Here is a 60,948-nt window from a genome sequence, read left to right on the forward strand (position 1 = left end):
ACCCAGCCCCTCCGAGCTCCGCCTCCGATCAGAACTGAAGGCAAAGGAGCGCTCACGGCAGAAAGCAGCAGCCGCACCTCTCTACTCGCGTGGTCGCCGTCATCCGCGAGTAGCTGCGCATCCAAACCTGCGAAACCAGCCGCAAGCTCCTCAACGGGTCACCGGAAACACAGCAAACATCACTGGAAGAATCCTAACCATCCAATGTAAGTAGGTGGAGTTGTTCATTTTTCGAATGGTAATCGTTGTTGCATGTAGTATCATAGATGGATTTTGTTGATGATATGAGTGATTAACCATGGTGAGAAAGCATTAGGTGCGATTGTAGCATCCCGGCAACTGTGGACTCTGTAGTTAGTTAAGGCTGTTGCAATTCATGATGGTTTACCATGGTGAGAAAGCATTTGTCGGATGGTTATTCTAGTAGGATATTGGATGGTTAGTCTTGCAATTTTGAAATATTTTCGACAATTTCCGATACTAACTATGTTGCTCGTGTGAATGTAACCAAAGAATGACCTGAACTTTATGATATTGCTTTGTAATGAAAGTAAAATAATTTTCTTCTCAGGTCTGGATCGTTTGAGGTTAGTGGGTTGATTTGTTGATGTGATGATATCTGTTTCTCTTGCTACTAGCTGTACATGCACTGAATCTAGCTGAGGTGTTTGATTGTTCATAGTGAAGAACTCTATTGTTGCAATGTCATTGTGTTGGAACTTGTAGAAGAAATTGTTATTATAGATGGTTGCAATGAATTTAGCATGTTCCTGGATGTTTGGTTTCTATTGAAATTATTCAGTTGTTTTTGCTTTAGATATGAGTATCATAACTGCATACCCATATTATAATTCTATGTTTTCAATAATGTTAGGCACTGAACTTGAACCCCAACAACAATTTGACACATCCAACAAGTTAATCAAATCCTTAAAACATAATTTCACTCCTGATTTGGTGAATAGCGGGAAAGCTTTACCTGATGAAGAGACTCTACTTTTGGCTTCATGTAACTATGAAACTAACACTAAATGGGGTCAAGAGGTAATAAAGATTAAGAATATCTATGTTTTTTTTCGATTAACACAGTGCCTTTCAGTGTGCTTATTCCTTATTGCAGATTGGATTCTTGTATGGTACTGTATGTGAAGATGTTCACACTGAATTCATGCTGAATTGCAATGGTCGAAATTCAGTTTTTTGTGATCCAGCTAAGCCACAGTTCCTTCGAAACAGTACAACTAACCTGAATGAATTGCTAATTCAAGGAACAAGATGGGGTTCTGGTCTGCTTGACATTGGTTGAAGCATGTTCTGGCCTCTTATACATGGATTTTAATCAAGAATGTAATAATTGAATAAAAGTTCTTAATTTATTAGATGTTTATTATCAACTAAAGTGGATGTTCATTTTACTATGTATGTAGATGGTTCGTGCAGAGAGTGAGAAGGATTATTCCTCCTACTACTTGATGCATTGTGACAAAGATGGCCTAACAGCTAATGATGTTTTGGAAATGGAGCTTCAGGATATGCACAAAGAGGCAAAGTGCTGGATAAAGGAGACAACTCAATCATGCTCCACAGTAGCAGTTCTTGTTGCCACAGTTGTCTTTGCTGCTGCCTACACAATCACAGGTGGGAGTGAAAAAGACACACCAGTGTTCTTTGGCTCACGAGTCTTCCTCTTCTTCACTGTCACAGATGTTGTAGCCCTTGTGAGCTCACTTGCCTCAGTGGTGATGTTCCTTTCAATCCTAACATCGCCATTCGAGCTATGGGATTTCTACAAGTCCCTCCCAAGAAAACTCAATCTGGGATTTGCACTGTTGTTCTTCTCATTGGTGTGCACAATGCTGGCATTCAGCGCAACCGTTTTGCTGACGATTCAGTTGGAGAACACAAAATGGACTTCTGTTTTGTTCTATTGTGCTGGATTCCTTCTTGTGGCTATATTTGCATGGATGCAATTCCCACTCTATAAGACTCTTCAAAAGTTAATTAGGAGGCTTTACAACGGTGTTAAGCAAGTGGTTGCCAATTACATTGATCAATTATTTCAAAAGACATAAATGCTATTAATTAATTCACCAATGGCTAGATAGATGGGGACTCTGATTGGTTAGTAAGTGAATGATGTTATTATATCCAATAAGCTCAACTTTTTTGCTTGAGTTTATGTGTTACCGAATATAAACTAGTATATTTGTAAGGTGTAAATACCATGAAAGCATATATATTAGACCTCACCATTGATTGAGAATTAAATTAAACTAGTAGATTTGAAACCATTGCAGAATTGTACTAATTTTTAATTTTATGTTAGAAATAGATTGCTCATTTCTAGGGCCATATTTTAATGAATTCCAATTTCATATAATATTAGTTAGATAGTCATAGAATCTGTGTGGATTGCAAATTTTCAATTCTTTTCATTGTTCTTCAAAAGTTCTTGCCAATCTGAACATGTTAAATTTTATTATGGTATTGTTGCATATATTAGAGATCATTCATATCAGACAAAAGCAAACAAATTTTCATAGTGTAATGGTATAACTTTTTCATTCACATAGCATTTTTACATTTCCAAAGGAATGATACAAGAAAGATACCAATGGCTCATTTATTCGAAAAGTCGATGTTTATTTTAAATGGCTAAAGAAAAATACAATCTAGTATTTGTTTTACAAATCTAAATATCACATAACCTTGTTCTAACTTAATTACTTATATCTAACTGTAACAACTCCAAGCATACTTGAACTCAGTGAATGGTACAATAAATCCAATTATACAATATGACTAAGTTCTGTCTTATCAGTTTCTAGCTCAGTCACGTCCGTCAGGTCCACGACCTGCAATCGAACACAAACAAAAAATCAACCAAAGGAATTAATAAGTGACGTATGGTACTACGACATAAATATTAGCAATATAAACCACCAAGAAAATGACTAACTTAAACAGGATTAAGCGTGTTAGTAAAATTTTAGTTTATAATAGACACCATGTTCACAATATTTTCTTAACAAATTCTTCTAATAAGACAAAATTATATTAAATTCAATCCAAATCAAATAAACATCCAAATTAGAATGAAAATAACTATCGACCTACCTAGTAAAATGAACATCCAACCTAAACTTTGGTGAGAAAATTGTACTTGGGAAGAGAAGAAGCCTTCGCTAGCATTCTTTGGATGAAATGGCCATTGTGAAAGTTTTTATTGGAAATATTAGAACTAAACTTTTCCAAGGGATAAGAGAGCTTGGTATTTTACCCATCTTTGTAAAGGGCATATCCAAAGACCTGTTGTGCATCAATTTCATCCACACAATCTGCAACAACTCATAACATTCATTCTGTTAAGAGCCTTAAATTTGATGAGCAAAGTTAGAGGAATGTGTTCATACCTAAGATTGAAATTCTTCAATAATTTGTCACAAAAAAAACCTTGTCATCCATTAGGAATTTAATATTGAATAAATTGTATCTACTTAAAATTCAATCCAATCAACTAAACATCCACCTAAAAATGAAAATAAGCATTCGCATACCTAGTAAAATGAACATCCAACAATAATGAATTATTCTCATTCTATTGCAGCTAATTTTCAACCATTGAATTTGGTTAATTTCGATATATTCCATATTTGCTATTGGCTAGTGTAGTTTAGTTCAATGAAAGGAAAGAGATAAAGGAAGAAGAAAGAAAGAGACTTCAATATCATTGTGTTTGAGATAAAACAAAAAATGAGCAACAGGACAACAAGCCACAACAAAATTGAGGAAAAAAATATGACGAATAAAGGATTTATTTTAATGGTTTAAATAGTAATAATTTTGTTCTCTATTCATGGTCAAATTTATATTCATGTTTAGGCATAAACAAGAACTTATTTTTTTGCAAATACAATAATGATAAAAATAATATTCAAAAAGATAGATAGATACAGAGACTTACAGAGCCATTAGTAAGAGAGTTGTGATCAGTTGGTCCTTGAGTTCCCATGACTAAAATAGAATAATGATAAAAAAAACCCACAAAATATCCAACAAACTTTTATTCAAATATGAAAAATTAATGACACTAGAAACATACAAATTGAAACAACACTACAGAGAAAAGATTATCGTGTTAGTGGGCATCAGTCGCAGAGAGCAGAATCACAACAAGCCCGGTGGTGAGCAGAGGGGAGGCCGTTGGGCAGCAAACGGTGGCGAGCTTCAACGGCCGCGCTAACGATGGTCGAAGTCATTGTATCATGGTGGAAGGAGACATGAGGGAGGACGCGCCCGCTGGGGCGCAATTGAGGAGGGCGACGCAAGGGGAGCTTGGTGCGGTGGATGATGGCAGCATGAGAGAGGAAGAGGGGACGCCGGTGCTGAAAGGAAAGAAGAAAAAGAACAGTGCAGAGAGGAAATTAGAATTAGGGCTGCTGTTTGTGTTGAGGTCACTGAGGAGAATTCTAATTTTATTCAAATTTTAAATATGAAACAATTAATTAGTTACTCATAGTTTAATTTTAATTATAATTAAACCCCATTATATACATTGTACAATTAGAGTATTAGTTCCTCATATTTTTCTTTAAAAGATACAGTCATTTTTTCACTTATTACTATGATTGGATGAAATCTATATGAATTCCATACTTAATTTACCCTCTTTTTTTTTTATTTTTTTAAGAGAGAATACAAAATAGTAACCTCATCACCCCACTTGGTTATTATTCATGGTTCTGAAAATCGAACCGGACCGACCGGTTCAACTGGGTTAATCAAAAATCGATCCCTGGCCGGTTCGGTTGAAGTGAAAAACCGTTTGACAAAAAATCGGTAAAAAAACCGATCAAACTAGCGGTTAATCGATAAACCGTTTGAACCGGACGATTTTTTACCGGTTTTTAGTTAAAAAATAAAATAAAATAATATATATATATATATATATATATATATATATATATATATATATATATATATATAACCCCCCTCCCTTCTCTCTCGCACACACCCACAAGCCACTAACTCAGTCACCACTCACCACCCAGCCCCTCTCTCTCTGATCTCCACACGAAACCCTAGCCGCTCTCTTTCTCCCAGACCGCCAGCGACCAGCGCCGCCATCACCGACGAACTCTTCTCTTCTCCTCAGCCAGCGTCGAGCTCCGCCGTCGCGATTCTCTTCTCCTAGATCGCTTCACCTCGTGTTGCCAGGTATGCTCGCTGTTGATGTCACTGTTGGCCACCTTGAAATCGTGTCTCCGTCGGTCCGTCCTCATCGTCGATCCCTCTCTCTCGCACGTCAAGCCTGTCTTCAATCCCTCTGTGCCCGAGCTCACTTCCCCTCTTTTATCGCCGTCACTTGGATTCCTCCTTCGCCGCCGATCTTCAATTTACTTTTCCTTGCTTTTGTACTCTTATTTGGTTTCTGATTTCTGATTCTGAGTTTGCTAATTTCTGCTTAGCTTGAGTTTCTGAATTTCTGAGTTTGTAAGTAGATCCCTACCCTGCTTTAGTTTTTATTTTTGGGAGTTAATTGCTGTTTTTTGGATTTGACTATGTTGATTGTTGTTTGTTTGTCTGGGTTAATTGTTGTTTTTTCATTGCTGTCTTCTGCATTTGATTTCTATTGAGTGCTGCTGTCTTCTGCTTTTTATTTATTTTTTTTATTTTTTTTCCTCCAAATGCACTTGATACCCTAACAATTCTTGGATCCTTCAACCTTAGCCATTGTGATGATGATGATGAAAAAGCCTTCGCTGCTGTTGATGATGCCTTGTCTTCTGCTTTTTAGCTTTTTTTTTATTTTGTTAATTAAATGAATTAATCAGGTTCTTGTGATTGTTTTTGTAAGTTTTAAATTATGTTTTTGTTCTGTTTTTAATTTGTTATTGTAATTTGATTTCATATGTTTTTGTAATTCTATTTGTTTGTTCCAAATTATGATTATGTTTGTTCTAAATTTAAATTATGATTATGTTTGCAAATTCAATGGTTAGTGGTTGTTAGTATTACTGATTTGTTTGTTATTTTTTATTATTAGGTTATAAATTAAAATTTTTAAATTTTAAATTTTATGAGGTTAAATTTTATTGAAATTTAAATATTTAAAATTATATATTAAATTTTTAATAATTTTATTTAATATTTAATTAAACCAGTCAAACTCCGGTTAAACTCCGGTCGAACCATTAAACCAGTAAACCAGTCACTTCACCGGTTTATTGACCGGTCTGGTTCTCGGAACCTTGTTATTATTTATTAAGAAGCCAACCACCTGATCCATACACAGCATTCAGCCATAGCTGCTAATTCATCTTCTTCTCAAAAATGTATAACCTTACCAGAAGAAGAACAGCACTATTGCTGTCTCTTTTCCTTGTAAACATCACCACTACAAAAGCAACAGCATCTGATGAAAAAGAAGCACACATCCAAGTAGCAGAGTCAGCATGCGAAGGAACACTCTACCGAGACCTCTGCGTCTCAACTGTCTCCACATTCCCCGATCTCGCATCCAAATCCCTCCCACAAACGATATGCTCTCTCCTCAACCACACCGTCGGCGAGGTGTAAGTAAAATACCCACAACTAATTGGCCCTAGGATCACTCACTCATATAAATGACACTATCATATTTTTCATCTCTCAAACTCACTAACACTCATAAAACAAAGGAGAGAATTTTCACATTTCAAAACATACACATTTCATTATGGAACACACTAAATACATAAGACATATATGCCTTTATATAGGCAAAGTTTCATACTAAAAGTTCATGATTCTACTAGCTTCTTAATACACATACTTATCCAACTTTACTTCTTACTTTGACTATTCAAATAAGTAATTTCTAGCACATCTTGAAAATTCTTCATTAAGCTTAGTTATCAATCTTGAACCTTCCAATGCACTTCATGATTCTTCTAGTATGGAGGTGATGAGTGCAACTTCCTTTCAATTCCAATTCAATTTGATTTTGAACTTCTTCATTGTTGTAGAATGTTGTAGTTATACTAATCTCTTGAATGTTCTTCAAAAATCTTCAAGCTTCCAACATCTTCTAGTAAATAGATGATTATTGTATTCAACTAAAACTTTGCTTCTCCTTTGACCATTTTGACTTCAACACTCTTCATGAAGATTCTAGTGATGCAAGTTGATTTAAAATTTTAATTAACATTGCCTCCCTTAAATCAAACTTGCAGAATTAAGCATCTTCTTCAATTTGTAAAATAACTCAATCTTCAATGGCTTTGTAAATATATCAGCAACTTGTTCTTCAGTTGGACAATACTCGATCACTGGTTTTTGTTTGTATCCTTTTGCAACTAATCTTGCTTTGAAACGATCAACTTCACCACTAGGTTTGTACTTAGTCTTGTAAACCCACTTTACTCCAATCAGCTTCTTATCTGCTGGTAAATTTGTCAGCTCCCATGTGTCATTCTTCTCAATGGCATGAATCTCCTCATCCATTACTTTCTTCCAATTGTTGTCTTTAGAGGCTTCTTCAAAGTTCAACGGCTTACAATCTGAAAATAGAGCAAAATTTATGATTTCTTCATCGGACGGATCGTTGTCATTGCCTACTTCATAATCTACTAATCTAGCAGGTAGTCTCCTCTCTCTTTGAGGTCTTCTAGATGATTCTGGTTGTTCGGTTGTGTCTGGTTGTCTTTCTTCATTATCATCACATGTATTTGAAATTACAATCGACTGCTTTTCTGTCTTTGTGTTCCAGTCCCACATGGCTTTCTCGTCAAACGTCACGTCTCTGCTGATGATCACTTTCTTTGTTTCTGGATTGTACAACTTGTATGCTTTTGAGTCTGTGCTATAACCAATAAAATTACACTTCTCACCTTTGTCATCTAACTTCTTCCTTAATTGATCTGGTACATGGGCATAAGCGATACACCCAAAGACTCTCAAATGATGAATGGAAGGCCGCTTTCCACTCCAAGCTTCCTCTGGAGTTTTATCACGAACACTTTTTGTTGGACACCTGTTTAAAATATGAACTGCTGTTGCGACTGCTTCTGCCCAAAACTCTTTAGGCATTTGTTTTGACTTGAGCATGCACCTGACCATATCCATGATGGTTCTATTCTTTCTTTCAGCAACTCCATTTTGTTGAGGAGTATATCTAGTTGTTAGTTGGTGTTGAATTCCGTGTTGCTTAAAGTATTCTGAACACGCAAGATATTCTGTTCCTCTGTCTGTTTTGAGAATTTTGATTTTATAGCCACTTTGTTTTTCGACAAACGTCTTGAATGTCTTAAAGACATCACATGCTTCTGATTTCTGCTTCAAAAAGTATACCCATGTATATCTACTAAAATCATCAATAAAAGTGATAAAGTACCTGCTACCACCATTATTTGGAACTTCTACAGAACAGAGATCTGAATACACAATTTCAAGTAATCTTCTAGCTCTCCAAGACTTTCCTGTAGGGAATGGATCTCTGTGCTTCTTTTCCAGTTGACAAATCTCACAAACACAATTGGGAATATGAATCCGTGGTAGACCAGAAACAAGTCCTTTTCTTGACAGGTAGTTTAGGCCAGAAAAATGAAAGTGCCCAAACCGCATATGTCATAACCAGTTATCATCAAGTATTACAGAACTCATGCAAGAGGGATTAACATGTTGAATTTTTAACGGAAACATTCTGTTTGAAGTCATCTTTACTTTATCAATGAACCTTCCATTGTTGTCAAACACAGTGCAATATCCATGATAAGTTATCATCTTATATCCCTTCTCAGATAATTGCCCCATACTCAGTAAATTGTAATCAAGTTCAGGAGCATAGAAAACATCAGAAATATAACTCAGAGAACCATCGAGGACACCCGCATGGAGCTCGCCACCACCATCTCCGATCTCAACCAGACCACAATACCCAGTAGGCGCCACCACGACTCGCAGACTCTTCTGAGTGCAGCCATGACCAACTTGTACACGTGTCTCGATGGCTTCGCTTACTGCAAGGGGAGTCACGTGAGGGAAAGGTACCTGCAGGACAAGTTGTTTCAGATTTCTAATCATGTTAGTAACTCCCTCGCCATGCTCAAGAAGGTTCCCGGAGTGAAGAAGCCTTCCAAATTGGAGGTCTTCCCGGAATATGGGAAGATGAAGGGACATTTTCCCACCTGGATTACTAACAAAGACCGCAAGCTGCTTCAAGCTTCTGTGAATCAGACTAAGTTCAATCTTGTTGTGGCCCAAGATGGCACTGGAAACTTCAAAACTATAGCGGAGGCGCTGGCTGCTGCTCCCAACTCGAGCACAACCAGGTACATGTGTTGTTTAATTTGAAGATTAAAAAATGAGTGATATGCTGATTGCATTGTGTTGCTAATAGGTTTGTGATACACATAAAAGCTGGAGCGTATTTTGAGAACGTGGAGGTGATTAAGAAGAAGACGAATTTGATGCTGGTGGGTGATGGAATCGGAAAAACCGTCGTGAAGGCCAGTAGGAATGTCGTCGACGGCTGGACCACTTTCCAGTTCGCTACTTTTGGTGCGTTTTCTTTCCTACTGCCATGTTTTTTCCACTTAGCGTAATTGCTACGGTTTTAGTTTCATATTCGCTCTTTAATTTGGAAAAGGAAAAGAATAAATATAATTGGATTAAAGAGGAAAATAAATAATGTGGAAATTAAAGGTGAGCATAAGATTCTTCGAATCTTTTTTTTTTTTTTTTCAAATTAAAGGGGCTGCATGGTTTGAATTTGTGAACAGAGATTTGAAAGGTGTATTAAATAAAATTAAAAGTAATAAGTTTTTATAATTTTTCACTAATATTTTTTTTTTATCAAATATTTTCGTTATCATATATACTCTCCGATCTCCACTTCTTGTCTCATGACTCATATATATGATATATCACTGTCACGGACCAGTGTCGGTATTGATTGAAAATGGCAAGAAAACAAAATATGATTTCTGCTTATATGTATGTAATTGTAGAAAGATTCTTCGTGGCGTGGCACTTTTTTACTTTTTTTTTTCCCTTGTCTATCTGAATTCTCAAACACAAGTTGGAATAGTAGAACGTTGAATATTATGGGTTAGCACATTTTATAATTTTTAATCATTAATTAACTATATTTGTATTTTTGTACATCAAATCTAAAAGAAGTCCAATACATCTCACAGTGTGTGATTATACACGTACTCTTTTAATATACTATTTTGAAATTTAAGGCTCAATGGGTGACTGCATACCCCATTAATTAGTTTTCGCCATCATTCAGAAAATCATAGACGAGTGTAGATATTGATATGGCCCGCCAGAGTAAATGGTGGAGTGATCGAGCAGACACGAAATGTGTCGGATGGTAGCAAATTAGATCTTGGTAGTGCAATCATTTACTTCTAAAATAAAGGAAAAAGAATGATAAAGTGTTTCCAACCTACTGATTAGATTATATGTATTCTCGATATGTTTATCAAAATAATTAACATAAGTGATTTATAGATGGCTTTATAGATTATTATCTTATTAATAAAGTAAAATGTTACATCCAACTTTTTATTAGAATTATTCAACTAATTAGACATCGATTGCACTCTAGTATATATCTTTATTAGAATATCTGAATATGTCTCACTACTATTGTATAGTTTTGACAATTTATTTTTGGAAAAGACTTGAAGAATAACATGAGATGATAATTGTTGATACAAATTATAGAAGTGGGTGTGAATGTGTCGGTCAAAAAATAGAAAAGATAATCTTGGTTTAGCCTATCCCCTACTGCAAATGTCAGAGATAGTGATGTATGAAGTGCATTTTTCAAAATGTATGTCTGTCTTTGCCTCTTTGCATTAGTAACTCTTATCGGGGTTTGTAGAGTTCGTTAGTATTTTATTCTTCTCAAAATAAATATTTTTATTTTTGAATTTATTAACAAATTAAAAGAAACACTTGCTTTAATAATGGATGAGTAATATGTAACAAGAAACATCACGTTGTTAGATCATGTATGATTAACAATTGTGTAAATAAGTTAGATGATTAATATTTTAAAGTATATATATATAAAGAAAATATTATCCAATTTTAAAATAAATATTTATAAATTACCTCCCATGTGTTTTAATAAGACTAAGAAAATATCTTGTATTCTTTGTAGAATAGTTTTACAAAACCTTTACACGTGATCGCCTGCATTTTCTTAGCTTGTTTTTTTTTTCTTTTTCATTTATCTGTGGCAGCTGCCGACATCCAGCATAAGCTGAAATTACCAAAGTAAATAAATATTAACCACAGCAACCCACCCTTAATGTATATGTTTCCATAAAAGAGAAAACCAAATTTTCTTGAATTGGATGACACTAAAAAAGGTCCACATGGCTCCAACCCAGTATTAAGGTTGCGTTTATTTTCAAATATAAAAAATTTAGACACAAAATTATGTCTAATAAATAAGATATAAATAAAAATATTGTATTTAGAAATATTTATCATGATAAAAAAATACAGAAATATTAATAAAAAATAAATTTTTTATTAATTTTTTATAATTATTTTTTTTATTTTTTAAATAAAAAAATAAATTAAATTTTTATAATTTATTTTAATTTATTATTAAATAAAATATAAAAATATTAATTTGTATATTTTTATTTTGTGTATCTTATTTTTAATATTTTGTGATGTCTTGTTCTACCATAAGGAAACTGTACAATAATTTGTTTGAAATATGCCCAACCTTTATGTATCTTAGGCCCACTTATGCTTTTCTTTTATATCCGAGAAGCAAGGTTTTGTCATGATTTGATTGATATGGCTACTTATACAATTTTATAGAAATACTAGTTAAAATATTAATACTATTGTATTAAATAATTTAACTAAATCAATATGCTATGTTATCAACAGCATTTTTACTAATTTCTATCAATTTTTATTTATAATTGTATTTAATAAAAATATTTTTGTGGATGTGTCTAATAAAAATGTCTTTTTTATAATTATATTTAATAAAAATGTCTTTATAAATATATTTTTTAGATATGTTTCTTTATAAAATTGACAGATAATATGTTTGGTATCCTATACTTTTCTTAACTAAATATATTACTAATAAAAAGTTGATATATTGCAGCTGTAGTAGGAGACGGATTCATAGCAAAAGGCATAACCTTTGAGAACTCGGCGGGACCCCGCAAGCACCAGGCCGTGGCCGTAAGAAACGGTGCAGATCTCTCAGTATTGTACCAATGCAGTTTCGTGGCATACCAAGACACCCTGTACGTCCATTCCCTACGCCAATTCTACCGTGACTGCGACGTATACGGCACCGTAGACTTCATCTTCGGCAACGCCGCCGTCGTCTTCCAAAACTGCAACCTATATGCACGTAAGCCCGATCCAAACCAAAAGAACCTCTTCACCGCACAGGGCAGAGAAGACCCCAACCAGAACACGGGAATATCAATCTTGAACTGCAAGGTTACAGCCGCATCGGATCTAATCCCGGTGAAGTCGTCGTTCAAGACTTACCTTGGTAGGCCATGGAAGCTGTATTCAAGAACAGTTTTTATGAAATCATTCATTGACGATCTGGTTGACCCTGCGGGGTGGTTGGAGTGGAATGGAACCTTTGCGTTGGACACGTTGTATTATGGTGAGTACCAAAATAGGGGTCCTGGTTCGAACACAAGCGCTAGGGTTAAGTGGCCTGTTATAGAGTCATAACTAACTCAACTGAGGCAAGTCAATTCACGGTTAAGCAGTTTATATTGGGCGATGTATGGCTTAACTCCACTGGTGTTCCCTTTTTCACTGGTTTGAGTTGAATTATTGTTGAAGGGGATATATTCTTCTTCTTCTTCTTCTTTATTGCAATGTTTTAATATGCATTACTATCGGCAATGAGGATTAATTGTTCATTGCTAACATTATGGTGAAATGTCATTTCAGTTGACTAAACCAATAAAACAAATTAAAGTGCCTGGATCACATTATTGTGCATGCCAATGGACAAATATTTTGTTATGATGAATATATGTATTCTCAGGGAACAAAAATATTTTTTCCCATTATTAATTATTTTGTCTCTTTTATTATTACAGTTGTTGAGATGTAAGTAATGGAGACAAAGAAAACAGAACTTAGGCAATGATCTCAGTATATATAGGACTATACAACACACTCTTTTATGTAATTAATATTGTACTTTTTAGAGTATGATTATTAATTTAACATTTGTGGCTGTTTACTAATAATCATAGAACACGACTTTCATATACCTCTCATAATTGAGTTGAGTCCACTCTATCCTAAAAGTTTTCATCATAAAAAAAGTATTATCGATCTTTTTTTTAGGTGTTGAAAAAAAAAACTGTTAAGTTAATCAAGTTGAAGTATGATTAATGAAATGAATGTTTACCGAGAAAAAGTTTATTATGATTTATGAACCAAACTTATATAGCCATTACACCTTGTAACAATTTTGAGCTTTTAGCCATTTATATGTCATTATAATTTATTTTATCAACAATTATACAGTTAAGATTTGTCCCTACACATTTTTCCTATAAAACTAAAATACTCTTTCATAATTAAGATTTGTCGTTATTCATATTTTCTTTTCTTTTCTTCTCTTTTTTGGGAGGGGGTGGGTCAGGTTTTATTTTTGGGCAGATGGGGTCAGGGTTGGTTTGTCACTTTCACAACTAAAAAAGAGAACGGTGTAACATATGGATGGGCCTAGGCCCTTTGTGAACTTGGATGGAAGCATAACAAGGCCATGGCTCACAAGAAGAAATGGTTATGGCAAAAAAAAAAGTCACGATTTTTTACAATGTTTTCACTTAAAAATAATAATAATAATTAACAACCATTACATCATTTAATATATTTGATTAAATTGATTAATATGAAACCATATTCACATTTTATCTATTATTTTTACAAGTTTAACTTTAATACACTAATAGAATAAAATATTTTATATAGTTCAATTACATTTATTATTTTGAATGATCAACTATTCACATGTTCAATGTCAAAAATAATTATTTTTACTTATATAACAATATATAATTGTACATATGTGTAACATTATTTTGCCCTAATAATACATTGAAATTAAATTCTTATTTTCGCATGAAAATATTTTAATATAAGAAGTCATCCTCTTTGGATACTACCAAAGCATTAAGCAAGTCTGACCGAAAAAAATGAAACATCCGAAAATCACGGGAATTATATGAACTAAATATGAAGCTTTTGCTTGTTATAGACTGGGTTAAATACTTTTTTTGTCTTTAAAATTAGGGATCAAAATCAAAATAATCTCTGACATTTTTTTCTTATTAAAATTATCTTTAACGTTCAAAAACACTTTAAAATCATCCTTCTCTTCATCAACAAATTTTTTCTGATAAATTTACCCTTTAGTTTGTTACTGGTAGTTAATAGTTTTATTGATTTAAAAAAAATATTACATATGATTGTATAAATTATCAGAATGAAAAAGGCTTAAATCAAAATCTCACCACCAACCAAAAGATTAGAACGTCTGCTAGGGTTCCAGAGCTTGTAGTGCTGCCATGGCTTTTCAGTACTCATGATCGTCTAGGATTCACTCATCTGTGTAGAAGAGTGTGGGCAAGGTGAGAGATCTGTGCAGCAAATTTCGGGCACAAAAGAGAACCCTAGTCAACGATTTTGGGGCTACATTTACTGTGAGGTGCGTTTTTAGATTTTAGTTCTTGATTGATGATTTTGTTTTGTTGTTGGGTATTGGACTGACTATGGTGGGATCATATAGATTCAAGAGGAGTGTCGATTTTTTCGTTGGACAGACCCAGAACCTCTAAGATCCGCAGACTGCAAGGTTAAAGAAGAAAGTTGTAGGACTAAAAGCAAAAGTGAAGGACTTTGAGTGGAAGTTGAAGGTTGTTACAATATTGGACATGGTTGGTTAATTAGGTTGGGTTTCTTTTATCTAGTTCCAAATTTTATTAAATCAGAAGCAGGAGTTACCATGTATAATGCCACAAAAATGGCTTGATGAAATTAGTTGAGAAAATAGGTTTCTTTACGTTAGTATGTATTTAGCCTGTTAATGAAATTGTGTGGCTGTAGCTTGAGAAGATTTGTGTTAATGAAATAGGATTTTGTAGCTTGACAAGATTTCTGTTAATGAAATCTGACTTTGTAGCTTGACAAGAATTGTGTTAATGAAATTGTGTTGCAGAGTGTGATCTATAACAAGAATTATATATGTTGACCTGCTTTAGTAATATATAATTTTCAGCCATTTTGTACTTATATAATGAGTTTGGTCATTCATAACTCACACAGATAATCAATCAACACAATTGAACACTACAAACAAATAACTTAAAACACAGCTTAATCAATTCATAAACATATGCAATAGTTGTCTTAGTTGACACTTATAGCCAACACAAAATATTCTGCCTAAAGGGCAACAACATCAAATATAATAACCAAGTCACCATTATAAGTATAAAGTTAAACCTAAAGCAACTCTGTTGCTGTGTAAACAACAAAATGCATCAAAAGTATCTAGTCAACTTAAACCAAAATAAACTCTCAACATACTTAGAGTATAAAGTTTTCACATAACAATAAATTCAAAATATCAACATTTTAGAGTTTTTCCCAATCTCTTGGAGGTAGTTTTTCCATTAATCTCAACTTTCTTGGTGAAACATGAGGTGTAATATTGTGGCTGGCAGAGAAATTCTTCAGAATTAGTTAGTTTGATGTTGATGTATTCTTCTCCTTGGGCACTGGTGGTGGTTGGGTTGAACTTCTGATGGGCTTCATCTTGGGCCTTGGGTTGAGAAGAGCTACCATTGATGTGTTGGGCTGAGATGGTGGTGTGGGTTTGGAGTTGGGTTGGGATGACTTGGACCTTGTTATTGGTGTTGTGGATGTGGTGGGTTAGGGTTCTGAATATGATTTTTGTTTAACAGCTGATCTTTTCCTCCCTCTAGTAGCAGAATGGATAGTAAGTTATGAAGATGATCTCTTCCTTCATGTCCCTGATGGTTGGCCACCCCTGTTTATAACTAATTTCTTCCTTCCTCTTTTTGATTTTTTTTATAGCAAATTGTTTAGATATTTAGGCTTGAAAATACAGAAAAAAACAAAGCAAGTTACAACAACTAACCATAACAACAAAATCCTAAAATACATATATTAAATGAAGTTACAGGGAGAGGTGGCTTAGTGCATCCTCCCCTCTTGTGATCTGATTTACCACAATTTGAGCACCTTTGAATCTACCCCCTCCTAGATAAGTGATTCTGACTCCTATCCTCAGCTTTCTTAGGACCTCTTTTTCTCTTCTTTACTGGTCTATGGCTAGGCTTCCTAGTGGTGGCATCACATCATCAAAACCAGTCTTCTCCCATAAATCTGGGCCATTTGCAAGGTATATGACCAAATCATAGCATCTGACATAAGCTTCCTTCTTATAGCAGTCATTAACATATACATCCATTTCCAGTCCTTTAAAGTTGATGCAGCTGATGGCATGAGTGTATGGAATGCCCACTTAGTTGCCACTTCCTGCAAGAACACTCACGAGCAGATAGATCTACAGCATATTTGTTCAAGCCATTTACCACTTCATATGACTGTGCAGCAGACCAATAGGGTCTCCACTCACCAACAGATCTACTCCTTCTCTCTATTTTCTTCCTAATCTAAGGTAAAATCATACTATTAAATTTTTGAATTCTTTTCCTATTTCTAGCCCATCTAGTCATCAAATAAACCCTGATTTCTTCTAACATAGTTACAATAGGTTTTTTTCTAGACTCTACTATTGCAACATTAAAACTTTCAGACACATTGTTTAATAGAGTGTCACATTTGGAATAATAGTTAAACCTGGATCTACTCCAATATTTGGGAGCAATAGCATTTAGATGCCTGTGAGCTTCGACATTAACCTTTCAGATCACTCCCATCTCCCTTTCTCAGTCCTTCTAGTGTGTAGTCTTTGCACACCTCTATATCAGTTGCTTCAAGTGAAGGCCAGAAAACTTCTTCCTAAAGTTGCTGTACAGATGTCTTACACAGAACCTGTGGTCTACACCCGAGATTACTTCATCAAAAGCGGGTAGTAATCCCTAGAAAACAGGTAAAACATTTGCGTTATTACACTATTATTTATCAGAATTATTTGAATAACTAAAAATTAATCAATACAGTTTCAATACAGTTGTTGTTTAGCTTCTGTTAATCAGACATGAAGGTTGACCTTCTGATTGTTTCAGAACCAAAATCATCAATTAGCAGTTAGAGAAACCATTTTCAGATGTTTTTGGTCTCTGCCTCAACAACGACATATGCAACAAGAAGTATTTGATCATTAGGGTCACACCCTATTGTAGTCAATAGCTGATCCCCCTTGAGGTGTCTTGAGAAAACAACCATCCAACACTATAAATCTTCTACACTGCAGAAAGATCTTTTTGCAAGCATTAAGATAGACATATATTCTATGAAAAATGCAGTAGTTGTTCATTGAAGAGGGTTAAACCTCATTCTCAAAATCAAGGGACCTCTGTACCTTGAGCTTCACTATTGACCCTGGGTTAGATCTTAGCAACTCTGAGCAGTAATCAGCTATCCTCTTATATTGAGTCCTATAAGTTCCTTGTATTTCATCCAATGCAGCTTGTCTTGACCTAGCTGCCATTGATGTTGTCATAGTCAGGTTTCACTTCCTTTATGCCTTGTTAACCAATTCATTTATCTTCACTTTTGGGTTATGCTCCACCTTCTTTTTGAAAGTTTTACTCAACCACAGAGTATGTATTATTCCGACCCTGTGTGCCTGGCCACAAGTGTGCTTAAAGTTTATAGACCTAAGCTGCCAAGTTGTTTCATCACCTATCTTAGCAGCATATAGCCAAAAAGGGCAATCCTATTGACAAATAGTTCTCACTCTAACCAAGTCAAACTTGGCATACCTGATCCCCCTTCTTGTTTGTATTGCGTAGACTGTTACAGTGTCTTTAAATTCCTCCTTTAAAACAAATACATTTTTCACCTCCCACTTATAACTACTCATGTCTTTTATGTCTTTGTGAATTGGATACCTTCTCCTTTCATATTCATCTTCCTCTTCTCCATCTTATTTATCCCAACTACCACCAACCTCATACTCCAAATCTAATTCATCACTATTGAAGCTTTCATCATCACTGAAATCAGCATTCACAACCATTTTGCCTTTATCAACCCCAGAATCATCCTTAACATCAGTCAGTCCCTCAAAACCACTGTCATCATCATATTCCTCTTCATTATCTGTGAAATGAACGTCATCTACACGGTCAACTTCAAGATAAGACGGAACAAACTCTTCATCGTTACTGTCATTATTACTGTTCGATTCATTCCGTGCATTTTTAGCAGCTACATTTGGATTCACATTATCTCCTTCACTAGCTTGTTGCACATTATTATATTGCACCTGTTTACCTTGCTGACCCTCATAAACCACCAACTGATTCCTAGGATTTTTTCCTATTCTGCCCCCAACATCAACATACCCAACTTTAGAAAAACATTCACCCTCGTCAACCTCATGCACTACATACATTTCAACATGACTCCTCAACTCCGCTATTCTACACATCTCAAGTGTATCTCTATCAATAGCGAATAACTTTAAATCTTCCTCCAACCATTCAGCTGTTGGATCCTTATACTACAAAGTTGATATGTTAGAATTTGTGTACCCAAACTGCCTTAACTCTGCGTATGCCTCAAATACAGACCAATAATCATTCTCAACATCTTCAATCAGTGTCTTTTGTCCCCTTATATACTGCAATATCCCTTTATCATACCCAAATCGACCACCATGATAGACAGTCAGATTAAAGTTTCCCATAACCTAAAATCAAAGGGCTATCAGTGTACAAAATGAAAAAAAAAGTTTAAATGAAACCTTAGCGGTTTTACCAACTAACAGAATCCATTACAATATTGTTAAATATGTAAGACCCAGACATTTCGAAAAATCTTATTAAGAGTTAATTTTAATTTATTTATTCATTAAATACTTTAGTTTCAGAAATTATTTTATTAAAGATAATTAAAGAAAATTTTGCTTAATTAAGTTTAAAATAATTTAAGGTTTTATCTGATTTTATAATTATCGAATTATGTTCTATATTCAAATTATAAAGTTTAGCAAATGTAAAATAACAAGAATTTTATATGTTTTGGTTTAAATAATTAAGATTTTGAAATTTAATACTTTAATTCTTACAAACAAAGAAAATTAATTATATTACCTTATATTTTAAAGGTTTAATTACTCTGTTGGTCCCTATAGTTTCGTAAAATTTTCAATTAGGTCCCTATACTTTGTTTTCTTTTTAATTGGGTCCCTGCACTAATTTTTTTTTTCAATTAAGTCCCTCTTAGTAGTAATTGGCTTAATTTTATAGGGACCCAACTAAAAGAAAAGAATTGGTATAGGGACCTAAATAAAAAGAAAAACAAGTGTAGGGACCCAATTAAAAAAAATTTGGTGCAAGGACTCAATTAAAAGAAAAAAAAGTATAGGAACCTAATTGAAAATTTCACGAAACTATAGGGACCAACAGAGTAATTAAACATATTTTAAATTAGAATACTTAATTAAAAGCCAATCAACAAATTGATAATTAAATAATATTTTTAAAATAATTTAAAGAGATTAATTTAGAATTTAATTTAATACAATATCTCTTAGTTTTATTAAAATTTAACAAAATCTTCATTTACCTAAAAAAATTATAATTTCACGTTTGCCCTAAATTAAAGCAAAATCCTAAAATCAAACACACAAAACCCTAACCGCTTCTAACCTAACCCTCCACCGCCACACTCCCTTCCCCCAATACACGTAGCTTTAAAAAAAGAAGAGAACCAAAAGAAAGAAAAAGAAAAGGGAAATGGAAACAGGGGAATGAGGGAAGAGAAAGTGAGATCTGAGAAAAGAGAGAGATCGGAGGAAGAAGAGGAGAGTGAGGGAGCTGCCGCTCAGCTGATCGCCGCCGTTCATCTTCACTGCTGCCAGCTACGCTGTCCCCACCGCCGCCGCCGCCACTGCAGTGAGGAGACGTCGAACTACTGCACGTGAGAAGCTGTGTTGTCGCCGCCATCGCCATCGAGTTGCTGTTAGGGGAGAAGGAAGCGCGAACCACAGCCACGAACGGAGAAGAGAGGGCGCACGCAGAGGAGGTGAACTCGTCGCGTGTGGAGTCGCTGCCAACATGTGTGGAGTCGCCGCTGCTGAAGGTGGGTGGCCGAGCCTCTGTGGCCGGAAAACGGTGCCGTTGTAGCTGGGTCTATTGCCGGTAAGGGTTTTGAGTTTGGTTTCGGTTCTTTTGGATTCTGGAAAGATTAATTACCGCCGTGTGGTTGTTACAGTTGCGGTCACGTGAGGAAGGGAGCGAGAGAGGAGAGGTGGAGAACGAAGCTGTCGCGTCTTGTCGCCATCGTACACGCTGCCACGGTCGATTGAAGCCACCTCCGTCGCAGCCAACCCGTCGTAGTTGATGTCGCTGCCAGTCCCTGTTGGATTCCACCGTGGAGAAAAGAACGACGTGAGGGAGAGAGGGAGACAGAGCCGTGCGAGCCAGAGGAGCCACCGTCCTTGCCGTTGCAGCCAGGGTCGCCAGTAAGTCATGCACCTCCATCAGAGTCGAAGATAGCACCAACCTTCTTGTTCTGGTTTTGATTCTCCTATTCTGTGGGTTAGTTACTCTCTTTTCAACACCAATGTTTAGTTCTCTTTGTTACTGAGTTGTTGCATTGCGTGATAGATTGCATGGTCAGTTAGTTGATTGAATTAAGCTACTACTTGGTTGAAGTAATATTTTCTTTTTCAAGAAAGTTGCTATAGCATTTCACTAATTTGAATTAAAACTTTTTGAACTTGCTTGAAGAAATTTATTTTGGAACATGGTTTAGAGTTCGAACACACAAAACCAATGAGATTTTGAACCTATTTGATTGGTTGCATTTTATCAACCAATATTTTATTCTAGTGTGTGTTGTTCTCTCTAAAATTATGATATTTGTCTTGCTTGATTCTATATTTCCATTGTTTGATGTATTCATGCACTTATATGATTGAGGCCTTTGTTTCACTATAGCTTACTGACGAATGGACTTTTGTGTGGTTTAGAATTCACAAATAAAAGCTCGTTGCAAGTATAGTTTCTAAACCAACAATAGTCCTTTCATACAAAAATTTGTTTGTCACAAGTACAAACCCCTAAAATCTATAAACCGAAGTATTGAATCTCGGGTCGTTCTCCCTATGAATTGCAATAAAGTGTTCTTGTTATTGGTTATGGAGTATGTTTGGGGTTTTGAGATTTTGGACAAGAAATATAAATGGCAAAGAAAATAAACTAACAACTAACAAAGCTCTTGGCTAGATATGAGAACTAGAAGTCCCATCCTAGTTATCCTCCTCAATTGTGACCACAAATTGTCCATTGCTACCACTTAGTTAACCTCTAACCATGGAGGAAAGTAAAGTGGATGAATCAACTTAATTCCATAAGTCCTAACTAACTCCCAAGGGAAAGACTAGCTTTAGTGATATCCAAATCAATTAGCAACTTCTAATAGTCAATCAACAAAGGAATTAGATAACTCAAGCATCACTAATTACTCCACCTAGGCCAAGAGGAACAAAATCTACACTAAAATCCAACCAAGCATTTCATCAAACACTTGGAAGGCACTAAAGAAAAGCATAGTAAATGGATAACAACAATAAAATCTAACAAAAATTATTGTAAGAAATCAATAACAACAATCAAAAGGAACACAATTATTATGAATTACCTCTAATTGAATTGAAAGAGAAGAGAAGGAACAAAAGTAGATCTACAATAAAGCATAGAAACAACATAAAGGAAATTACAACAAAAGAATAGAGGAATCATAAATGCAACAACAAAGAATTGAGAAGAAGAAGAAGTAGAGAGCATGAATCAAAACCTAGATCTAAGAACTAAACCTAATCCTAATCCTAATCCTAGAGAGAAGTGAGAGCTTTTCTCTCTAAAACTAACTTTCCCTCCTAAAATTAAACTAAACTAAACTAATGTGTGAAAGTATGGTAATTCCCTTTCAATTCTTGGCTTAAATAGCATCATAAATGAGTTGGATTGGGCCCACAAGGCTTTAGAATTCGCTGGCCACGTATTGCTTTAAGTGGATCATATGGCAGCAACGACGCGTGCGCATACACGTCACCATACCTGTAGTAACTATGGAAAATATTATATCGTTTTGAATCCCCAGATGTTAGCTTTCCAACGTACCTGGAACCGCATCATTTGAACCTCTGTAGCTCAAGTTATGGTCAATTTAGTGCGAAGAGGTCGGCTTGACAGCTTTTGTGATTCCTTCATTTCTTCATGTGTTCTCCATTTATACATGCTTTTTCTTCATTTTCTTGATCCAATCTTTGCCTCATAAATCTGAAATCACTTAACAAACATATCAAGACATCTAATGGAATCAAGGTGAATTAAATTTAGCTACTTTAAGACCTAAAAGCATGTTTTCACACTTAAGCACAATTAAAGGAGAAGTTATAAAACCATGCTATTTCATTGGATAAATGTGGGTTAAAAGGTTATAAAATCCTCTAAATTCAACACAAGATAAACCCTCCAAATGGGGTTTATCAACCTTCCCACACTTAAACCAAGCATGTCCTTATGCTTAAACCAAGAGAGAGCAAAGGGTATCAACATTTATTCAAAGCAAATAACCTAAATGCATCTATATATATGAATGCAACTAAATGCAAAATGATTCTACCTACTTGGTTAAGAATAAATCAATCTCCAAGACATACATGCACAAGTAGGGCTAAGGTCCCATGACGACTCATGAATCCTACCAATTTAAATATCAAAATGAAGTTCAAGTAGACTTGCAAGAAGAACGCTCATGAAAGCCGGGAATCAAGGAGTTGAGCATCGAACCCTCACCGGAAGTGTTTGCACTCTAGTCGCTCAAGTGTGTAGGGTCGATTCTCTCGATTCTCCCCTAATAATACTTTCTAAGATTTGTTCTTCTTCTAACAATCAATATATATTTCATGCATGAATACAAGTATCATGAGGTCTTTTTTTTAGGTTGTAATGGGCTAGGGTCAAGGTAAGGATGCATATTTGGTCAAGTGAGCTTGAAATTTGAATCTTTGATAAGCTTAAACTTCCCACCTAACCTATGTCATCATATACAATTTCAAAGCTAACCTAACTACCCATTTTTCTCACTTTTTCACATACTCATGTATTCCTTTTCATTTCACAACACTTATGCATTGACCCTTATTGAGCTTTGCTTTGGGGCATTTTGTCCCCTTTTATTTCTTTCTTTTTCTTTGTTTCTTTCTTTTTCTATTTTTTTTTCTTTTCTTTTTCATATTGTTTTTTTTTTCTTTTTCTCATTTTTTTTCTATATACAAGATCATCAATGCATAAGGTTTTACATTCATTACACATGAGCATGTATTCAATTCTCAATATTTACAACAAAAATCCAAAACTACCCTTTCATTCACCCAATGTCCCAAGTTTTTCCACACTTGAATGACACACACACACTAGCCTAAGCCAATCAAAGATCCAAATAAGGACTTTTATTGTTTTTCGCTTTAGGGCTTGTAATGTGCTACATTAAGAACAAGTGGGTTAATCGTAGGCTCAATTTGGCTAACAATGGAAGATAAAAGGTAAGGCTATTTGGGTAAGTGAGCTAAATGAAATGATGGTCTCAATCATATAAATTCATGAATACACAAAATAATGGATATAAAGAATCAAATAAATCAAAGATTGCAATTATAGAAAGAGAATAATGCACACAAGAAGGAAAATAAGTGGTTATAAGATGTAACCACATCATTAGGCTCAAATCTCACAAGCTTGTGTTCTTAGCTCAAAACCATGTTCCAAAATAAATTCTTTCAAGCAAGTTCAACCAAAAATTTTTCAAATTGGTAGGTCGCCCTAAAAACAATTTCTTGGAAAAGAAATCATCACCCTAACCAAGTAGTCCTAATAGGAAAGAAGTGGTAAAAATATGTACAAATTCTAACTAACATGCAACCTATCATGCAATGCAATAACTAATCTAACAAAGAAAACTAAGAATTGGTGTTGAACAAGAAAATTATTACCCACGGAGATCGGTCGGATGACCTCCCCACACTTGAAGATTGCACCGTCCTCGGTGCATGCAAAGAAGAGCAATGTGGATGGGTTGCTATAATTGATGAGTTCTTCAAAAGATTGGTCGGATGACTTGTTTGTTGCCCCATTTAAAAGCTTTTCCTTTTTCTCCTTCTTGGTGGCCAATCCTAAAAAGAGCGAAAAAAGAAAAAAAAATTAAGCCTATGACAAAGATATCAAGGCAAAAAGAACATAGGCGGAGGCTAATGCCAAATAAGGGTATGGTTCTCTACTACATGGTAGCTACAACATGTGAGTGAGAAAACAATATAAGCAAAGGGCATATGAACTAACACTTGATGCAAGAGTAAAATCAAAGTATGAAGAGCATATTCAGCATCAAGATCAAATAAGAATCGACACAAACAAGTCAAGAGGTACCAAAATAATGCAAGAAATTCAAAACAATTGAGTAAGAGAATGCAACACCATTATTAAAATAAGAAACCCGAAAAAAATAAAGTAAAAACAGGCTATAAAAACAAAATAAAAATGCAAAGAAGGGAAGTATGTGAATGCGATAAACAAAAGAAAATGGAAGATGAGAAAAAGAAACTTTTTTTTTAACAGGGGCACACGTGTCATGCACGCTTACGCGCCGATGTGCATTTTGGCCTAAGGGCGCCTACGCGCCAGGTGCGCGCGCGCGTGGGTGAGGTTGGGCCAAACGCTTAATGCTAGCCCAGAGCTGGCAAAACTCTCGGGTCATTGGCCTGGGAACCACTTTAGCAAATCGGCGCGCATGCGGCATGTGCGCGTGCGCGTGAATTGTGCATTTGGGATCATGGACGCGTACGCGCGGGTTGGTTTGTGCCTTAGGCCCAATTTTCGCACAGTGCAGGCCTAACTCTCGGGTTTTTGGCTGGGGGTGAAATTTTTGCATCCACGCGTACGCGTACATGGCGCGTCCGCATGGGTGGTCGAAAATGCTTGATGCGCGCGTATGCGCCAGGTGCGCGTGCACGTGGATGGTGCTCTGTTTTTCAAAATTTTTTTATGTTTTTGCACCAATCCAAGCATTCTAAACCTCCAAACAGCTACCAAAACACCCTAAAACCTTATTTAACACATGATACTACCAAATAAACTCAACAAACTAGTAAAAACATGAAATTGAACTATTTTTACCAATATTTACAAAAGAGAAGATGAAAAGATATTACCATGGTGGGGTGTCTCCCACCTAGCACTTTTGTTTATTGTCCTTAAGTTGGACTTATGGGGAGCTCCTCTCAATGTGGCTTGTGCTTGAAGCTATCCTTGAACTCCCACCAATACTTGGTTCTCCATTGTGCCCCCAAGATTTCTTATTTGTTGCACCAAGTGTTGATGAAGTTCTTCACAAGCTTGGGGCTCCCAAAGTTGATCCTTGTCTTGTGATCCGGGATCCCACACTTTATTTTCACACCCGTCTTGAAGTTGATCATCATTATTAGTCCATCCGGGTGGTGAGCAAGGTGAATTCTCTATGAAGTGTCCAACAATCCTTCTAGACCCATTTATTTTAGCACTACTCTAACCTTTATATCTCATGTTTGATGCATCAACCATAATGAGCCTTGATTTGCAACGCCAACCACAAAACCTTTTTCGTTTACGCTTCATCCCACAAAGCTCCCTAAGTTGGCCATCCGTTTCAAGCAAACCATATTCAAGTGGGATAATAAAGCTAATAGAAATGAATTTAACCCACTCAAATGAAGGAGTAGATGGCAACCTAGGCAAAGACAACTCCAAGGATCTTGATAAAGCGTATTCAATTTCCATTCCCCTTTTACTAAGGATCTCCACCTCTTTACAAGATTTCTCAAATGTAATCCTTTGTTCAGCAATACTACCTAAGCCTTTTCCCTTACTCAAACCATAAATGGAAGGGTGAGAGAAATTTACCTCCACAGTGCTTTCAAATTCAACGGGAGAAGGTTCTTCATGCTCAAAGGATTCTTCACCACTAAGGCTTGATGCTTGATCTTCATCACCAAGGGAACCCAATTCTTGCTCCATCTCATCCAAGTCTTCATAAGGGATATGCCTTGGAGGTTGTGCACATTCCTCCTTAGCATCAAATTCAATCATCTTAGAGGGGTTTTCTTCAATTCTAGGCTCCCAATGTGGTTCCGCATCTCCTAAGTCCTCAACCAATTCTTCCTTTTCTTTAACAATCATAGCTTCCTCCAATTGTTCCAATACAAAGCAACTTCCCTCATTCTCCACCAATCTCTCCTTCATGTTATGCTCTTCATTTGTTTCTCCACATGTAACCATGGGAGTTCCTTGAGTATTCAAGCATTGGGATGCTAACCGGCTTACCACCTCATCCAAGGCGGCCGTGAATTGTTGCACATCCCTTGTCATCTCCTCTTGTCCTTGAACAAGAACATCAAGGATGTCATCCATTGGAGGTTGGGGTGGATGGAAGGGTTCATCAATTTGGGAGAAGGGTTCATAGTGGGAAGGTAGTTCTTTTTGGTAGAGTTGTAGTGGTTCAATAATTTTCACTCTTTTCACTTGTTGCACAACACGCTCCATGGTTGCTTGAAGTTGATCCAATGTTTCCTTGAGATGATCCCTTGACTCTTGTTCCTCTTGGATGATATGATTGGGATCATATGGCTCTTGGATCGAAGGACATGAATATTCTTCCATGGGAGGTTGTGGTGGAAAGTAGAGTTCATCTTGTGGTTGAAAATTTTCATTCATTGGAGGTGGTTCATCTTGGTAATAATATGGAGGGGGTGGTTCTTGAAAAGGTTGATGTTGGAATGGTGGTGGCTCTATATGTGGTTCATATGGTTGTTAGAATGGTGGATATGGATTAGGGTCATATGAGGGTGGTTCGTGAAAAGGGGCTTGTGAGTATGGTTAAGGGTTATGTTGAGGATATAGCTCATAGTCATATGGTGGTGGTTCTTGAAAGTCACAAGGAGATTCACCATAGCCATTGGATTGATATGCATCATAGAATGGCTCTTGTTCATAGTGTATTGGTGGAGGTTGTTGCCAAGAGGATTGATCATATGCATATGGCTCCTCCCACCTTTGATTGTCCCATTCTTGATACATATCCTCATTAAAGTCCACATTTTCTACAACATAATGAGAACCAAACTCATAGCCAAAGTGAGAATTCATAGTGGAAAGAGAAAATAAAGACAAAAGCTAATAAGAAATAATGAAACAAAGTCCTAAACTAGCAAAAAAAAAATAACAAGCAATCCAAAAATAAAGCTATTCACAATATTCACATATATACACTAACCAATAACATAACACCATAGCAATTCTCCGGCAACGACGCCATTTTGACGAATGGACTTTTGTGTGGTTTAGAATTCACAAATGAAAGCTCGTTGCAAGTATAGTTTCTAAACCAACAATAGTCCTTTCATACAAAAATTTGTTTGTCACAAGTACAAACCCCTAAAATCTATAAACCGAAGTATTGAACCTCAGGTCGTTCTCCCTAGGAATTGCAACAAAGTGTTCTTGTTATTGGTTATGGAGTATGTTTGGGGTTTTGATATTTTAGACAAGAAATATAAATGGCAAAGAAAATAAACTAACAACTAACAAAGCTCTTGGCTAGATATGAGAACTAGAAGTCCCATCCTAGTTATCCTCCTCAATTGTGACCACAAATTGTCCATTGCTACCACTTAGTTAACCTCTGACCATGGAGGAAAGTCAAGTGGATAAATCAACTTGATTCCACAAGTCCTAGCCAACTCCCAAGGGAAAGACTAGCTTTAGTGATATCCAAATCAATTAGCAACTTCTAATTGTCAATCAACAAAGGAATTAGATAACTCAAGCATCACTAATTACTCCACCTAGGCCAAGAGGAACAAAATCTACACTAAAATCCAACCAAGCATTTCATCAAACACTTGGAAGGCACTAAAGAAAAGCATAGTAAATGGATAACAACAATAAAATCTAACAACAATTATTGTAAGAAATCAATAACAATAATCAAAAGAAACGCAATTATTATGAATTACCTCTAATTGAATTGAAAGAGAATAGAAGGAACAAAAGTAGATCTATAATAAAGCATAGAAACAACATAAAGGAAATTACAACAAAAGAATAGAGGAATCATAAATGCAACAACAAATAATTGAGAAGAAGAAGAAGTAGAGAGCATGAATCAAAACCTAGATCTAAGAACTAAACCTAATCCTAATCCTAATCCTAGAGAGAAGTGAAAGCTTCTCTCTCTAAAACTAACTTTCCGTCCTAAAATTAAACTAAACTAAACTAATGTGTGAAATTATGGTAATTACCCTTAAATCCTTGGCTTAAATAGTATCAGAAATGAGTTGGATTGGGCCCACAAGGCTTTAGAATTCGCTGGCCACGTATTGCTTTAAGTGGATCATATGGCAGCAACGACGTGTGCGCATACAGTGCGCGTACGTGTCACCATACGTGTAGAAACTATGGCAAATCTTATATCATTTCGAAACCCCGGATGTTAGCTTTCCAACGCAACTAAAACCGCATCATTTGAATCTCTGTAGCTCAAGTTATGGTCGATTTAGTGCGAAGAGGTCGGCTTGACAGCTTTTGCGATTCCTTCATTTCTTCATGAGTTCTCCATTTATACATGCTTTTTCTTTATTTCCTTGATCCAATCTTTGCCTCCTAAATCTGAAATCACTTAACAAACATATCAAGGCATCTAATGGAATCAAGGTGAATTGAATTTAGCTACTTTAAGACCTAAAAGCATGTTTTCACACTTAAGCACAATTAAAGGAGTAGTTATAAAACCATGCTATTTCATTGGATAAATGTGGGTTAAAAGGTTATAAAATCCTCTAAATTCAACACAAGATAAACCCTCCAAATGGGGTTTATCACTTACATACCCATATGGCCTTATCCCTTTTTCATTATCCTTTGCAAACCAACGTTGAGCCTTTTAACCCCATTTGTTCTTTACTTTAGCACATCATTAACTCTAAGCGGAAAACAATAATGTCCTTCATTTGAATCCTTGGTTAGCTTAGACTAGTGAGAGTGCTCATGATTTAAGTGTAAGGAAATTGGGTTTGGAAACATTTGGTTTGAGAATTGGGTGTTGTGTATTTTTATGAAAATGTGAAAAAAATATTGAGGATATGTTTATGCATTCAGTACCTTAATCATATGCATTGAGAAAAACAAAAGAAAAAAATAAAAAGAAAAAAAAAGAGAGCAAATAATACAAAGGGGACAAAATGCCCCAAAGTAAATGGTGATAGCAATGCATATGTACTGTACGTAAAATTGGGATGCATGAATATGTGGTAAACATGGTTAATGGGTAGTTAGACTTTATATTCTGATTATATGGATTGTCTTAAGTTAGGTGGAGAGCTTAGGTTAATCAAGGATTCAGATTTTAGTCCACTTGACCAAATACAATCCTACCTTGACCCTAACGCCATTACAACCCTTAAAAGACCTCTTGATATGTGTATTTGTGCATTAAATTTTTTTTATTGGTAGAAGAAGAGCAAGCTTTAAAAAGTAAAGTTAGTAGAGAATTGAAAAAATAGAACCTTAAACACTTGAGTGTTAGAGTGTAGACACTTCCGGTGAGGGTTCGATGCTCGATTCTTTGTTCTCGGCTTTCATGAGCTTTCTTTTTGCAAGTCTATCTGTACTTCATCTTATGATTTGAATTAGTGAAATCCAGTTCATATTTGTTCGTGGAGAATTTATTTACTTTTAACCAAGTAGGCAGAAGCATTTTGCATTTAGTTGCATTCCTATACATAGGTTACATTTCTTAAATTCTACCATCCCTCTTCACTCTCTTAAAGTTTCTTTTGAGCTTAGCATGAGGACATGCTAATGTTTAAGTGTGAGGAGATTGATAAACGACAATTTTGCGGTTTATTTTGTATTGAATTGAGTAGATTTTATCAACTATTCTCACACTTATTTATAGAATTTGCATGTTTTATATTTTCCTTCCTAAGTTTGTCCTATGATTGAAAACGTGTTTCTTTGACCTTAAATTTTCTAATCTTAATCTTTTCCTATTACCATTCGATGTCGTGATATGTGTGTTAAGTGTTTTCAGCGTTTATAGGGCAGGAATGACTTAGAGGATGGAAAGGAAGCATGCAAAAGTGGAAGGAACACAAGAAATTAAAGTTTTGAGAAGTTGGCATTGACGCATACGCATGGATGACGCGTACACGTGACTTGTGCAGCAGACATACGACACGCACGAGTGGACAATGAAAAAGACCAGCGACGCATGCGCGTGACTGACGCGTACGCGTGACAGAGCGTCACGTGCTGCATTTAACAGAAAATACTGGGGACGATTTCTCGGCTGCTTTGGACCCAGTTTCAGGCGCGAAAATACTTATTAGAGGCTCAAGAGTGAATCTGGAAGGGGAGAATCAATCATTCATACTTTAATTCACAATTATTAGGTTTAGATGTAGTTTTTTAAAGAGAGAGGTTCTCTCCTCTCTTTAGGTTTTAGGGTTTTTAGGTTTAGCTTTTCTCAAATTCAGATTTCTACCTTGCTTTTATTTAGTTTTCTTCTACTTTTATTTGTTCTAGTACTTTAGTTTGTCTACTTCTATCATTGATTTCTTTATGTTGCCAATTTAGTTTATGAACTCTTCTGTTTCCTTTAATTCATATTAATGCAATTTATATTTTTATGTTTATGATTGCTTCCTTTACTTTGTTGTTATTGTTTCCTCTTGCAATTGTTAGTCTTAGATTTTTCTATGTCTTGTTAGTTTTCTCTGCTTTTATTTTATGCCTTTCAAGTATTTGATAAAATACTTGGTTGGATTTTAAATTAGATTTTTATATTCTTAACTTGGATTAATCAATTAGAGACCCTTGAGTTATCAAAATTCTTTTGTTGATTGGTGATTGAAAATTGCTAGTTGGCTTAGGCTTCACTAAATCTAATCTTTGATTAGGACTTGTGAACTTAAGTTGATTTTGTTCACTTGACTTTCTTTCATTGTTAGAGGTTAACTAAGTGAAAGCAAAAGGCAATTACCATCACAATTGATAATGATAATGAGGATAGAAATTCCAATTCTCAATCCTTGCTAGGATTTTTCTTAGTTGTTATTTTATTTCCTTGTTATTTACATTACTTGTCTCTTATCACAAAAACCCCAAAAATACTTTTCTATAACCAATAATAAACTACACTTCCCTACAATTCATTGAGAGACGACCCGAGGTTTAAATACTTCGGTTAATTTTATTGAGTTTGCTTAAGTGACAAACAATTTAAATGTTGATTAAGGTTTAATTGTCAGTTTATAACTATACTTGCAACGCGATAATTTTTGTGAAAAATCTTTACCAACATTTTTCCTCCGTCAAGTTTTTGGCGCCGTTGCCAGGGAATTGCAAATGTGTGCCTTATTATTGGTTATTGTGTTTTTTTTTGTGAATATGTTTGTCTTTTGTTTCTTTGTTAGTTGTTTTTAGTTTTAGGAGTTTATTTTCATTATTTCTTATTAGTTTTTGTTTTTATTTTCTCCTTTCATTATGAATTCTCTCCCCTTTGGCTATGAGTGCGGCTACAATTATGTTGTAGGAAGTGGAGATTACAATGAAGGCTTGCATCAAGGATGGGAGAATCAAAGATGGGAGGAGCCACAAGGATTTGATCAACCCTCTTGGCAACAAGCCCCTCCAATGTACTATGAGTAAGAGCCATTCCAATATGCATATCAATCCAATAGCTATGGTGGACCCCCTTGTAGTTACCAACAAGCCCCACCATATGCCTCTAAACCCCCTCATCAACATAGCTTTGAACCACCATACTTACAAGCAACCTACAATCAAACACTTCCTTATAACCCTAACTCATATCCACCATACCAACCACCACATGAACTATATAAATCATACATAGAACCACCCACATTCTAACACAATTACCCCCAAGAACCACCACCTCAATATACACCCCCTCCAATGCATGCAAGCTTTCAACCACAATATGATCCTAATTATGTTAGTCAAGTGGAACAAGAGCCACAGGGTCATTTTAAGGAAGCAATGGATCAACTTCAAGCAACCATCCATCAAATAGAGAGAGAGGAAGCCGAAAAGCACACGAAGCTCTCATGGCTAACGAATCTCAACTTGAGAACCAGGGACTGAAGTGTGTTGTGCAACAAGTGGAAAAGATGGAGAGTGTTGAACCACCACATCCATATCATGATGAACCACCCTTCTATCATGAACCTTTCCTTCCAAGCAATGAACCCTCATATCCACTCCAATCTTCAATGGATGACACTCTTGGAGTTCTTCTTCAAGAGCAAAGAGAGATGCAGCGGACGACACTAGAGTTCATAGCTACCTTGATCGAGGTAGTAGATAATTTAGCTTCACTGCACGTCAACACTCAAGGCACTCCCATGGCTACATGTGGAGAATCTAATAAGAAGTGTAGCATGACGGAGAGACTAGAAACTCCGGTGAAAAGTGAGGAATGTGGCTTTGTATTGGAACAATTGGAGGAAGCCGTAATTGATGAAGAGGAAGAAGTGGTTGAAGACTTAGGAGATGCTTAACCTCCATGGGAATCGACAGTTGTAGAGTATTCCTCCAAGAAGCTTGAAATTGATGTTGAGGAGGCTAGTGCAGAACCTCCAAGGCATATTCCCTATGAAGAATTGGACGGAGTAGATCAAGAGGCGAGTTCCCTTGGTGATGATGATCATGAATCAAGCCATCCTAGTAAAGAATTTGCACCCACAAGTGAAATCCTTGAGTTAGAAAAGCCCTCTCCCGATGAAATTGAAAGCAACATTGAGGTAGATTTCTCTCAACCTCATAGTTATGATGTGAGTAATGGAGAAGAGTTGGATGAACTCGGTGAGAAAAAGCTTGAAAGTGAAGAATCTTTTCAAAAGGTGGAAGTCCTTCGGAAAGGTTGGACGGGAGTTGAATATGCTTTGTCAAGATCGTTGGAGACTTCTCTACCTAGGTTGCCGTCTACTCCTTCATTGTGGGTAAAACTTATCTCTATTCGCTTTAATGTCCCACTTGAGTATGGTTTTCTTGAAACGGATGGCCAACTTAGGAGGCTTTGTGAAATGAAGCGTAAGAGAAGGATGTTTAGTGGTTGGAGTTGCAAATCAAGGCTCATCAAGGTTAAGATTTCAAGAGCTAGATGCAAGGGCTGGACTGGTGATAATTTGGTTGGATCCAAGAGAAGAGTTTGGTACTTCATTGAGAATTCAGATTGCGTGCCACCCGGTTGGAACAATGATGATCAACTTCAAGACGGGTGTAGAAACAAGATTTGGGATCTCGGCATACAAGAGGATCGACTTTGGGAGCTCAAAACTTGTGGAGAACTTCATTAAGGCTTGGTGAATTTACTTGGAAATATTGGAGCTTATTGGAAGTCCAAGCGTTGGTGGAAGTTTCAAGAAGAGTTCAAGCACAAGCCACCATGACAAGGAGCTCACCAAATGTCCAACTTAAGGACTTTAACTAAAAGTGCTAGGTGGGAGACACCCCACCATGGTAAATTCTTCCTATTTTATCATTTATTTATATTGGTAATAAGTTGCATTTTTTTAGTTAGGTTTATTTAGTTTAAGTTATGGTTTTACTTGTTTAATAATGGTTGGCATTACCTTTATAGCTTGTTAGTTTCTCAAAAAAAAAGGGGGGGGGGGTTGTCACGCGTACGCGTCGATGCCCAAATATGGTTCGCGCCCAAACCGTGCTGGAACGGTGCGGCAGCGCGGCCTGGACAGAGAGTTGTGCCAAGACCGCGGTAGTGGGGTGCCAGGCGCATCGCCAACCCCACGCGTACGTGTCATTTGCGCTTTTTACCATCCACGCGTAGGCGTCGACGATGCGTGCGCGTCGACTCACAATTTTGATTCTCCGATTCTGCAAACAGAGAGTTGGGCTGCCACTGTGCAAGTGTTGTGCGAGGAGCACATTTCACATCCACGCGTACGCTTGACTTACGCGTACACGTCACCTCCTCAATCTGCTACCCACGCGTACGCGTGGGCGACGCTTACGCGTCGCGTCCTGTTTTCCATTCTTCATCTTTCTTCTCTCCTTTCTTATTCTTTCCTCTCTCCTTTCTTCTTCATTTTCTTCTTCCCTTATTACTTTCTTCTTCTTCATTTCTTTAACTTCTCATCCTTATTCTCTTTTATTCTCTTTTGTTTATTGCATTTGCATACTTTTATTCATTGCATTTTAATTTTGTACTTGTTTTCATGTCTTTTTCTAAATTTGCTATTTTTTTTCAGTGGTGTTGAATTTTCTTACTTAACTGTTGACTATGTCTTGCATTGTTTTGGGCGCTTCTTAACTTGTCTGCTATTTACTTGAAATGCCCTTCGCTTCTATTGTTTTCTCACTCACATGTTGTAGCTACCATGTAGTTGAGAACCTCATTATTACTTGGCATTCGCCCACCTATATTTTATTTCTTTTCATATCTTTGTTTGGGTTATTTTTCTTCTTTTTTCTCTTCTTTCAGGATGGCCACCAAGAAGGAAAAGGAAGAGCTTCTAAATAGGACAACAGACAAGTTCATCTGCACAATCCGTTCAAGAAAAGCATCAGTTGTAGCCACCTGTCCACTTGCATATGTTTGCATGCATCGAGGACGGTGCAATCTTTAAGTATGGGGAGGTCGATACCGACATCCGTGGGTTAGTTACTTTCTTTTCAACACCAATGGTTAGTTCTCTTTGTTACTGAGTTGTTGTATTGCATGATAGATTGCATGGTCAGTTAGCTGCTTGCATTTAGCTACTACTTGGTTGAAGTAATATTTTCTTTTTCAAGAAAGTTTCTATAGCATTTCACTAATTTGAATTAAAATTTTTTGAACTTGCTTGAAGAAATTTATTTTGGAACATGGTTTAGAGCTCGAACACACAAAACCAATGAGATTTTGAACCTATTTGATCGGTTGCATTTTATCAACTAATATTTTATTTTAGTGTGTGTTGTTCTCACTAAAAGTGTGATCGTTGTCTTGCTTGATTTTATATTTCCATTGTTTGATGTATTCATGCACTTATATGATTGAGGCCTTTGTTTCACTATAGCTTACATACCCATATGGCCTTATCCCTTTTCATTATCCTTTGCAAACCAATGTTGAGCCTTTTAACCCCATTTATTCTTTACTTTAGCACATCATTAACTCTAAGCAGAAAATAATAATGTCTTTCATTTGAATTCTTGGTTAGCTTAGACTAGTGAGAGTGCTCATGATTTAAGTGTGGGGAAATTGGGTTTGAAAATATTTAGTTTGAGAATTGAGTGTTGTGTATTTTTATGAAAATGTGAAAAAAATATTGAGGATATGTTTATGCATTCAATACTTTAATCATATGTATTGAGAAAAACAAAAAAAAAAATAAAAAGAAAAAAAAGAGAAAAAGAAAAAAAAAGAGAGCAAATAATACAAAGGGGACAAAATGCCCCAAAGTAAATGGTGATAGCAATGCATATGTACTGTACGCAAAATTGGGATGCATGAATATGTGGTAAATATGGTTAATGGGTAGTTAGAATTTATATTCTGATTATATAGATTGTCTTAAGTTAGGTGGAGAGCTTAGGTTAATCAAGGATTCAGATTTTAGTCCACTTGACCAAATACAATCCTACCTTGACCCTAACCCCATTACAACCCTTAAAAGACCTCTTGACATGTGTATTTGTGCATTAATTTTTTTTTTATTGGTAGAAGAAGAGCAAGTCTTGAAAAACAAGGTTAGTAGAGAATTGAGAAAATAGAACCTTAAACACTTGAGTGATTAGAGTGTAGACACTTCTGGTGAGGGTTCGATGCTCGATTCTTTGTTCCCGGCTTTCATGAACTTTCTTCTTGCAAGTCTATATGTACTTCATTTTATGATTTGAATTAGTGAAATCCAATTTATATTTGTTCGTGGAGAATTTGTTTACTTTTAACCAAGTAGGTAGAAGCATTTTGTATTTAGTTGCATTCCTATACATAGGTTACATTTCTTAAATTCTACCATCCCTCTTCACTCTCTTATAATTTCTCTTGAGCTTAGCATGAGGACATGCTAATGTTTAAGTGTGGGGAGATTGATAAACCACTATTTTGCGGTTTATTTTGTATTAAATTGAGTGAATTTTATCAACTATTCTCACACTTATTTATAGAATTTGCATGTTTTACATTTTCCTTCCTAATTTTGTACTATGATTGAAAACGTACTTCTTTGGCCTTAAATTCGCTAATTTTAATCTTCTCTTATTACCATTCGATGTCGTGATATGTGTGTTAAGTGTTTTCAGCGTTTATAGGGCAGGAATGACTTAGAGGATGGAAAAGAAGCATGCAAAAGTGGAAGGAACAAAAGAAATTGAAGTTTTGAGAAGCTGGCATCGACGCGTAGGCATGGATGATGCGTACGCGTGACTTGTACGTGCAGCAGACATACGACGCGCACGCGTGGCTGGCGCCTACGCGTGGATAGTGAAAAAGACCAGCGACGCGTGCGGGTGACTGACACGTACGCGTGACAAAGCATCACGTGCTGCATTTAACAGAAAACGCTGGAGGCGATTTCTGGGCTGCTTTGGACCCAGTTTCAGGCCCGAAAATACTGATTAGAGGCTGCAGAGTGAAGCTGGAAGGGGGAAATCAATCATTCATACTTTCATTCACAATTATTATGTTTAGATGTAGTTTTCTAAAGAGAGAGGTTCTCTCCTCTCTCTAGGTTTTAGGGTTTTTAGGTTTAACTTTTCTCAAATTTAAATTTCTACCTTACTTTTATTTAGTTTTCTTCTACTTTTATTTGTTCTAGTACTTCGGTTTGTCTACTTCTATCATTGATTTCTTTATATTACCAATTTAGTTTATGAACTCTCCTGTTTCCTTTAATCCATATTAATGCAATTTATGTTTTTATGTTTATAATTGCTTCATTTACTTTGTTGTTATTGTTTCCTCATGTCTTAGATTTTTCTATGTCTTGTTAGTTTTCTCTGATTTTATTTTATGCCTTCCAAGTGTTTGATAAAATGCTTGGTTGGATTTTAAATTAGATTTTTATGTTCTTAACTTGGATTGATCAATTAGAGACCCTTGAGTTATCAAAATTCTTTTGTTGATTGGTGATTGAAAATTGCTAGTTGGCTTAGGCTTCACTAAATCTAATCTTTGATTAGGACTTGTGAACTTAAGTTGATTTTGTTCACTTGATTTTCCTTCATTGTTAGAGGTTAACTAAGTGAAAGCAAAGGCAATTACCATCACAATTGATAATGATAATGAGGATAGAAATTCCAATTCTCAATCCTTGCTAGGATTTTTTTTAGTTGTTATTTTATTTCCTTGTTATTTACATTACTTGTCTCTTATCACAAAAATCCCAAAAATACTTTTCTATAACCAATAATAAATGAGAGAGTGAATGAGTTTTGCAGGAATGTAATAGAGTTAAGTGTTAAAGACTCGAGAGGCAAATTTGTTAGAAAAAATTCGTTGATGGAGAGAATGATGATTTTAAAGCGTTTTAAATATTGAGGATGATTGACGATTTTGATTTTAACCATTGACCCTAGAAACGAAAAAAATACTTAACCCCAAAGTGTGTGTTTGGATTTCAGTTTACAAATGGGAATTTGAATAAAATTGATTTTGCAAACTTGATTTTGATGAAAAATAAGTTTGTGTTAACGTGATTTATATTTGGCAATTTTTATATCAAAATGGATTATAGTAAAATAAATGCTGTTTGGATTATGTTACTTAAAATCACTTTTAGATGAAAAATTACTAAAAGAGACATCAATTTAAATAATATTTTATATTATCCTATTATTTTACTTTATATTTGAATAGATCTTATTAAGAGATATTATTTTATAATAAAATTAATATTTACTTACTAAATTAAAATAACATATAAAAATTGACAAAATATATTTTAATACATAAAAATACTAATAAATATCAAATTAAAAGATAAAACACTAATAAAATACATAAAAAATTTCATATAATAAAAATTTTTTAGATAAACTAAAAAACAATAAAAAATAATAATCTACATGAAAAAGCAAAACACTAAAAAAATATAAAAAATATTTATCATATAAATAAAATAAATACAATAAAAAATAAAAATATGAAAAAGAGTATTATATATTTTATAATATCGAACAAAAAAAATGTTCTATAATTTTTTTAGTACTGTTAGTATTCTTTAATTTAGTATCATTTTGGATTATAATTTTTTATTATTTATGACTCTTTTGTTACTTGTAATTAGTATATAATAAAAACGAAAATAAAGTACAATAAGAAGTACAATAAAAAAACAAAAATTTTCTTATACAAACGTAATATATAATAATTACAATCAACAACATATATCATATGAACAAAAAAATTATAATAAGTAAATAAAATTTATTGAATAAGACCAAATAAAAAATAAAAAAATTTATATACAACATAAATATAGTATAATAAAGAATAAAAAAAGAATTGATATAAACAAAAAATAATAAAAATATCATAACAATTAATAAAAATAAGAATTTATATTAACAATAGTTGTCATATGAATAAAAAAATATAATAAAAATATAACATTAGAACTAAAAAATAATATAAAAATATTTATCATATAAATAAAAAAATACAATAAAAAACAGAAAAATCAAAATATAAAAGAGAATATTAAAAATAATAAAAAATTAAAATATTTACCTTAATGTGATTGAAACAAATTTAAAAGATTTTGATGAAAAAAAATGGAACCAAGGACATATGCAAACAATTACTGTAAAAATTATATGGTTACTTGCATACTTTTTATAGAAGAAGATGAAGGGTAGAGTTGATAGAAAATGAATGAATTTCTAATCTAATTTCTCAACTGTAATCAACTTTCCCAACGTAAACGCAGAAGTTAGAATTTTTTGCTTCACATATGTTTAAAGATGAAAACAATTCTGTCAGGATTTCACAAAGTTATCAAATATAAAATGGGACGTTAAAGACACTCAAACGGACTTCTCTTCCCTAACGTGAATCCAAACACACCCAAAATCTATAGATGGAAAGCACTGCCAACAATGAACTTAACAACAAGCCAGCGTAATTGGAGTAATTATTGTAGTATGCTACAAATTATAGAGATACGTTATTCATTTTACCCAACACACAAAGATCTTAGCCAAGATCTTACACTAAATCGACACACTCCCCTATTGGCTACTACAATTAGATAGAATCAAAGAACAACGAGTGCAACTTCCATATTACAATGTTATTGTGTATTTAAAATTGAAACACGGCATGGCATGTACGCAAGTATTTGAGACTATGTCTCACTTGAAGTATCTGAAATAAATTACAACACAAGACTCCATAATAAAACTCATTCACACTTTATGACACCAGTGCCCATATGGATAGTTGGTGGCAATTATGGTGTTCATGGAATAAATGTGTTGTGTGTTTGTGGCATTGGGAAAACTGTTGCTCATCACAGGAGATATTCGTATCGGTAAGTCTGCTCATTAATATGGTACGTAATTTCACTATTTTGTTTTGGTGGCATATCGTGAATTTTAAGAATGACATTGACAAAACCAAACCAACACATCTTAGTATCAAACCATTGTGAGATCGATAAGATCCAACTTAGATGCAAATTAGTCAAAGAGAAAAGTCCATGAACTAACAATTTTTGTATATATTAGACAATAATTTTAAGGTTTAATTATTGGTCTTATAATTTTACTAAAATTTTAATTAAGTTTTTATATGTATATTTTTTAATTGGATTCTTACACTACTTTTAATTTTACAATTAGGTCATTTCTAGTATAAAAAATGTTAGAGTTAATTAAACATATTTTTACAAATTAAAGGTATTTATAATTAAAAACCTAATTAGATCTTTGACGGCATGTATTTTGAGAGAAATATTCTGTTAATTTTAAAGTTTTTGATATAAAAAAGACCTAATTACAAAATTAAAAGTAACTAGAAATCCAACTAAAAAAATGTAAAAACTTAATTGAAAATTTGATAAAAATATAGGATCAATAAAATAAATAAAACTAATTTTAACTAAGATACCTACTTTATTAGTGTATTTGGACTTTTTTTTAACACCAGCTTACAAAAATACAGTGGTTGACTAAGTACTAGCTAAAAAGAGTAAATTATCCAGTCCTGTAATATTGTCGCTTTTTAATTTGAATATGGAAGTAAGAATAGTGTTGGATTCGGTTATGCAGAAGAGAGGTGTTTCACAACGTTATAGTGTCAGTGGAACAGAACTCGGACCCTACGAGTTCTCTCTCACTAAACGGACGGTCCGAGTTCTCTCTCATAAAAAAAACCAATTACAAGCAATACAAAGGATCCGATTTCCATCTTCTGAAATTCAAATTTCTCCGGCTACAAAACGGACCATGCAATTTGTTATGCAAAATTTTAAAATCAAAGAACTCGCATGGTTCGAATTCTTCTACCTCACACTCACAAAAAACTGTCCCACATATTTGTCTTGTACCACATGAATCCATACCAAGGCAGAACACACACAAACCTTCCATATCCATAAAATTGAGCCTAATATTGTTGTTAGAAAAATAATTAAATGAGATGTTTTTAATTTACACATGAAATTGCAAGCAATAAATTTGGAGGTTGATTTTGCCGGTTGGATGAAAAAAGGAGGAACGTGGTGTCAGGCTTTATTTGCATTGAGGCTCAGTCCTATACTACCGTACGGTACTCTGAGGAAATGATCCTTTTACAGAGGGAGGGAACTGAAGAGAAGAAGAAATGGGCATCAATTGTCTAGTCTCTACTACTGCTCCATGTGGGAACTCATCAGTACTTCAGACTAGCACATGACTATTGCCTTCACGCTACCTATTACTATTGCCTCCATATTCTCATTATTTCCCTACTTAGTTTACTTGTTTCACCTAAACTTTCATTTTCATTATTTGCTATCATCAATTAATCAATTTCCCATTTTAGCCTACTTTCCACTTTCCATCCTATATTATTTACCAATAATAACACTCTCAATATTCGGATACTTCACTATAAAGGTTTGACTTATTCTTTTTTAGGTTTGATTATTTTGCTTGTTTTTATAGTTCGATATGATTCTTAATTACATCTTATGGTTTCAAATACTCTATAGAACAAGAGGTTAGATGAAGAAGTGATAAAAACCCGTACTGTATTTTATTATTGTCACCCCAATTATGTCATGAACAATTTATTTTAATGCATGAGACATATCATATGTTGGTGTTATGTACTATGTCTATGTCTTATGTGTAAAGGATTATAACTAGAGGCTAGAAATTTCCATATATCTTCATAGTATATGGGTGTTCCATATACCATGCAATGTCTGCGTATGGGCCTTTAATTTATGAAGGTTCAGTTTTAGTGAATTAACCGATGAACTTGAGGGATCAGTGTGTTTTCCATGCTTGTGTTCACCACCTTTTTCCGACAGCTTTTCTTAGTTGAAGCATTGACCATTTTGTTTTGTTTGTTCTCTGACTATGCAGTAGTTACTATGTACTCTGTTATTATGGTTAGTGGGCCGGGCTTCAGTTTCAGTGCTTTTTTGGACCACAGCACTCAACCTAGCTAGATCCATTGAGCAAAAGAAACTCTACAACCAAAAAGAATATACCATGGATTGATCGTTGATATTATTGATTATATAAGTTTTCATTAAATATGTAAGGTGTTTTTCTTGGTGGGTTTTTTTATATGAAAAAAATATTGGTGTTTTTGTTAAAAATAAAATTATTTAGTATAATTAGAGGCGAATAGATTTTATAGGTGGAAGGTCATCACGCAGAATACGTGTTGGATATTAGGGGTGTTCAAAACCGATCCGGACCGAACTAAACCGATGGACCGAACCGAAAAAATCAAAAACCGAAATAACCGAAAATTGAAAAACCGAAAAAAGTGATGTTTTGCTGTTTTTCTGCGGTTCGGTTCGGTTTTCGGTTCTTGCCACCAAAACCCTAACCGAACCGAACCGAACCGGTTCTTCCCAAAACCCTAAAAATTAAAACTACCCCACCCCCCAAACGCGTTACCTACTACTCCCTCCCTAGTCAGTACTCACTACTCACCTTACCTTACCTTGCTGCTGTGCTGCGCGAGTCTCTCCCCCCATGGAAACCTAACCCCGCCCAAATCCCAGATCGGAGCCACCACAGACCCCCCACGGAGCCAGCCTGAGCCACCCACCTCCTTGATACTCGAGGCCTTCCTCTTCCTCCAAATCTCACCTCCTTCACTCCTTGAAACTCGAAGTGGAAGCCAGCCTGAGCCACCCACCCACCGGCCACCGTGAAGACGAAGACGACCTCACCACCTCCGAGTCTCCGACCTCGCCGCCTCCACCCAGAAAGCCTCCACCCAGTAGCGTTTCTGGGTTCTGTAGGGTCACCTCACCACCTCCGAGTCTCCGACCTCGCCTCCTCCACCCAGAAAGTCTCCCACCCAGCCACCGATTCAAGTGCATATGGAGCCCGAGCCATCTATTCAGGTAAACTTTACTAATGCATTGTTGCCTTGTTGGTATTGCTGCTTGAGGTTATTGTTCAGTTTATTCAGGTTAGGGTTATTGTTGGTATTGCTGTTTAGTGTTTACCATGTATTCAGTCTATTGTTGGTAATTTTGGTCTTGCTGATTTATTGTTCAGTTTAGGGTTATTGCTGATTTTGGTAATTTTGTTCATTGCTTGTTCAGATTATCAAGTTTTGTTCTGTTTTGTTTATTGCTGGTTCATTGCTTGTTTATTGCTGGTGATTGCTTGTTTATTGCTGGTTTTGTTCATTGCTTGTTCAGATATGAATACATGATAAGAATTAATTAAGAAAATTGAAGCAACAGGAATTCTCAAAACTAAGGCAACAAGCAGCATATTAAAACTGTAAAAAAATGAACAAAACCAGCATATTAACATGTGAAAGAAGCATATTGTTCAATTGGAATTAAGATGTTTTCTCCCAGGGGAATAAACACAGATGAATTTGGGTTTGTGGCATCACTATAACCATTAGTTAGTTTATTTTGTGAATTCACCATTTCTTATAGCCTAGAAGAATATGTGTACGGCCAGTTTATGCCTCTATTTAGTAGCATATAATATAATTAACATTGGCCCATACTTCAGTTACCAATTCCCTTGCTTTTAAATATAATTGGAGGAACAAAAGCTATTAGGATCTTTAGGACACTGACAAAGAAATTCCATCTTCTGCCTTGGCTGTATGGCTTCTTATTTGCAGCAACTTTATAAAACTATATTATATATTAGGACATGATAATTAATCAATCTGCATAACTAGTTTTGATTAGTGTGAATAAATAAAAAATAGTTATTTGTATTGTAGTATCTATGACTTTAGCGGTTACATGGTGCCACGATGATAATTTCTAATAATCAAGGCAAGTTTTTTCTACTATTTTGACCATACTAGCTACATTTCTTTGTGCTGCTAAATATTGGGAGATAAGACACGGAAGATGGGGTTAGGTTATTTGTTTCCATCTATCCACACCAATATGATAGAAAGTGTAATTATTAATATTATTATACATTATTTTAATACCACCATGGTTTAAATTCAATGAGATTAATTGGAAGGTTATAGAAGAAAGGAGTAGCACTGTTAAGAACTAGTAAGTTAACACTGAATAATACACCACACACACTATTATTTTGTTGATTGTAAAAAAATGATGAGAGGGCATTTAGCATTGAATTGTATTGAATTCATATTTACAACATCATATGCTGCTACACTCTGAACAACCTCAACAGTCAGAGAATGAATTATTTTTTAAATATTAATTTTTTTATTATTGCTTGTTTATTGCTGGTTTTGTTCATTGCTTGTTCAGATTATCAAGTTTTGTTCTGTTTTGTTTATTGCTGGTTAATGGTTATTGCTTGTTTATGTAGTTTGACGTCAGTTCAAGTGAGAATATGGGCGACACTGGATTGCCTCCAGTTCCTATTCCGAATGAATCAACAAGCATCAGATCTCCGACATTATGTATTTTCAATCTTATGATTTTGGCTATTGTGTATTTTGGCTTGTTGATTTCAATCTTATGACATTGCATAATAGTATGGTAGAATTTTTTTTATTTGATTGAAAAAACCGAACAAACCGAACCAAACCAAACCGATTTTAATTGGTTTGGTTTGGTTCGGATGACCTTGAAAAAAAAACCGAACCAAACCGAACCGCAGCTTAATTAAACGATCGGATCGGATGACTTTTCCTTCAAAAACCGAACCAAACCGCACCGCGAACACCCCTATTGGATATGTCTCATCATCTTAGCAACACGCATGATGCGTATTGAACATGTGTCAATATTCTGACCAATACGCAAGATGTTTGATAAACACTTTTTTTGCATATTCACAGTATTGTAATACACTTTAAATATCAATATTCAACCAAAATATCATCTTTATTTTCGTATTAAAAATAATTTCTGGTTTTTCTTTTCTTTTTTCTTTCGTTTGCTTAGTTGAAGAAGCAATAAAAAAAGTTTTCATTGAAAAATTAAAATTTTTTATATTTCTAATACACTTTTGAAAAAAATTAAAAGTTATTATTTTCATCTGCTTAGGGTATTTGTTAGGAGAATAATTATTAATTTTCAAAATATTTATAATATTAATAAAAGAAAGAGTTCATTGACAAAAAAAAAATACTAATTAAAAGCTATAATAATAATTTTATATACAAACCTTCATTATGTGAAAATCAAATATCCATCTTTTGGGATGAAAAATAAAAAATTTTAAATTTTGACAATATTTTTTTATCTAAAAAATAAATTAAAATTCCTTTGAAATTTCACTTAATGTTTTTTTATATGAGAAATTTTTTAGAATTAATAATTTTTAATAATTTTGGTTATTATTTAACTAGCATAAATATTAAATTATCTTTAATAAATATATTTTATTAATTTATATGTACAAGTTCTAATAAATATATGTATAAATTATATACTTTTTGTGTGCAACCTTCTCTAAATATGAGTATAAATTATTGCCGGCACAAAATGATAATATTTAGTACTGATTATGTACCACACTTTTTATTTTTATTATTGAAATTGTGGTGGTATTTTTAAATAATGTGGAGAGTTGGTGTATTTTTTATTTTTTTTGTATGGATGATCACAAATCTGAAAATTAAATTTGTAGTTTATAATTTTTTTTGGCCACAAAACTGATCTACTAATTTGCTTATCTCTTAAAAAAAATTTTCAACCCACACAAATCTAAAGCTCACATCTCTCTATTATCCCAAATTTGACTCTAAGTTTTGTTTCCAAAAGCAAAATTGAGTCTCTGATTTATGAATTTTAATTTAAAAAAAATATATCTCCATATCCATAAAAAACACACTATTTTTCCATAATTGAGTATTACACATTTTAAACTTCCATAACTAAAAAAATTAGCCTAACATTGTTGTGTTTATAACTTTATATAGCAAATACCTATATATCGATTTTTGCTAAACTCTAAAATATTTTATAATTTAAACATTCGAATATGATCATAAATTTAGAGCTAACCAAATGGTTTAGAATCTAAATATTTTAATTTCTCCGTGTATTAGATAAACTTTTTCTCTTATATAGGTAACCCTCGCGTTCTTGGTTGCACGCAGAACGAGATAACTCCCTTGAACTTTTGCAGTTTTTATTTATTTGATGAAGGAAAAAGAAGTGTTAGATTAATGGCAAGCCCCTGTTAATTAGTATATAGGGTGTGGTCCTAATTATTCGTATTGTTGTAAACTTGGAACCAAGCATGATTTTAGCCATTGCTGCAGCTTTTGCTTCTTCTATAAATTAACCTCACTCATTCTTGCATGTGTCACTTCACCTTCCTCGGTTGGTTGCTTCTTTCTCTCTCACTCAACATGCCTCTCTTCCTTCCTTCTTTGTTTTTCCTTCTAACTCTTCTCTCAACCACTCTTCTCTCTCACTCCTTCCCCTTCCCCAACCATGGCCACCGCCCTCACCCTCACCGCTTCGCCTCTCACAACTACAGAGATGCTCTCAGCAAGTCCATCATCTTCTTTGAAGGCCAGAGGTCTGGCAAGCTCCCTTCTAACCAGAGGATAACTTGGAGGAGAGACTCTGCTCTCTCTGATGGCTCTGCCATGCATGTAATCATCTCCATTTTCATGCTCTCCTTTTCTCTGTCTCTTGCATTTTGCTTATTTGAGTTGAAAATGCGGCAATGCAGGTTGATTTGGTGGGAGGGTACTACGATGCAGGGGACAATGTGAAGTTCGGTTTTCCGATGGCATTCACGACCACCATGCTCTCATGGAGTGTTCTCGAGTTCGGTGGGGTCATGAAGGGCGAGTTGCAGAATGCCAGAGAGGCCATTCGCTGGGGAACTGATTACCTTCTCAAAGCCACTGCACATCCTGGCACCATTTATGTTCAGGTTTCTTTTCTCTCTTTCTTTCATGTTTTTCCTCACAACACTGTTAATTGGTTTGGTGGTGGTTGAAGGTGGGAGACGCTAAGAAGGACCACGCGTGTTGGGAGAGGCCAGAAGACATGGATACTCCAAGAAATGTGTACAAGATAGACAAGAGTACCCCCGGTTCAGAGGTGGCCGCGGAAACCGCTGCGGCTCTTGCAGCTGCTTCTCTTGTTTTCAAGAAAACCGACCCCACCTACTCCAAAATTTTGGTTAGGAGGGCCATCTCTGTAAGCATTCTTCTTTTGCTTGTTGTATACGTATACTTGTACGTATATGTATATATCTAATAACTTTGCCTTGTGTTTTTGGGTTCAGGTTTTCCAATTTGCTGATAAATACAGAGGATCATACAGCAATGGGTTGAAGCCATTTGTGTGCCCGTTCTACTGCTCTTACTCTGGTTATGAGGATGAGCTTCTTTGGGGTGCTGCTTGGTTGCACAAGGCTACTAGGAACTCCATCTATCTTAACTACATTAAGGTTAATGGACAAACACTTGGTGCTGCAGAATCTGACAATACATTTGGGTGGGATAACAAGCATGTTGGAGCAAGAATCCTTCTCTCTAAGGAATTTCTAGTTCAGAAAGTGCAAACCCTACATGACTACAAGGGTCACGCGGACAATTTCATCTGTTCCCTCATTCCAGGAACCTCTTTCTCTTCCGCACAATACACACCAGGTGGCCTTCTATTCAAGATGAGTGATAGCAACATGCAGTATGTTACATCCACCTCCTTCCTTCTCTTAACCTATGCCAAGTACTTGACCAAATCCCACACCGTCGTCAACTGTGGCGGCACCACCGTTACTCCCAAGAGGCTCCGTGCAATAGCCAAAAAGCAGGTGGATTACTTGCTGGGAGATAATCCCTTGAAGATGTCGTACATGGTGGGGTATGGTCCAAGGTACCCAAGAAGGATACACCACCGGGGATCATCTCTGCCGTCCATTTCTGTACACCCTGGCAAGATCCAATGCTCAGCAGGGTTCGGTGTCATGAACTCACAAGCCCCCAACCCCAACGTTCTTGTTGGTGCTGTGATTGGAGGGCCGGATCTGCATGATAGGTTCCCGGATCAACGGTCAGATTATGAGCAGTCAGAGCCAGCCACTTATATCAACGCACCTCTTGTGGGTGCACTCGCTTATCTTGCACACTCATTTGGCCAACTCTGACCACACTATCTTTGGTTAACTTTCAGGGTTATGTAAAAAGTGCACAAGGTGTAAGGGGATAAAGTGCTATGGTAAGGACCAGCCTCCCTATAACCTTGAAGCACCACGTAGGGTTTGGTGTTCTATTTTACAGTTTGTTGGCGTTTACGAGTTTAGTTATTGTAGTTTCGTGTGAGAAACGCCGTTAACTTGTGGTTGTGTGATTTTCTATATTAATTAAACTCTGTTGGTATCGGTGCATTGCGATGATTTGAGATTCTGGTGTAAGACAGCGGTGTTGTTCTAATTAGTTAAAAAACCAACAAAGTACTTGAATATAAATCTCGTTTTAACTATCCTACTTGGTAGTTGTAAACAAAGTAAAGGGTATCTTGAATATATGAAGTAATTAGTTGTAAAAAACCAAGTAGATGTCTATATATCATTATTATTATTTTATGAAGGAATTTAGCATAGGGCTTATTCCTTGAAACCAGGAAATATTCCATGAATAAGGCTAGAAAGGGTAAGAAAAGTATACTGTATTAGTAGTTTAATACTAGTATATTTTGCAAATTTGCAGTAAGATGAGTAAAAGCAAGAATTGCAGTGGGTAGTGTGCAAGAGCACCCGATCAATTTATTTCTTTAGCTAGTTGCGGATAACGAGTATTTGACCGTTGAAAAGAGGGCGAAATGAAGAAAAAAAGGGGTCTTGGGAGACATGTGAACATATTGGGGAATGTGGACAACGGGGTCAAAAAGGCTGGTTCGGCTAGACCCTGTTGTGTTGTTGCAGGTGTCAGAAAGTGTAAGGCCTGCAACTCTCTTTTGAGGGAAGAGGGATAGCATGCCTCAAAAAACTGCAACAGAAAGCGTCCAATCTGATTGAGGATGGAAAGAAATTCCCCCAATGCAACTAACTGAGCAACTTCATTACATAGAACCAATGGCTGTGCTCGCCCCCACCTCAAAACGCCACAAGTCCCTTGGGCCCCCTTTGCCGTTTTCAGCCTCTTTCTACACAACTCACCTAAAAGTCTTTCTTACTTCATAAATGAAACAAACAAGGGATGGGATTGGGGTTGGGGACCATGACCGTGACCAATAAAAAGATACTCAAGTCTTCTATAACTTTGAGGCATAATTGACAACGTAGGTACCTAGTTATTATAAATATAAAATCTTTCTAAGGAAATTGCATCAGTGTAATACTGTAGTCTTTCTGAGGGCAACGAAATTCCATCATGGTGCAATTGTTGTCTTAAACTTGGAATAATCCTAAAAACTCGCAAATTTGAGCTTTCAATTATATTCGAGCTTTCACAACAGCTTGGCTAAGTGCTAAGCCACGGGGAAACGATACATCCAACAATGAGTTCCCAGAATCACCGAGACAATCAGAGCTAACATGGACAACTATCCATGGAGCTCCTACATTTTTTGCAGAACAAGATTTTACAACACAAGAAGCAGACTTATATACACTCGGTATAAGACTCTTATTGTCTGCTGTCAACACCTGGTGAAAATACAATAGCTGTTAGGACAAACCAGCTGGCTAATTTGCATCATCATCCTTTGCCAGCGGAACTGAATTTACCTGCAAAACAAGTTGCAGCGCACACAGTTGAAATTAATGCTTGTAAGAAATGATTATGTTTCTTTTAGGCTTTTAGCCATTACTAATGCTTGAAAAGTTCATAATCCGGCTTCATGATAGCAGCATTAGAACCTGGTTCTAAAACTAAGCAGCAAACAGATGCAACATAACTCACCAAATCGCGGAACTTCAGAATATAGAACATCTCAAGATATCTTCGGGTTTCACGCCTTTCTAATTTGGAGACGTGTTTCCAGAAACTATAAACTCCAGCCAAGGTCATAAGCCTTTCAGAATATATCTTCCATGTGTACCTGTTTATTGTTTCTTTAGCATAAATATCACCAGGGAAAATAAAAGGAAAACTACCTAATATTATGAAAATTGCTTACCTTTCATAAATTCTTTGAAGACCACCATCAGATATTTTATTCCAATGGCTTGGATCTTCATTGCATTTTTGGAAGAATCCAAGCAAAATCTCAGAAACTTGGTCAGGGTGATAAGGATCAATATGGAATCCTGATACACCATGTTCGATGATCTCAGCAGGACCACCATGGCAGGTAGCAAATGTGGGAAGGCCACAAGTCATGGCCTCCACAACTGTAAGACCAAAAGCTTCATAGAAAGCAGGCTGCAGTAAGAGAGGAATAGTGAGTGAGTGAGGGAGGAATGAAGCCCTGGGGATCAATGAAACAGTAGAGGTGGAGATACATTACCTGAACGAAAACACCTTTTGTGTCCGCTATGTAACGATACAGCTCACCATTACGTGCTCTATTTGTTTGGGCAGCAATCCACCGAAAATCACCATCGAGATTGTACTCTTTTATGAGACCATGCATCTTCTCAATTTCTGATATTTCTTCTCTGTCCCTTGACTTTTTCACATCAATATAACCAGCAACCACCACAAGGTTCACCAATTCCCTCAATTTGTTGTTCTTAGCAAAGCTTTCTACCAAGCCAGAGATGTTTTTTACTCTGTCTAGCCTTGCCATGGAGAAGATTATAGGCTTTGACTTGTCTTTCAGCGTGCCACTACCACACAGTGACGAAGATAAACTTATTAACTGAGGTAGTCGCAGTCATATCTGATGAATCTAACATGCTTTTTCAAAAAAAAGTAGTAGGAAAAAAAAAGATGCACATATTCTATCAATTCTGAGAAATAACAATATTTGCAACATGGGATTTCGAACAAGACAACGGCATTGATTATCTACAGTTGAAACAAGTAACAGCAGAGATTGGATCCATGAATTCAGGACAAGCAATGACTTGGCTAACAGATCATATACTTAAAACAGAACTTTTTGCGTAATGCATGACAAGACAACTAGTCCTTCATTTCAATTACGTTGGAGATATAGATTATTGTAGGAGTAGAGCCAAATTAAAATTTTAAGCTATTCGACTACACTCACATGTGCTCATCAGTCTGCTCAGGATCAAATAATAGCTTTTCAATGGAACCATGCAGAGATGTTAATCTTTTCTGTTTGTCGGAGTAGGGGAAATAGATTGACATGTCTGCTCCAGGAGAGACAATATTGAACTTGGGATCAAACACATCAATGCCATGGACAACCCTATAGAGTCCAGGAAGAGTAAAAGCAGTGTGGCTCTCATACTGGCCAACAGTATTCTTCCTGAAATATAAAAAGCAAGTAAAGTAAAAGACATGAGGTTGCATTAGCAAAACTACAAAACAATAAATAAGAAGTGATTAGTAATAAGACTTCGAAATAAATTTAAATTAGAACTATGATTAGGTACTTGATCACAAGAAATATAGATCACAAGAAATTATGTTTCAAAAATCGTAAGTACACTATATCTCATGAACAGTATACTTACGTCCCCGCAATCTCTTGGTATGTACTAGTGATGATAAAATCTGCATTATTCATAGCTATTAAGTCAGCAGTGAACTGACATGAAAAATGATATTTATCCTCAAATTTCTTCCAATATATATCTGAATCTGGATATTTTGTCTTCTCCAGCGCATGCGCAATTGTGCACTACACATATGAACGTTAAATATATTAAGTTGCATTATCGGCACGAGACTTGAGCTTTCACATTTGTATGGAAAAATTAAGATGACAGAGAACAGGAAAGAACCTGGGTAACTCCCATCTTATAAGCCAATAAAGATGCAACAAGGTTCCCATCACTGTAGTTTCCAATGATGAAATCTGGATAACCTTGTAACTCAGCAGCAATTTCACTGGCAACATCCTGTTAATAGTTAATACACAAAACCATAAAATGTTAAATGGAAACGGTAGACCATATAGTATGTGCTAGAACTCAGAAGCTAGGAAATTGTTAACTCATAATTTCTAGTTCCTAATAATTGTTCATAATCAGGTGAATTATTCAAGCTATAGATTTTGCACATTTACCTCTGCATAAGTCTCAAGATATGGCCAGACATCAAACCTCGAGATCCATTTCTTGAGGGTTCCTTTATCAGATCTGAATGGAACTCGCAAAATATGAGTGTACTCAGTACCACTGACTCTTTCTAGCCGCTGGTTGCATGTTGTACCCTTTGCATCAGGTATCAACCTGGTAACCTTTAGAATTGCAGAGGATTTTTAATTTAGTATGAATATAAAAAAAATATTCTTTTTAGGAGGAAAAAAAATCAACTACAAAACAACCCAGCCAAATATGTAGAGAGCTGACCCAAGAAGTTACACTTACAATCAAAATTCTAGGAGTAAAATCAAGTCCTTGCTTCTGGATCCGAAGGAGCATCTCATTCTCAAGGGCACGGACTTGATCTAGTATATAAACAACCTGCAGATACAAGCCTTTCATGTAGGATCATATATATAACTCAAACAATGCAAGAGGCAAAAGTGTGGAAATGAGGACACTGAACAATGTAGAATCTCTAGCTTAACTTTTCTTATGCCAAATAAGATATATTAATAATAAATAAGAATACCTGTCCTCCCGTGTCAGGCAAACCCAGGACATTGGCTTGGCCAAAGTAGCCATGAGGAGATAATATAACAACATTAAACACCATAGGCACTCTCCCAAGAAAAGTCTCTAGTATAGAAGGATCAGGAGCCTGGAGAATATCCAATAGCAAATGCATGTTCTCTAATACACGTTCAGCAGTGTCACCCCAACCCCTCTCAAAACCCATTCCTTGTAACCTACACTCAAAGAAAGAGTTAAATGAAATTTTTTTCACATTGTTCATGCGGTAAGAGAAAACTGTAAATTGATTGTTGAAGAATAGCTTACACATATTCAAACTCGGAATAAAGTGTTTCAGGTGCAAGCTTAGAAAGATACTCCTCAGCCTTGGCCAGAGCAGATTGAAGTTTGGAAATGCTTTGTATACGGTCATTTAACATCAGTGCCTACCATGATAATGAAGCAGAAAAAGATCAGAATCTAAATCCATATATTCCTCATACCTAAACAAAATTGCAAAATAGAAATGTGCATCGAGTACTCTGCTAAGAGGATGCATTTTCACCTAGAGAGAGAGAAAAGGGAGAGAGAGAAGGGGGGGGGGGGGGGGGACTACCATTTTGAAACCATAACTATTGTCATCTTAGTATCAACTACTTAAGGTCAACTATTAAGTAGAAAGTGCATAGCATGGCAAACTTACATGGCCTTTATACTTGTGAACACGTAGGAATTCAAGCAAGGGCTCCAAGGAATCTTTGTTGCGAAACATACTTGAAGAAAGGTGGCGATTGAGAAATTGGACACCATTGCCAATGGATGATGAACGAGTGGGGCGTGGAAATGATGCATTAAATGGTTCAAAATCAAGCTCCAGCACAAAATTATCGTTAATCCTAAAGCAAAATATAAAAAAATAATAGTCATCATCACAACAGCAATTAAATTACAGAAACTTTCAGTGCATTTAAAGAAAAAAAAAAAAGCTAAGCAGTAGATTCCATACTGTCCATCTACAAGTTCTTCCTTGAAGCTGAGATATTCAGAAACACTCAATTGCTCCACACTGAGTTCAAATATATTAACACGGACATATTCCCACACACCAGGTCTTGGACGAACTGCTATGGCCACAAAGGGAGGCAAAACTATGGCTTCCTGTCACAGATATAACGCTTCAATTTTTCATATACTATTTGAATCTACATATGTGAAGTAAACTAAAACCAGCAATACTATTTAGTGATATTATTCCCTTTCCAAATTGTATGACAATGCTAGGATGACAGCATAAAAAGCTGTTAGCAAATCCAAATGAAATTCATACCTAACAACAACTTTCAATGCAGTTAATTTAATTGTTACCTAGAGTTTATCAAGGTAAATAAGTTTGTTTAGCTGGGTCTAGCATCATGATACAATAGTAATACAGGGTCCAAAGCATTTTTCTATTTTGTAAATGTGAGACATGAAAACATAACATACGGAGAGATTAAAACAAGGGTATAAAAGGAAGTATCATTTAATGAAAGGGATAAAGTGACCTGTGCAGACTTGATGATTTCGCCAAAGGGACCATTTTTAAGCTCCACTGTAGATTGATCCTCACCAAGGATATTTTCAAGCTCATCGATCAAACTATGAGGTTGCAAAATCCCTTTCCCCTGAGCCACATACCTGTCAAAGCAAGAACCATAAATGACAGAGCTACGAATAGTAAGAGGAAACAGGGCGGTGCATAAAGTATGAATCAAATAAGAAAAGTGAAAAGAAATGGGAGGAACCTGGAGAGGAGAGAAACGAGTTCGTTGCGGTGAGCAGAGAGAGTGTCTTGAACTCTGTCTCTGATGCTGGGAACTCGACCGAGCTTAGGTTGATTCGGCATGATGTGGTGGTGATGATGATGATGATGATGATGACGACGACGATGATGAGTGATTGACGGTGTGTTCGTTCGTTCTGAACTGTAGAACTTTCAAGGGAATTTAGACAAAAGAACAAATTAGAATTTGGAATATGGAATAATGGATTGTGGAAGCAGAAAAGCAAGAAAGAATGGTAATCTGCGACGTGTTGGTTTCAGCTGGGTTTATATCGTAAGAGGAGAATCGTATTCATAGAGAGAGAGAGACAAGGTGGTGTACGTGGCGCCCCTTCATTTATTAACATCTTCGTAAGAGAGAGAAAAAGAATAAAGAAAAATATAATAACTGATTAATATTAATTATTTCATATTTTTTAACTATAATTTTTTGTATAAAAATATTTTTATAGAATGAAATTAAATATATTAGAGTCCTTATTTTTTTATCAATTATTTTTATATAATATAATAAATATATAAAAGGTTTATGATTTGTAGAGAATATAACGTGGAAGTATTAAATTTAAGTTTTAGCCATAATTATTTTCAATAAATATTAAATTTAATCTTTAATTAAAAATAAAAATGATTTTAATTTGATATATTAATTTTTTTTGCGGGCAAAATGACGTCCTGCACTCCTGCTTTTCGAAAAAAAAATTAATTATTTTTTGTTCTCATTCTTATATATATACTTAAATTTAATTTTATATAATATAATATTTCATACGTCTCTCACTCTATCGCGATAATTCGTGCTTCTAGTACTTGGTGGAGCCCGATGTTGACGTTTTTTATGTTGTTTGTGATAATGACTTAATGAGAGGATAAATTTCTTATGGAATTCAATAACAAAATCTCTGCGTTCAAGATTTTTGGAAAATAAAATATAGTTTAATTTTTGTCTATAGTGATATTATTATTTTTTATTTAATTAATAATTTATGATATTTTTTATTTTAAAATTTTAAATAATTAATCTTAATTAATAAAGATTAAAATTTACAAATATTCAAATTTTTCACATGATATTTTTTAATTTGATAAATCAAAAATTAATTTATCATGATTTTATTTTTTTATTATTAACTAATAAATTACTACATGTATAAATCGCAATTTGAACATTTGATATTTGTCGAATAGATGAACTAATTCGTCAACTTGCACAATTTTAATATATATTTTATATTAAAATAAAAATATATATTTTTAATTTTTTAATTATTTAATAAAATATAATTTTTTATTATTTAATATTTTTATTTTAATTAAAAAATATTAAATAAAATATCACACTATCAAATAAAAAAAATAATTGAGAGTTCATTCTCTTTTTAAACTTTAACATAGAGGTATATAGTCTTACTTTAAGCTGGTGCCTAGAAAATTGTCACTTTCAAAAAGATTAAAAAAAAATTGTCTTTAACAAATGGATGAGAATGGGACTATTTTACTTAAATCAAATTTCTGTATCAACTATAGTCAAATAGATCATGTTACTAATACGAAGGTATATTCTATACATCTGCTAAATAAACATTTGTTTTAAAATACTTGGCCAGTGCATCAATAAACCCATCGAATAGACACTTCACAGACAAAAAATAAAAAAATAAAAAAATATTGGAGATAAATAACGAAAACATCCTTAACCTTGGCCGGCGACCTCTTGCATTATGGATAAGAATTCCATTAGCTGTAGTTGTCGACTTGTTAGCAAAAAAAATGTTTTAATTGAGAGATAATTTATAGTTCATAATATAATATTATAGTTTTACACTAAAAGTTCTAGAATTTAAACGGGATAACAAATTCCCTTTCTGATTGTTGAAAAGGTGAGTTTAAGGGAGGAGAAGAAGATGAACTTCGCACAACTTTCAACAAACAAAAGAGAGCGTGTAATTCATGTTTCTATTATCTTGAGTTTTTCATTACAAAATGTATAAAAGTTAATTATATAAGATGTTTTCATCTTACAAGGTCCAGCTTAGTTGTTTAACTAACTGAACAGTCACCAAACTTTTTTTTTTTTTTAAGTAAAGAGTTCAACACAATAAGGTAAATTAAGACAGTACAAACAGAGTAAACAGAAATCAAAATCAATCTATAGTCATTTCCGACATTGTCATTAATAACTATTAAGATCAACTCTATTTCACTCTTTGTAACTCATGAACGACCTATTAATGACATCCGCAAATTCCACCTCTTGATTCCTGAAGATTTCGTTGTTCCTTTTCATCCATATGTGCCAAATGATAGCAAAGAATCTAATTAACCACCTATTTCGCTCTTCCTTTCTTACAGTCACTGTTGTCCAACTTTCAAAGTGTTGCTTAATAGTCTCTGGGATAGCCCACAATCTACCATAGTCAAACAGCCAGACACACCACACTTGCCAAGTAAACTGACAACGAAGAAACAAGTGGTGAAAATTCTCAACATCCTCTTTACATAAAACACACACACTATCATGCTGATCAATAACGCCTAACCTACTTAATTTCTCCTTAGTATTGACTGTACCAACTAATAAGATTTTCTACATATCTATTAAACAAATTATTCTACATGTATAGTTAACTGATATATCAACTCAAGTAACATCTCCTCTCAAGTCAGAATCATTTTCACTTAGCATTCTAAACTTGTTATAATATTTCTAAAACATATTAAGAGTTAGTACTTTAGTCAATATGTTAGCTGTTTGATTTATTGTAGAAATTAGTGACAATTTTATCACTTGTTCTTGTCATTTATCTCTAACAATATAGCAATCTATTTCTATACGTTTCGTTCTTTTGTAAAACACAGAATTTGCTGCAACATGCAATGTTAATTAACTTTCGCAGTAAATAGCAATTGGTTTCTCTAATTTGATCTGCAAATCCTCCAAAATGTATGTAATTCATTGTGCCTCATGAGTTGCCATAGCCAAAGCTCTATATCTTGTCTCACATGATAAAACTGCGACTGTATTTTGCTTCTTACTTTTTCATGACATGATTGATGTTCCCATGAAGAAATAATACCTAGATGTTGATCTTCTTGTGTCTGAACATACTCCCTAATTGCTATCCGAAAAATCACATGGCTCTAAATCTGTCTGATACAAATATTAGGTCCAATGCAGGATCTGCCTTTAAATATCAGAGCACTCTTATAGCAGCCTCCAAGTACTTGTCAGTAGCACAATCTAAAAATTGGCTTAATCTCCCTACTGCATAATTTATATCTCGTTGTATGTTTGTTAAGTAGAGTAATCTCCCTCCTCGGGCCATTCTCGCTCTCTCCTCTTCGGTTCTTGTATGAACTGCAAAAACTCAGACAGCTTGCCCTCCCAAATGGCCTGCTCCAAAGCATCCTTCAGATCAAATCAGACCTGAATTTTGTGGCCAAAACCCTTGTGATAGTCACAGTACAGACTTTTGTTTCCACCTGTCCTATCTTTCAGCTACCGAGATTTCGACAGTATGTTTTTATCTGCGATTTGTTGGTAAACTTCCACAATAAATGCCGTGAGAGAGTTATAGTTAGTAAATTTGCCCACCTGGGAGAATGACTTAAATGGCTTCCCTGAGGTTTTCTCTTTCGGCATTTCGTTTGGCTTTTTCGTAGCCGGTGGGTTGGGTGGCTGCCGCTTAATGGCGGTCACTACTTGACTAACTTCTTCATCGTTGATATACTCCCTTGCCACATTTTGAATTTCTTGTATAGTCCAGACAGATTTAGTAGTGAGATGATTCCTAAAGTCCTCATTCAACAGGTTGTTTGTTAGAAATAGGCTTGCTACCGAGTCCGTCAAGCCATCAATTTCCAGACATTCATCATTGAACCGATCGAGGAACTTCCTCGTCGGCTCGCCAGCATAGGGGTGCACATGGGTCGGGTGAAGCCGGGTTTGATGTGACCCAGACCCGACCCGAAATATACACCGGGTCTATTTATTAGACCCGAACCCGACCCTAAACCCAATGAAACCAATACATTTTCGGGCCACAATTATACCAGGTGAAAATCGGGTAAAAATCGGGCCGTTAACATTACATTACGTTGATACTTTCTTGTAAGCTAGCATGTAAAAATATCCAAATTTCCAAGACTCCAACCATTATTTAACATGGTAAAATTCACTTAGAAAAATATAACAAGAACCAACCCTTCTTTAAAATTAAAGCATAACCACAATCAATACTAAAGCAAAACCACAATCAATACTAATATTGTCTAATAATACTAAATATTTAAATCAATACAAATAACACAATATTATGCATTAGTCTAAAGCAGTGGCGGAACTTGACATAAAATTTTGGGGGGCTAAATAGAAAATAATTGTCAAAATGTTTTTGATATACCCCATTTAAGATAAGCTCGTCTAATCTCATCTCTCTGGTTTGGGTGATATTGCCAAATTTAAAGCCGTTTTTCAAGATTTCGTTCCAAAAAGTTAAGATTAAAGTCATCAGATGTAACTTTTTGAACTTTTGAAGGTTATATCTCACTTTCTTCATAATTCATTAAAGTAGAAGAACTATCTACAGGTGCTGATATTGTAAAAGTTATATGTTCTCCTTCTTAAATATTAGCCTTCCTCTTAAAAAATGTATCAATTCTTTGATTTTTCATTATTATTTTATATAAAAATTTGAATATATATCCTGTAAAATATGTAAAGAAGAAGTTAGAAGGACAAATATTAAAATTTATAATATTTATTGAATTTTTTTTTCAATTTATACCAATACAATAATATTAATACTTATTGAATATTTTATTATTTTTTATCATATAAAAAATTAAATTAAATAAATAAAAAATATTTAATTTTTTATATTTGAACTTAAAGATAGAGAGATTGTTGTTTATTGAACTTATTAGATACTTTAAGTCATAGTAAAGTATTTTAAGTCAATTGAACTATTTTTTATCTTTTGAAAAAATACTACTAAGTTTTTTATAAAAAGTTTGGAGGGCCATGGCCCCCCTTGTCTGAACTAAGCTCCGCCACTGGACTCTAAAGTCTTATGCATTCTAAATATAAAACCTTAACTTATAGTCTTATAATGACTAATAACACAAAATATTAAGATTTACAATACTTAAATTCCACATAAGAATAGCCATGATCCATCACTAATAACACAAAATATTAATTGTGTATGATGACCGGGCCACCGGGCCGACTTCGGGTGACCCGAGCTATGGCCCGGACCCGACCCGAAATAATGACCGGGTCTATTTTTGAGACCCTTACCCGACCCTAAACCCGATGAAATCACACCAAATTAGCCCCTAAAGTGTTCGGGACCGGGCCGGGCCGGGTCTGTGCACCCCTACGCCAACACGTTGTGTGACCCCCAACAAGTTGATCGGGTGCTTGGCTTTGGCTATCCGTGTGGTGAACAGCGCTAAGAACCTCTGTGAGATGTCCGCGAAGACCGTAATAGACTCTTGCGGTAGCGCGTTAAATCACCGTATCGCTGGACTTGCCAGGGTTACTGGGAAAGCCCGACACCAGACAGCGTCACCGACACCCTCCAGGTTCATTCTGGCCTCAAAGGCCGTCAGATGTTCCTGGGAATTTTTCGTCCCGTCATACCTCGTGTTCGTAGGCTTGTATAAGTTTTTCGGTAGCTGGACCTTGAGGATCGAAGGGTGGAAAGGGGTTGCACCCATAATGATGGGGTCCCATCATTTCTTTCCACTGTCTCTCCTGGTCTCCCCACGGTTTTTCGATCTATTGTGGGTGTAGGAGTGAGATCGAGCATCAGCTTGTCTTCGTTCGTTGTTCCTCCTAGGAATCCTTCCACGGTCTTCTGACCTCTTGGTCAGAGAGCGGGTGCGAGACAAACTCGGACAAGAGTCTTTGCTGTGCTTGGGACGGTAGCGGTCACTCGCTGCTAGCTCTCTTTCCAAGTTTTGCACTTAGTGTTGGAGTCCCTGCATGATCTTTGAGTTGTCATCGCCTGTACCACCAAACGGGCGTCCCTCGGGAGATTTGGAGGGGGTCGTCCCGACGGCACGGTGGTCTCGAGCATTCTTGAGAAGAGGCTGCGGAGCTTACCCTACTTCTCAAGCGGGCTCCCCCCTCCTCTCGTACTTCCTCTATGTGAGGAAAGAGCTACATACTCTCGCCAGGTCCCCACAAACGGCACCAATGTTCGGTTGCTCGGGTAAATGTTGGATCGAGTGAGGTCAAGATTGGAGCAATGAGGTGTAAGGATCTGGACCTAAGCGCGAGTTTCAAGGAGAGACTATTGTCCGAATCATCGATGGATTGACGGGTGAGGCCACCTACAAGGACACTCTGATGCTTAAGTTTGCGTCCGTACTAAGAGGCGGCCAATTAGATTAAGAAAGGGGACGTATCTCTGGGGAAATCCCTCCCCATTTATAGTCTGTATTCAGGTGGACCCTTTATCTTGGACCCATTTTTTTTTTTGAAGCTTCTGCCAAATATTCAGATTTCCCGTAAAATATGAAGTGAGGTGC

The 60,948-nt window shown here is 35.4% G+C and overlaps 3 protein-coding genes, 1 long non-coding RNA gene and 1 pseudogene across 6 annotated transcripts in view; 4 read left to right on the forward strand and 1 right to left on the reverse strand.

The window, feature by feature from the left end:
- LOC107646362 (uncharacterized) overlaps window positions 1-2,072 on the forward strand; it is a 2,326-nt gene extending 254 nt beyond the window's left edge. Inside the window, exons 1-3 of one of the 2 annotated variants that reach the window (XM_088492004.1) lie at window positions 1-206; window positions 875-1,044; window positions 1,428-2,072. The exon at window positions 1-206 is cut by the window's left edge and continues 254 nt beyond it. In XM_088492004.1, the coding sequence (XP_088348130.1) occupies window positions 1-206; window positions 875-1,044; window positions 1,428-2,072 (1,021 nt within the window). Of the gene's footprint in view, window positions 207-874; window positions 1,045-1,120; window positions 1,164-1,427 lie in introns of those variants that run through there. The other variant, XR_015886176.1, reaches the window with a different exon arrangement.
- A 6,680-nt stretch (window positions 2,073-8,752) lies between these two features.
- Window positions 8,753-13,080, forward strand: LOC107645660 (pectinesterase-like; annotated as a pseudogene). Its single transcript, XR_015886175.1, has 3 exons — window positions 8,753-9,311; window positions 9,380-9,540; window positions 12,134-13,080. The product of XR_015886175.1 is annotated as a pectinesterase-like (transcript).
- A 29,389-nt stretch (window positions 13,081-42,469) lies between these two features.
- Window positions 42,470-44,491, forward strand: LOC107647959 (uncharacterized). The gene is made up of 2 exons (XR_001621674.3): window positions 42,470-42,880; window positions 44,304-44,491. It is a non-coding gene; the product is annotated as an uncharacterized LOC107647959 (long non-coding RNA).
- A 1,524-nt stretch (window positions 44,492-46,015) lies between these two features.
- Window positions 46,016-48,303, forward strand: GH9B13 (glycosyl hydrolase 9B13). Its single transcript, XM_016349733.3, has 4 exons — window positions 46,016-46,548; window positions 46,629-46,835; window positions 46,904-47,104; window positions 47,193-48,303. The coding sequence occupies exons 1-4, from the start codon at window positions 46,249-46,251 to the stop codon at window positions 48,054-48,056; spliced, it is 1,572 nt and encodes a 523-aa protein (XP_016205219.1). The 5' UTR covers window positions 46,016-46,248; the 3' UTR covers window positions 48,057-48,303.
- Window positions 48,304-49,310: 1,007 nt separating this feature from the next.
- On the reverse strand, window positions 49,311-54,750 carry SUS3 (sucrose synthase 3). Its single transcript, XM_016349734.3, has 15 exons — window positions 54,371-54,750; window positions 54,131-54,263; window positions 53,593-53,744; window positions 53,290-53,482; window positions 52,914-53,032; window positions 52,606-52,822; window positions 52,359-52,454; window positions 52,055-52,228; window positions 51,771-51,887; window positions 51,501-51,667; window positions 51,068-51,292; window positions 50,360-50,681; window positions 50,030-50,274; window positions 49,813-49,951; window positions 49,311-49,637 (listed from the first exon to the last, which is right to left on the reverse strand). Exons 1-15 carry the CDS (start codon window positions 54,469-54,471, stop codon window positions 49,596-49,598), a joined length of 2,442 nt encoding a protein of 813 aa, XP_016205220.1. The 5' UTR covers window positions 54,472-54,750; the 3' UTR covers window positions 49,311-49,595.
- Between the last annotated feature and the right edge of the window lie 6,198 nt (window positions 54,751-60,948).

This window comes from Arachis ipaensis, chromosome B6 (genome assembly GCF_059453495.1).
Source record: "Arachis ipaensis isolate K30076 ecotype BB chromosome B6, ASM5945349v1, whole genome shotgun sequence".
Taxonomy (NCBI): Eukaryota; Viridiplantae; Streptophyta; class Magnoliopsida; order Fabales; family Fabaceae; genus Arachis; species Arachis ipaensis.

Excerpts from the sequence above, each read along its gene's own strand:
- GH9B13 (XM_016349733.3), top strand. The coding sequence starts at position 46,249 with ATGTGTCACTTCACCTTCCTCGGTTGGTTGCTTCTTTCTCTCTCACTC. Across the intron at positions 46,836-46,903 it reads CTGGCACCATTTATGTTCAG|GTGGGAGACGCTAAGAAGGA; the intron begins GTTTCTTTTCTC and ends TGGTGGTTGAAG. Across the intron at positions 47,105-47,192 it reads TGGTTAGGAGGGCCATCTCT|GTTTTCCAATTTGCTGATAA; the intron begins GTAAGCATTCTT and ends TTTTGGGTTCAG.
- SUS3 (XM_016349734.3), bottom strand. The coding sequence starts at position 54,471 with ATGCCGAATCAACCTAAGCTCGGTCGAGTTCCCAGCATCAGAGACAGA. Across the intron at positions 53,745-54,130 it reads AAATCATCAAGTCTGCACAG|GAAGCCATAGTTTTGCCTCC; the intron begins GTCACTTTATCC and ends TATCTGTGACAG. Across the intron at positions 53,483-53,592 it reads GAAGAACTTGTAGATGGACA|GATTAACGATAATTTTGTGC; the intron begins GTATGGAATCTA and ends ATTTTGCTTTAG.